This window comes from Haliaeetus leucocephalus, unplaced genomic scaffold (assembly GCF_000737465.1).
Source record: "Haliaeetus leucocephalus isolate CR32 unplaced genomic scaffold, Haliaeetus_leucocephalus-4.0 Scaffold473, whole genome shotgun sequence".
Lineage (NCBI taxonomy): Eukaryota > Metazoa > Chordata > Aves > Accipitriformes > Accipitridae > Haliaeetus > Haliaeetus leucocephalus.
The window spans coordinates 5,504,429-5,575,913 of NW_010972909.1; the positions used below are offsets into that span (position 1 = coordinate 5,504,429).

General features: G+C 42.4%; 3 protein-coding genes across 4 annotated transcripts in view; all 3 read left to right on the forward strand.

The window, feature by feature from the left end:
• The window catches only part of DYRK4 (dual-specificity tyrosine-(Y)-phosphorylation regulated kinase 4), a 25,913-nt gene extending 18,538 nt beyond the window's left edge, over positions 1 to 7,375 (forward strand). The window contains exons 10-14 of the mRNA XM_010575344.1: positions 612 to 784; positions 1,947 to 2,007; positions 2,560 to 2,689; positions 6,279 to 6,433; positions 6,885 to 7,375. Of these exons, the coding sequence (XP_010573646.1) occupies positions 612 to 784; positions 1,947 to 2,007; positions 2,560 to 2,689; positions 6,279 to 6,433; positions 6,885 to 7,117 (752 nt within the window). The 3' untranslated portion in view covers positions 7,118 to 7,375. The remainder of the gene's footprint in view (positions 1 to 611; positions 785 to 1,946; positions 2,008 to 2,559; positions 2,690 to 6,278; positions 6,434 to 6,884) is intronic.
• A 9,281-nt stretch (positions 7,376 to 16,656) lies between these two features.
• On the forward strand, positions 16,657 to 34,074 carry LOC104836723 (putative DBH-like monooxygenase protein 2). Its single transcript, XM_010575444.1, has 12 exons — positions 16,657 to 16,677; positions 17,479 to 17,691; positions 20,681 to 20,827; positions 22,409 to 22,570; positions 23,791 to 23,874; positions 26,209 to 26,376; positions 27,320 to 27,422; positions 28,210 to 28,376; positions 30,179 to 30,270; positions 32,393 to 32,489; positions 32,706 to 32,765; positions 33,780 to 34,074. The coding sequence occupies exons 1-12, from the start codon at positions 16,657 to 16,659 to the stop codon at positions 33,912 to 33,914; spliced, it is 1,449 nt and encodes a 482-aa protein (XP_010573746.1). The 3' UTR covers positions 33,915 to 34,074.
• Positions 34,075 to 38,593: 4,519 nt separating this feature from the next.
• LOC104836651 (C-type lectin domain family 5 member A-like) lies at positions 38,594 to 54,002 on the forward strand. Of its 2 annotated transcripts, XM_010575345.1 has the most exons (7): positions 38,594 to 38,730; positions 40,600 to 40,668; positions 44,502 to 44,591; positions 49,988 to 50,053; positions 50,966 to 51,108; positions 51,752 to 51,861; positions 52,446 to 54,002. In XM_010575345.1, the coding sequence occupies exons 1-7, from the start codon at positions 38,649 to 38,651 to the stop codon at positions 52,591 to 52,593; spliced, it is 708 nt and encodes a 235-aa protein (XP_010573647.1). In that variant the 5' UTR covers positions 38,594 to 38,648; the 3' UTR covers positions 52,594 to 54,002. The 2 variants fall into 2 exon arrangements, with proteins under 2 accessions (XP_010573647.1, XP_010573648.1); XM_010575346.1 differs by lacking the exon at positions 49,988 to 50,053.
• The last annotated feature ends 17,483 nt before the right edge of the window (positions 54,003 to 71,485 follow it).

Below are 71,485 nucleotides of genomic sequence, written 5' to 3' on the forward strand. Positions count from 1 at the left end.
CAAAGAAGTGCAGAAATATAAACAAAGTGACCATCAGAGAGAGAAGGAATAAGAAAATAAAAGAGCTTGCATGCTGTAACCTTGTTCAATTGTCTGAATGACAAGAGGTGAAAGAATTTGTCTACTCACTATGCTGAGTCCCAATCTTGGAATGAGATCTTTTGACATCTGCTGTGGGGCTATAATGCGTTAACAGGGAAATCAGAAGGCAGTAGGAGATTTTCCCTATGTGTCAGTGAAACCAGTATTTCCTACAGTGCAAGCCTGTGATAATGAAGAACTATTGATTGATGCAAGGGGAAGCCCTCCAAATCGGAAAATGAACATGGAGTAAGCTGAATCACAGCTTTAGTAGAATTATTTCTTTCAGGGAAGCTTGTTGAAGAACAATTTCCAAATGGAATAGCGGAAAGCATATCAGCCAGTGATTTTAGGATGGGATTAGAAAAGGTTTTCAGAGCCTCTGTGAGCAATCCCTCAATGCCAGCTAATGGATAGAGTAGATATATGATGCCTGAACATGTATTTCACTTTTCTGTGAAATCTGGAATCCACGTTTCTGTCCCAATTATGATATTTTGCTTCTTGTCTAATTTTCTTTTTTGATATAGTGTACACCTATGTCCAGAGCCGTTTTTATCGCTCGCCTGAAGTGATTCTTGGTCATCCTTACGCTATGGCTGTTGATATGTGGAGCTTAGGCTGTATCATAGCTGAGCTTTACACAGGCTACCCACTGTTTCCAGGGGAAAATGAAGTTGACCAACTTGCCTGCATCATGGAGGTAACTTTTGAGATTGTCTTTTGAATTGCATACTCATTTGATAAACTACACTGCCAGCAACAAAGAGAAATGTCAAGAGATAATGAAATATAATTGGCTATGGGCTGGCTTTTTAGAGGGAGGTTTATTACAGCCAAAGGCCTCTTTGAGAGGATGGGTTCTAATGCAAAACTGTTATTTTCGTTTTATGTGCCAAACACTGCTTTGTACACTCACTGTCTTCCTTCTGAAGGAAACATATTTTAAACTGGTCAGAATTTGTACAGAGCAGTTAGAACAGAAGCATGTCTAAGGGGAAGGAAAAACAATCCAAATTACAACAGGCTCCTCTTCTCTTAGAAATCAAATATGCGTTGGTCAAATTGGTTCTCTTTAGTCCTAACTCTTGCTGAGAGAGAGATCTTTCTAACATTTGAGGAGTCAGCTGTGGCTTTGTCTAGCAAATCTGGAAAACCTCAAAGGCTTGAGTACAAACCCACTGGGTGACCTGCTCAAGTGCTGCTCTACTCTCCTGGTGAAAAAGTTATTCCTAATAGTCACCCTGCACTTCTCAAGCCACAACTTGTGGATGTTGCCCCTTCTTATACTGTCTGCTCCTACAAAGGGGCTTGGCTCTATCATCTTTGTAAATGTTTTTCAGAGAGTTTTGGGAATGTACTGTAATATCTCCAGTCCTGGATCACCTACCCAGTGCAAATGTTAGAGTAGGTGCAAAACTGACCTATGAAAGCAAGTTAGTTACTTACTCCATACCAATCACTAAACTGCAACCTGACGCTGAACGCAGGCCCAGGTTCTGATCCTTCTAGTGCCATGCTAGTTTGTATAAGATTTTTCAAAGTCAGAATCTGTCCATGTGACCTCCTACAACAGCTGTCATTAACAGAGATGCTTGTTCTTAGAGGCTTCTGTGGTAGTGAAGATCCCCTTCATGTCATCCTTTATAAGATCACATTTTGTGTGTGCAGACAGCTCTAAGGAATCCCTCCATTCCTTCCACAATAAATAGCACAAGAGGAAATGGTTTGTAGACATTTCACAGTGAATTGCGACATTCAACTTCTTTTCAAATGGAGGGTGAAATACCACAGATCTCCTGATAGTTGTTATGTATGTTTATGAAATGAGGAGTAACTCCGTGAATTCATTTTCTATGTTGAAGGTATTGGGTCTTCCACCAGCTGATTTTATCCAGGCTGCATCAAGGAAGCGAACATTCTTTGGTAACTGCTTCAGATTTTTTGTCCTTACCGGATTCCTTCCTGCTAGTTAATAGCACTGGTAGAGAGTAGGGCCAGTGAACCTTAGCTGCTTCTTAGCTGACAAAACTTCTTTCAGGAAGAGGTATTAAGGAGAAGCAGAAGGGTAACATGAGGCCTACAAATGAACCTGGTGCTGTGCACATCATGTCTTATGGGCCTCTCATTGCCAAGGTGATAGCAAAGGGATTGGGAAATCCATTCCACTGTCACTTCTTAAAAAATATTATTGCTAAAAGTGACGCAGTGGGCTTTGGGAACTAATTTACATTAAGTTCATTCCTCTGTGTATAATGTGGTTTTGGAAATTACACAAAATGAACAAAAAAACACAGTGTAGGATGCAGTCGCCAGGATGTAACCAATATTGTTTGCCACAACGCTGGCAGACTATCAGTCCAACAGGGCAAAACCGGAGTTAGTGGGATGGATATGGGTACTGGTTTTGCAATTCTCTTAAATATTTGGTGAGGATTTTTAACATAATTTTTTGAGCATATCTTTCCTTTTTTTAAGATTCCAAAGGTTTTCCTAAATCCATAACTAACAGCAAGGGAAAAAAGAGATGCCCAGACTCCAAGGACCTAAGCACAGTGCTGAAAACCCATGATGCTGGTTTCTTGGACTTTCTGAAAGGATGTCTAATGTGAGTTCATAGTTTTGACTTATATGCAGCAAGCTAGTTTTGGCTTTGCTTTCATTCTCTTGTGCCTTTAAAATCTTTGTATCTGTTGTTGGGGTTTTTTTTAGTTTGTTTGTTTGTTTGTTTTTTCCACATGATAGCATTTGGATAACTATTGCTATTATTCATAGCTTATTACAGGTAGAAATCAATGCACAGAAAGACTATATGGGATTAGTCCAAGGTACAAAAGAAAGCTGACATCATCATACCTAAACCCAGATCTTCTTCTGACGCTGGAGACTAAACTCTAAATGTTTTTTACCCATTGAGGCCTTTGTATGAAATCCTTTCTGTTTTATCAGATAAAGGTTCATTCACATAACATAGGTAATGGCAATGCAGTGTCCCAAGGCAGTGCATATCTGGAGATAGAAGTTTGGTTTTGTACTTAAATCTAACTCCCACTCTGGTGGGAAGAAAGTCTTCCAATTTCCTCCAGCAGGAGTTGTATTTGGAGCTGACTTAGCTGGCTTGAATGTCTTGAGCGTATTTTCTGTGCTAGGCCTTGGAAACGGCAATCAGGCAATACACTGTGGTATATGTATGAAAACAGTTCTGCTTCTTTGAATATCTGCTTACAAAGATTTGCTCTCTGCATGCACATTCCCTTGGATGAGATTAGACTCTTTTTAGTTCCAATAGACCATACGCCTCCCCCTTAGCAGAGGATAAAAAGGCAAAGTACATTCAGCCATGTCTCCACCCCAGAATCAATGGTATTGTTTCCTTGCTTCTCCTTGACTGTGGTGGTTAGCATGGAGAATTACTTAGCGCAGTTACCAGAGTGTTACCTTGTAGATTACATGCTGATTTAAGCCCTTTTTCTCTTTATCATCGTTATACTTATTTTTCATTGACAGCAGTCACATTGCACATTTCAAGAATTATTTGATAGACAGTATTTTTCTTGATTGGAATAGATTTTTATAAATCACCGGACCTCAGAAGGCCAGAAGGGTCTAATAAGTCTCAGATCCTGTCATTTCTAGGATAAATTGTTGACTTTACTCCAGTCAAGGATTTTGCTATCATGACAAGTGGCCCACAGCTGTTTTCTTAAAGGAAATTGATGGTTTGCACATTTTTGTAAACTGCTAAATGCAAATAACATGTAATTGTTAACTTTCTTCACACAAGGTAGAAATCCCACAGTTCCTCTATGCCAGGAACTTTTTACGTAGTATCACAGAATAATTTAGGTTGGAAGGGACCTCTGGAAGTCATCTAGCCCACCCTCCCACTCAAAGCAGAGCAAACTTGGAGCAGGTTGCTCAGGACCTTGTCTGGTCGGGTGCTGAGTACCTCCAAAGAGGAAGATCCACAGCCTCTTGGGACAACCTGGTCCAATAGCAAACCACACTCATGGTGAGAGTGTCAGTGGCAAAGTGTCTGTGTGTTTGTGTGGGGGAAGAGAGACGTGATTTAGTGTCACCAGCGTATTATCTGTGATCACAAAGTAAATGGCACTTTTTAATAAATGAAGTACTGTGGGAGAAGCAAACTATTTCATGGCTCAAACATGATCATGTGTCTTTTCCAAGGCGGTCAGGTCACTAAGGATTTTACAGGGTGGGACTCCATGGACCCTGCTGATGTGAGGTGTCATTTTACTGATAGGTCTTTTTGCTTGGGAGATGGCTACTAAAGAGGTTTTATTCATCCATCAAACTAAAAGACTGAGCATGCAGGAACAAACTTTTGTCTGGTTGCTTTAAGTACTTTAATACTCTTCAATAGGTGCAGTAATGCTGTCGGGGTGAGCTTGGATCCCAATGTGTACCACGTTATGGCAGCAGAAGCTGGTTCCATACCTTTTCCAGTGTTACCTATCTTATGCAAGGCTAATATTTTGTATCTTATTTAGAGCTGACTGTAAGTTTCTTTCTAACAGTTCAGTAGTACTTTCCTAAAGAAATCCATGCTAACTTGTAGTTACATGAAAAAAAAAAAAAATCATCCCTCTGTTTCACAAGAAGGTTGCTTTTAAGATTCTCTGCTTGCTAAATCTGTATGAACCATTGATCCATTTTGGTTCGCTGGCTGAATCAGAACATTTAGAAAATAATTTCAGTGAAGCAAAAAAATTGTAAACAAGTCATTTCAGGTCACACAGGAAAAAATGTTTTATGTTGGGATTGTTAAATTTTCAAAGGAATGAAGTAAGGTTTGAAATGAAAACTCATTTTGATACAAAAAGAATTTTGTCTTTTTCATTTGCCAATCTGTGTCTGTCCAAAGCCGCCTGATAAGTTTGCCATGATGTCACAAATAGTTTTGTTCAACTTGTAGAGACCTAGTTTGTGGATGAAAACATCAGACAAAAAAATAATTCACTCTGCTTTTGTGATGACAAGAATCTGCTTGTTTTCCTACATTATTCCTGTACAGCTCTGGACAGCACTGAGATTAGACAAATCAGAACGAAATAGTCTGCAACTGATATAGAAATTAGTAACAGAAATACTAGGTTTGGTATGAATGCAGTACGAATGGAAATGTACGTGTGTTTGAGCAGTGGAAGAAAAAGCTGAACAGGGGTGGAAAGACTGGTACGTATTGGTAACAAAGGGCACTGCTTCCACCTGTAAAACTGGGGAGTGTGTTGTCTGTGTCACAGCCAGGAAAGCTGCACACTGGGGAGACCACAGCACAGGTGACCAGCACTGAAAAATCTCAATTGCATGGCAACAAGGTTGCAGAATATCACATATGCCCTGCAGTTTCCTGTTAGCCTGAAAGGAAAACAAACATATATTCCAAAACACAAGTTAAACCAGACCTTGAATAGCTACCTTGCCTAACGTTTATGGAGACTGAAGTCAGCAAGGTTCTGATCTGAAGGACCGTGCCCAAACAGCAGGTGACTCCGAAAGGATGTAAAAGATCTGTCCAAAGACTAGTATGTCATCACCAGTCAAGACGAACTCCAGAGATGTGATGACGACTCAGTAGCTGACAACCCTTGTCTTTTGCATGACACACAAGTGGTCTTGGTCAGAACACTTGGTACTTGTGAGTATGTGGGTGGAAGAACTGAGTGAATGAAACCTGTGAGAGGATAAAGTCAATGTAGAGATTTTGGGAAAAAAAAAAAAAAAAAAAAAATCAACTTTCATTTCCATAATAAGATCTCACTTGAGTTTTGTTACACAAAGTCTCTACAGTAGTTTCAGGTGCAGTTAAATTAGGGAAGACATATCTTTTAATGAATTACCCTATGTCCCATTTATGTTTCTTTTCTTGGAGCTTGCATTGTCAGAATGTGAAAACCTTGAAACAAATATTCAAATAACACCGTGAACTGCATATTAAAAATGGTTTGATGCTGCAGAGGGTTTGATCAGCAAAGCACACAGTGCTGAAGTAAATAAAAAGTTTTGAAGGAAGGAGAAGATCACGTAAGATTTTTTCCTTGCTTTCAATTAAAATTCTTTTGTTTCAAAAAATATCCTCATGAACTGACTTTCAGAAGACAATACTGAATCTTTTGACTTAAACTAATTTTCAGCTAGAAACAGTCGAATAACTATTTGTCTACCATGGATTTAAGGTGGGAACCTGCGCTGCGCATGACTCCCGATGAAGCAATGAAGCATGCATGGATCCAGGAACCAAAAATATACAGAGCAAAACAGAAAACACAGACTTCAAGGAAGCTGAGTGATGGCTTTTTACCTACACCAGAAAAGAAAAAAGAGAATATTCGTAAGCATGTGCTACCTGGAGAACTAAGTGCAGTTATATCAGTGTTTGGTGTTTCTTTGTATTTAATATCATCTGTCTGAAGTAAGGTGAGGTGATAGTACACAGTGTGCAGATAACGGATGGTCACTGGAATGTGCTGGATAGAGCCACTATTTCTCACTTCTCTAGAAATGCATTACTTGTGTTCTATAGCAGCTGCCAGCAAGAAGACTGGCAGTACTAAAGATTCACATAGAAATATCTTTTCCCTACTGACAGCAAAATAGTTATGGTATCTGACACCACACCATAGTGCACTTCCCTTTCAGAGCAAAAGAATGCATCAATGGTGGTTGTGAGATCCCAGACAAAATTTTCAACTGATATTTTGTGAATTTGTGGTGATCATGTGTTTATCTGCTGCTAAGAGTCTGCAGTCTTATCCTATCATTTTATTTATTTATCATTGCAGAAAATATCTGGAAAGATACGGCTGACAAAGTGAAAAGCGAACTGGCTGAAAGACTGACTCCCACTGTGCCCTCCACAGGCACAACAGAAAATGATGTGCAGAACACAAGGAAACACGTTATTCCAGAGAAACATTTGGAAACCCAAATGGAAAAGCCTATAAATGATCAAGCAGAACACAGTGGTGAAACAGGTCTTCCAAAAAATTCTCTTTTTTTCCCACCAATTAAGTAATACAGAGCACAAGCGATGACTGATTTAGTTACATACCTGGTATATTTTGTAGGTATTATTTGTACTCAGGAATATAAGCTCTATCTGTCTGTACTTGGGCTGTGCACATTGTAAGTATATTTAATTTTCATTTTACCCTGAAATAGTCCAGGCAACCAAAACAGAATATGTAAACCATTCCTTTGCCTCATCTACATCCTTGTGATCAGAGATCCTTCACAACCAGCAGCAATAAAATGGAGACTGTAGAGGTGGAGAGTGACTTATTCTTGATGTTATAATAGACTTTTGAATTTTAGATTTTCCTGGATCTAAAAGAACAAATGCACTGACTGACGAATCTGAATCCTTTCACTTATATCAGCACAAATCAGGAATAATTCATGGATAGGATTACTGGATTTATTTCTGTATAAAAAAATAAGAGAAATCAAACCCAGCATCTTCACTTTCCTCCTTCTCTATCTCCCTCTTCTTTATAGTGAAGCACTAGATGGAAACCATTGTCACACCTTCTTAGCAGATTTAGAAATGTAAATTATGTTCTTTAGCTCTTTAGCAGCAACAGAAAAGAGTGGTATTCTGGGCCCACTTCTGCAGGGACTCCACTCAGTATTCATATCAACAAGAAGGACGGATTAAAGCAAGCTGTTTCGATTCAGGAAAATTGTCTTCCACAGGAAGTTTAACTTAATAGTCTGAAAAAACCCAGATTTTTATGACCCCTATGATTTATATGTTTAATTAATTTAAACATTTAGCTCTTTGGACAATAGACTGTCTTTTCATTGCTTTTGTAGAGCAGCCACCTCATTATGACTCTTACACTTTACTGTGGCTTATAGATAGTACTGCAATTTAAAAGGAAATAATGAGGGAATTGTCCTACAAAATGCAGCTGCTACTGTAGCAGTGATATTGCAGTGGTCCCAAGAGAAATACGTGTTCGTAGGTGTTAAGAGTCACCATAACAGCAAGCTCCCGCAGGCTCTTTGTGCAAAAGGAAAACCCGAAGGATATGAAAATGGTCCTCACACGGGTTCTAATGTAAAAGTGACTAAACAACCCATCTGACAGGGTACAGAGGTGACTGCTCCACAAAAGGCCTATCGCGGGTGTGCTCCCCTGCTGAATAGAAAGTTAATGCTAACAGTCACCTCAGGGAAAATGACTGCACAAAGCAGCCTGACCGTTCCCTTGGCTTCAGGCAAATCCTGGCACTCTCGAAGAAACACCTGGAAGACGAGTGACCCAAGAAGGGCAATAGCCCATTATTGAGTGTAATTGAGCAGTGAATTATAAGGTTATTTTGGCAGACAACTATAATCCTGCTGTGATGCAGACATTACTGACAAGCAGGCCAGTTTGCAGTACCAGAATTGTCTGTATCTCTGCCTTCAGAGAGACTCCTTTGCAGCTGAACCCCCCTGGAGACTATAAAATGTTCCCATCCATCACCAGGATGATGTACTGGGAAAAGCGAGTGCTGTTATTCGTTGCGTTTCAGTGATTGCACAGAATACCCAGGGTGGGTGAGCGTCTTGCAGAATGTGAGCAGAGCCCTTACCGCATTTCACAGAGAAGGAGTCCCACCCCTGGTGGGAGTTCAATGAAGGAGTCAGGCTCATTGTCAGTTTTAGGGAATATTCAGGTAGGTTTTTGCAGATATTTGGAAAATACTTTGGCTGTTTGTTTGCAAGTAACACAAAAGATAAGAAGCAAAGGGGTTATGTCTACGTGCAAGGTTCAATGTGGACTAAGAACAGCAAGAGTACTTATCCTGCTACCACATAACATAAAAGGTCAGATCCTTATACCCTTGGAACTATAATTTTTACTGTTTTGATTCAGTTGCTGCTCAGTCTCCATCTCTGTTGTGGTACATTCACTTGACTGCTTAGGCTGCTCCAAGTTAAAGTGATTATCTTCTCACAATTGTGCATTTGTGTATTTGTCTGCTCTACCTCAGAGGCAAAGTTTAGGGTCAATTATACCAAGTTGCTCTTGATGGTATTGCTTAGTCCTAATGAAGCTGTAAACCTCATTTGATGTATGGGCTTGTGTGCTGAAGCCACATTTTCTTCACAATTAATACATCTCAATCGCTTTTTGTAGCAAGCAGCATCATATGCTGATGGGTTTTTCAAGGCACTGAGTATTGAGGGAAAAGTGACAAAGTCACCTGAGACTGCAATTCAGTTCGATCATCCTTCTATTCACAGAAGGCAGACGGATGGCATTTCACCGGAGCTAGCTGGCTGCAATGTGTTTCCTGTCTTCCCTTCCTTGCTGACCTGCTGTTCCTTTTTAATTCCTTCAGCCTCCGCGGTGATTCCCATCTTCAAAATCTTTCCTAATAAGGGCTATTTTAGGTAATTGTTGGGGTTTTTTTTTCCAGAGATGACAGAAATAAATAGAAATGCCTTGGCAGAAAGATCTAGCCCTCAGATATTATCACTGCTTTCACATTCCTCTGCAGAAACAAGTATATCCATCACATACAGGTAGCTTCCTCGTCTCTGTGCTGCAGGAGGACAACCTTCAAAATGTTGAGAAGAATCCTCTGACTCCCGCTCTGCTTGAGCCACCCGCAGACTGGTAACGGCACAAACTCATAGAGAAAAGAAAGGCTGAGTGATCAATTTACTTATTTGAAAAGCCCAAACCATGCATCATGTTTTGTTTCTGTACGATGTAGCGTCATTTTTTAACCACATTTGACAAGACAACGAGGTGGCCGCTTCCTTGTCTGTCTCTGCACATTGGTCTGCCAGTCTTCCAGCTGGTGTCCTCTTCCCCTGTTTGTTAGCTCTTCAACTTATTAACAGATATTAGCTGAGGCAGGCAGAGGAACAAGGTTCTCAAAAGTATTTGCTTCTGCATGCTACAGTTCGAGTGAGACCCTCTTGGTGTTGCCAGTGAGGGAAAAGCAGGAGAATGTGATTTTGGTCAGTTCTACTGGCCCACTGAGCAGCATGAGCGTGCTGACCGTGCAGGGAGCACACGCCTGTTTCTGCATCGCTGTAAGGATATGCTGCTCCTTGACCCGGAGCTGGGCCAAATAAAAGCCATTAGGGAATATGGGACATACAAAGAGCTGGGCATTTTGCAGCGGAGATAACTGATTTGGGGTGTAAGGCTAGAAGGGGCATCATGGTAGGGAGAAGTGCTGGGAAATCCTGTCATTGTGTTGAAGAGAAGTTCCAGGAACCAGCACTGTTGCAACAGGGGATATTTAAAGGAAGTCGGACACAAATCTTTAGGAAATCGAAGCTGTGCAAACACAAAGGCTCAGTAAACAAGCTGTTATACCGCCTTTGTCTTTGAAACCTCATTAAGAAAATGTTATCTGTAAAAAAATAATGATTATACATGCTCCTAGCCCTGCTGCCTTTCTGGAATTGAAGGCATTTTGCAATAATTGCGTTTCACCACCCCTCCTAGGAGGCTGCCTAAGTGTAATTGGTGTAAGTCAGACGCACAGTCATTGCCAGACCCCAGACCAGACCATGGGGATCCTAACTCTAAGTCTCCAAGTCTTCCTCGTGCTGGGTCCGTAAGTTAGTTCTTTTATTCAGGATCAATAAAGATATCATCTGCAACCACCTTGAAACACCACAATCCCAAGTCCTGTAATGCAGAAGTGCAGCTGGTCATGAGGTGTTGCCTGAAGGCTGGGTTTGGATCCTTTGCTAATGTTTCAGTGCCATCTAGTGTCACTACAGGTTGCCTGTATTCAATTTCGAATGCATTGCTAATGGCTCTTCTTTAACCCCCCCTCCTCCCCCGAAGAGTAATACATCCACCAAATACATCTCATAGAACAGTGTGTGACAGTGGCGAGGTGCCTGTTTATACCCAGAACGTTGTATCTCTGCCTGGGAACAGAGTGCTTCAGGGTTATACCCCAACCCAAATCACACACACACAAAAACCCCCCCCCTATTTTATATAAGGGTAGACTCGAGCTGTGAGAGTGCAGCAGTATGTCTGTACTACGCTGAAAAAAAGAATGAGTTTAGCAATTACTTCACTGAATAAATGCAGCTAAGAAGCTCTCGGAAAAAAGTACAAGAAATCTAAAGCAGAGATTTTGCACCTTGCTCCCCCTTGCCCTTGTTTTGCGTTGTTTTGGTTTCACGATGCATGATGTACACATAACATGCTGTGACTCTTGTAACATCTGTGTGAATAAGCGGGGATCTTCTACCCTGGGGCAAGGTGCCAACTAGCAGTAAAAATTATTTGTAATGCTGGCTTTTATCTATTTATCAAACCTTTAATGTTTGTTGGACTGGGTGGATAAAAGCCATTTGAATTTTTCGGTCTGCAGAGAGACTTGACAGAGAAACTGAGAGTGGTCACATTATTTCCACGTATTTTATTCTAAAGCAGAATTGTCATAGTAAAGTCATTGGTAGGCCAAACAAACTGAAGAATTACAGTAATTTGCAATAGGGAAAACCTAGGAAGATTTAAGCTCTTAGAATTAAATTTTTCCCAGTTGTCAGATCTGTGACCTTGTGCTCCAAGGATACTACTTGCACGCTGTGAGAACCAATCACTTGTTTAACAGGAGCATCGAATAGACAAAGCACTAAGAATTATTTCCAACAAAACACCCAGTCTTGTCTTTTACTTGATTGGAGTTTCTTTGTATCAGCACCAGTATCCGCATGGTGCTGCACTGTATGGGATGGACATAATGCAGATTATACACAGGGAACTAGGTTGCACAATAAAAAAGTGTTACAGTCGTTCTTTATCATTTAAGCACATTAAAACTGCTAGTTCTTCACATCCAAAAGATTGGCCATTGACTGAATTGTTGCTTCTGCTAGGAAGAAACAAGCAGTAATAATTGAGAGTTTCTTTAGTGGGATCCTGTGTGTTCGTATGGGTGGTAGCTGGGCTCCTGCTTCCTGGGGCATGGCCGGAGTCACGCAGCAGGGGACACTTCTCATTCTCACCATTCCATGCCTATTTCCAGACAACGCACTGCTCAGACAAACTCTTTGCTTCTTCTCATGATCCTCCCACTAGAAAGGAATCTCTGGTTTTGCTGCCTGTCCAGGTGACCTGCACAAGTAGAGACCCTGCTGATTACTCCTGGTCTACAGTGCAAGGGTTTATCAGCAGACATAAATTTTTGTGGCTGTAGGTGTGCATGTGCCCTCCTATGTGTTCTGTGAGATAGCAAAAGCCAATTTGTCAGCCTGGGAACTGGTTGTCTTTAACCCTCTATCTTTTCAAGTGCATTTAGCTTTCAAATGACAAGTCTGTCAGCAAAATGACTATGTAGGCACTGTGTTGTTTATACCTGTTCCAAAAGGCCTTTATCCATAACCTATGATGCCCCTGCCTTCAACCTTGCTTTTGTCACCCCTCTGAAGTCTTGGAAGGGAAAGGGGACAAAAGAACTACAGTCCTACAAGTCCCCCTTCCCTAAATATCCCTCACATGCTGTTGTACTGCTTCTTTCCCTCCTAGCCCACTTTGCAAATCACTTAAGATAAAGAGAACGATCACCTCTCTATCCTCAGAGTTTTGTTCAGGGCATCCAGGATTTTCAGCATGTGAAGAAGGGGAGGGCTTCTCACAGCTGGAGTTGGACAACTGCAGGAACAGGAGTGTTTGTGCAACACTGCAATGGAAAAACAAGTCAATAGCGGTGAAAGAGCTGAGAAATTATGTTAAGCAAAGGTGAAGTCTTTAAACAAGGCAGCTCATGAAAAACCCTCCCCTATGCCAGCACTTTTCCTTCGGGATTGCATGCTTTACTCAATAAGCAGCCTATATCTCCTCCACTTCTTGCTACAGGCTCCCCGTGTGATTTGGTAGAAGCAGTCCTGCAGATGTGTGGCAAAAGGTAAGTCAGCGTGGCACCATCTTTCACTAAGTCTACAGCTTTTTGAAACTTAGAGGATCTGGGGTGGATCTAAACGTGGAAAAGGAGGGCTGTCAAAGAAGTGCAGCAATGCATAGTGCTGAATGCAGGGATACTTTTAGCCTAGTTACCAAAGGTTCAAGTTATCACTCCATTAGAGTATCTGTCTGGGTATCAGTCTCCAGCCATTTTTAAACCTGCTGGTTAATTTTACTCCAAATAGCGAGCATAATTTAATAACATATACAATGTCGTATAAGAAGGTAGCACCCATCTCAGTATGATACGGTACTGTGCACCACATTGCAAAGCATAGCTAGCTAAACTGCAGCAGTTCATAGAGCAATATAATGCATCATAATACATTTCCCAAATGAAAGTAGTCGTGCACTGTCTTCAGGCTTTCTAGAGGACACAGTCATTGAGAAGGATGAAGATGGGCAGGGACAAGAAGTATCTGGCATACTTGAAATCTGAACTGCTGAGAACCGGGAAACATAATTAGTTCTCTAATGCAGCCTTGCTACTTCCCTTTTCAGCAGATAAGCTAATACACATGCTAAGCTACACACTTGCAGGGTACCCATATGCCTTGTTCAGGGAACAGGAAATGTTATAATTATTGCAAGCACTGCAAAAAGTTCTATCAAGCAAACCTTGTTCTGGGCATGAGACACAGAGTTGAGCTACCTGCGCTTATTCTAGTCTTGAAAACCTTGATTCCCCCACTGACATGCCCTGCTTCTTGCTGATGCTTACAACCCATTCGTTTTCACCCAGGGCATTCCCTTTGCCACTGTCCTTTCACTTGCCTTTCATTAACATCCTCCTTTTATGTTTCCTTGGGTAATATAGCTAAGACTTTTTAAAGAGGGGTAATGAACTGATGCCAAAATAGTGGATATTCTGTTGACTGTGTATTGACTTGAGATACAGGATTCAGCTTCAAGCCTTCCTCCAAATACCACAACACATGGCAGAAGCTGGATACCAACCTACCAAACGTCCTTTCTTATTAGCTCATTTGGGCAGTTTTTTTCTTTTTCTCTTTTTTTCAGTCCCTAATTCCACTTGGAACTGAAAGCCTTCCCTGACAAACTGTTGGCAGTGTGGTATGTCTATGTAAAAACCTGTGGTTTCAGTAAGTCCACATTTTTGGAGAAAAATACTTCATTTGAAAAATAAGTAACCAACTCTACTGCTTTTACTGTTGTTCCCTTTACTGTCTAACTGGCAGTGATCTTCCCACCATTTTGCTCTAAACCAAAATATAACATTTGTTCATAATTTTCATATTTCCCCCCCCCCCAAAAAAGTAGAAAAAGTAGATTTTCATCTTAGTCTGAGCATAGCTGCAGAGCAGTAGTTCTTAACACCTTGATAAAATGAAGGATAAAGTTAGAAAATGGTAAGTTAAACCATTTTAAAGAGCAATATTTAGTTTTGTTCCTATCACCCATCACAGGAGAAGAGTCAACATTATTAGAGGTAGGCTTCGTTGACTATCCTTACACATGAACACTGGCAGAAGTAGCTGGTTTTAAAATGCTACCTTTCTCCCTCATGAATCCTTCATTTTGAGGAGATACCAATCTGTTGTCCAGGCTTTTTATTGTCACTGCAGGCATGAATCTCTTGTCTTAATATGTGCATAATTAGCTATTTTAGATGGCCTGGTGACTGAAGATATCCACACAGAGCTGAGAGAGATGAGACAGGTATGGCAGGAAACCTGTGCCCTCCTGGAGCAGCAGGTGAGGCCACGTGAAATACAAGTGGGCATCTCAAAGGGCACTAGACATCTATGTGTGGGCAACTGGATTAGGTCTCCTAATTCAGGGCCCCACTGAGAGCTTACAAATATGGAGGCACCTGTGTATGTTTAGACCTCTATATATCTAGGCATGTTACTCTCCTATTAAATCCTTCCCTAAAAGTGTCATAGCTAATCTTCAGCAAGATTTTGAGGTTTTTCACACTACATTTGAGTTTGGGGGGATTAGAACTAAATGTATTGAAATCAGTGATTAGCTTTATACTAAAAAAATGAGAAGAAATTTAAAGGGTTTAAGAAATGCTGCATTTTGGATTCATTCCATGTCACTTAAGTCATTTAAAAAATATATGTTTGATCTAAGTTAGTCTAGGCTCCCTCTGCCACTGATCATGAAGGCAACCTAAATAAATCCCTTTGACTGGATATCCAATTCTGACAGCTTGCAGTCTTTGAGGTGAAGGTTGCATGGCTTTCCACATCTCCAAAACAAGACTCTGTGACTTTTTTTTGTTGTAAAATTGACTATTTTGTTAAAAATTGGCCTAAAAGAACAAGTAAAGGTGTTAAATAACCTCAACAGAAGGTCAAATTTTGTGAAATGAAATACTGACATTACTTCAACTGGTTATAACAGGAATCCTATGCTTCCTACCCTGCACTGCAACAGGGAGCTGTTGAGCTGGGGAGACACGGGGTTGGAGTTGGCTGGGTGTCAGGGACGTGTGTGCTGCCAGCGAAGGATTTCCGCAGAGGAGCCTTCAGGGTCATTTCAAAAGAGTGCTGGGCATAGCATTTATCATTCTTCATCTCCTGAGTTTGTTGTACATCATTGTAATCCCCAGAGAGAAAACTCAGTGAAACATCACCGCTTTCCTCTTCTCTCTCTGTGTCTCTGTCTGCTGCCTGAGGCAGGTCCTCAGAGGTGCCATTACAACCTGTGGTTCTGACTCTCCTCTTTCTTCTCACACTTGGCTCCTGTACGAGCACTTAGTTTTTTAAGGAAGCAGTTTTTATCTTCTTTCCTCTACTCAGGTCGTCTATAATTTTATAATCTTCTTTGGCACGTTGCTCACTGCCAATCTGTGGTATCCTCCTGTCCCTGGGTATCTCTCCCACGCCCCTCAGCAGTGGCATGCAACCACCACATCCTGCTCCATCAAAGAAACCATGCAATTCTGATCTTTGTCACACAGCTAAACCATCCCTCCTTGTAATCCTGGAATAGTCATGTCTTCCAGCAGTGTCTCAATTGCATCTCCTAATCTCACGCTCCCGGCCATGTGAGAAAGGGATTTTCTGCTTAAAAAAAAAGGAGAACCAGCAACGGTGAAATTTTCTCACACCAGCAGCTCTGCAAAGCACACTAATGCAGCCGTGCAGATACCCTTACCTTTTTCCCTCCCCACGTCACCATTATCTCTGTCTTTGGTTCTCCCCACATAGGAGCTGAAGTCCCTCAGTTTTCATATCCCTGTGCTGTCCTAGCCTTGCAATACTCACTTTGCATTACCCTATCCCTCAGCCCTGCCTAGTTCCCCCAAAACAGTGTCGAGAGCCTCTCTGGAGCAGAGAAAAATTTAACATGTTGGCACTGTATTACATAAGTCACAAAAGAAACCACATAACTTGCTGCCTACAGCAAGACTGTCAGCAACATAACCTGGGATTTAAGCACTCTGTATGCAGTTTGATCTGTTTAAGCTCTGTCCCTGAAGATCAGATTAGATATCTCTCCTTCTCTGTTCCTGTTCTGTGAGCACTTGTCTCAGCAGATTAATACAAATGGGCTTTTCTAGGCTTTCCTAGCAAGTAAATAAGAATAAACTACCACATCCTTCAAAATCCACAGACCCGGGCTATGTTTTGTAGTGGATTATGCAAGTGGGCAAATTGGAGGTAAGTTGCACAAGGCAATTCTGGCAGAACCGGTTGGAAACCAGCTGGGGTTCTTTGTTTTTCATGTCATTATGCTGAAAGGTCTTAGGCAGGGCAACAGATGATGCCCTTTTCTCCTTCCACTCACTCCCACCAAGGTGCAGTGCATGGAGCAAAGGTGGTTTTCTTATTCTACTATTCCACTACAGTCCAGGCTGCTACCACAGGAGCCCCTGTTATGTGCCACAGCAGCTCCCTCTGATAAGCCATGGCACTAAGACTCATCAGCCCATTTCCAACAAACTTGCCAATAGTCACCACACCAGACAATAGGGTGGCGTAGCCAGGGTTCATTTCAGCATTTGCAAGAGAAAGGCAAGTTAGTCAGTAGAGCCCCTTTTCCTTGGCGAGAAGAGCCGGCATTCACCCATGCTGAGGAGTACTGGGTAGGAGGTAAACACTTTGTTGCTTTTTTTTGGTTCTGTAGTACAAAGCAACTATTAAAAATGTTTTAAGATGTATATGGGATGGCCTAGCACCCAGTACGTTTCACTGAGGCAGGGTGCCAGGGCATATTATGTAAAGTGTTGAACTTTACATGTTAAATTGGATATAGAACACTCAGTTTCCACTCCTCCTCTCTGGCAACAGGCCCAGCCTCGTGCACTTCCATATAAACTGGGCCCCTCATAGCAGAATAGCTGCCTAAGGTATCAGCAAGACTCAGAAACTGCAGCGGTCCTGTTGATGATGGCAGTTCTCTTCTCAGGAATCAAGGGGATGCTCTTCTTCTTGTTCCTCTCATGCTTTTGTTCTTGTCAGCCTGCACCTCCACTGCTGCGTTTCTCCATCTTCCTGGATCCTTCAAACATGGTCTACCTCCGCTGGGACCATGACGAACAGGAGCTGATGACATTTGAGCTGCAGGTCCGTACAACTGGCTGGGTGGCATTTGGATTCAGCCCTCACGGAGAGTTGCCTGGATCTGACATTGTGATAGGAGGTGTCTTCCCAAATGGCAGCATCTACTTCTCCGTAAGTTGAAAAGACATCCTCTGCATCCCCCTTTGACAAGGGTCATGCTCCAAGTATATTGGTTTGAAAGCATATGGGCTCAACTGGCTAAAGATAGATGTCCGAGGCCATTTGAGATCCTTAGTTGGCCTCTGACTGACAGTCCAGAAGAACCCAGGTCTTCTGCAGGTCCTGTGTCATGCCTGCTAGCCCCATGCAGCTACCTGAGATACCCTATGGTATCCCAGCTGGCACTAGATGATGTTTAGGCAAATAAGCTTATCCCACCTGCAAGTGAAAACCACAACTAGAATTAATTAGATATGACTGAAGCAATCACCCACCATGAAGCTAGAAGAGGCCACTGGGAGTGTAACTTCTGATTCACCCAAACCAGATGTCAGTTCAGACAGGAGTCAGATGTGAAACTCCCATGTTTTCCCTCACTGAAGCTCTTCAAAGGTTGATTTACTTGTTTTCCTCTGTAGTAAGCGGAGACGTGTTCACCTCCAAAGGTTGCTTCTTCCTGATGATCTTAAATGTCTCCCTTAGGAATAGGATAGGACATCCTTGGGACTTGCTGGTTTTTCCATTGTCTGTAAAGGCAACCTCTAATGATAGATGCCTGATGTTAAAACAACTGGAGTTTAGAGGAACAAAATGCCACTGAGGGTGCTAAATAAAAAAACCTAGGGTCTTGTTTTATTTTATTTTGTTTTAATTGTGAAAGAGAAAAAGGCAGTTTAATGTTATTCAGATACAGAAAGAAAGAGTTTACACTGATGAAGTGTTTACCAGTCACAGTGGTTTTATTTTGTTCAGCTGTTTTCAGTTCCCCTTTCACACAACAGTAAAATGTGTTTTGCATGAAATATGTCTGGGTGCCTGTCTAAAATGGGTGAACTTTGGAGGGGGCGAGGTAGCCAGCCTTACTTGTGGTCGTTGGTTGCAAAACCATTCTTGTAACACCCAGTTTTGAAATCTTTTTTATGACTGTGACACAGGCAGGAAATTTTTGGCTGTGAATGACTACAGGAAAAAAAATGGTAAATTTAGAAGAAACACTTGTTCTTTATTTTTTAATAATGATTTTTTTAAAAAGTGATTTTGGGTAAAACCAAAGAATTTAATTTCTCCTAAAATAACATCCTGAAATGAAAAATTGAAGTGTTTGGTTTCAAAAATATTAAATATTTCATTATTTTCAGAAGAGATATTTAACATTTTCAATGTTTTTCTGCATTGGTAGCCGAAACTCTCTGTTTATATTAGAAAACAATTTTGGTCCCATACAAGTTTTAGGTTTTTTCAACTCTTTTACGTGTCAGAAAATATCTGCCAATTATTTAGGTCTGGAGACATTCCAGTAAGCAAGCACATTAATGACTACAAAAATCCACATTTGCTCAGTAGGCTGTAAAGCACATCAACTGAACCCATGGAAGAGACAGTTTGAAGAAAAAATATGCTAGTTACTGTAAATGGAGTTTAAGTGGGGGTTTCCATTTGCATTCTTCCTTCTAACCCTCTCTGTCTTGCATCCTTGGTTTTTGTTTTAGTTTTCCTCTTTACTACAACCATAACAAAGTCATTATCTGAGTAATGTCCAACGGATGAGAAACTAGCGAAAAAGGCTTGGTTTCACAAAGGCAGGGGTTTTTATCAGTTGTTTACTGCCTTCCTCTTTCATAAGGTATATTTAATGTTAAATATTTTATTTATTTCAAAGTAGCTCATTTGCAGACTACTTGTCTTTGAGTTTGGATCTTTTAATGAAAGAGTGCAACAGGTATTTCAAAACAGTAGGAAAATTTAAGCTGTATTTTCAAACTATGATGTGTCCCTATGTAAACTGAGCATTTGGGTTTAGAGGAAAATTGCTTAGAGTATTCTGAAAGTCCAAATCCATAGATAAATTCAAGAAGAAGAAAGACTATTAGAGGAGATACTGGGAAATCTGGCAAAAGCTGTAAGCAGGTTTTGAAATAATCACTTAAAGGAACAGAGATGGGAGAAAAAAATACCAGAAAGTTTCACATAAAAATATTCTTTCTTGACCAGACTGTTGTCTGGTAAAATTTTTCTCTTCTATCTCCCCAAAGTTGAGTACTGTAGCAAAACTTTTCAATGTAGCACTTAACAGCTGTATATTAGGGAGACATTTGCTTTATTATGTTTCAGGTTTCTCTCGGAGAGATTTTCATCCTGTCTGCAGCCGCTGCCTTCTCATTTCTGGTCGTCTGAACTCATTTGCCACAAAAATATGATGCGATCTCAGTCAGTCTTCCCTTCCTGCAGCTGTGTGTACAGTCCCACCTTTTCACCTCATATTTTCAAAGCAGCAGTTATTGTGGCCCATTCTGTTCCCAGTGAGATTTCTATAGGAACTAGACATTTAGATGCTTTTCAAACTGCCTCATGTTTCTGTGCCTTTTTACCAGGTAACAAATGCATTTGATGCTCTCAGTCATGCAGTATTTGTCTTTTTCACTATGTCTGTGCTGCTAAAACCATTGGTTAGCTCGTAGTTCCTAGGAGAGCTTAGCTTTGCATCCACAACCAGGCCCAGGTTCCAGGTGGTATAGAAAGCCTAAAAGTTCAAGTGGAAGCTTTGGTATGCCTAAAATATTTTACTTCTGAACTACCCCTGCTTATTTTACTTCCCACCCTGTGTGGTTGAGCCAGACGCACTAAGATGTCCCAGCGTTCAGCAGTCACTCTCTCAGGAAGCAGGGGAGATCCTCCAGTTTCCATCCTATCCAGGTCATCCTCTGGGCGATGGGACCCAGGGGCTGCTCTTTCCTTGAGCAGGTGGATATAGCAAGGACTGGATGCTAGTTCTCTTCCATTGGTTTGTCGAAATCACCAGTGAAAGCAGAGGAGCTTTTTGGAGAATGACATGCTTTGGTCATTGCTGAGGTCCCACCAGTGGAACTTGGAAACACGACTTCTTGGAGCGTAGGAAGCTCTTGTCTTCTCTCTCTTGCTTTGACCACTATTCCTTTTCCAGGATTGTCACATAGTAGATGAGGCAACCCTTGAGGAAGATGGGAGCCAGGACTACCAACTGCTGTCAATGACAGAGAATGAGACCTCCACCACCGTGCTGTTCAAACGCCACCTAAGGACGTGTGACCCCAATGACCAGGATATCACGGTAAGGAAGGGGGTTGCTCAAGCAACATCCCAAACAAACCTGCTCTCGCGTCCCACTGTATTCCCAGATCCCCCAGATCAGATCTGAGAATGACAGGTTTTTCTCACAACAGTACACTAACCGGAATATAAAGAAATACACGGAACCATATAGCCACATTTATAATGCCAATTTCAAGGGCACTATTTTGATGTCATTGGTGGTTTTTTTATAATGTTTTCCATCAAAGAATTGGGAAGATAAAAATCTCAACATTTTCTTAAGCTTGAACACAGCTCTTGAAAATCCTGCTCATTTCTCTGTCCATCTTTTGTTTGCCAGACAAAAAAAAACAATCTAGTGTGGGAGATAAAATTTTTGCTTGCCTAATATAAGGCAGTGTTTTGGTAAGAATTGTATTTAGCAAGTTCAGAAAGTTTTTATAATCTCAGTCCTTCTGTCTTGGAAGAGAGAAGGTATTGGTATTGACTGACATTAAAAGTTTAGCGAACCAAACTGGTATTTTAAGTCAGAGATTTTTCAAAAATATGCTTTACCAAGGTTCACAAGCATATGAACGCACACAATTTCAGAACTCTGCATATATAGACACTGTTTACACAGTTTCATCTTTACTTGAGGGAGCTCTGGGTAAATCGGCATTATCCAAGGCTTAGCCCACTCAGAAATGTTTGTCCAGAATTCAGTGCATATTCACCATTTTTCTGCAGTTCAAATACATGTGCAAATGACTGGCTAGATGTCTTTGTAGTCACAAACCTTAATGACCTTTACTAATTGAAAGAAATATAATCCCATTCTGAATGGGAAGAAGCTACAGATTTCCATGGCTGCTGCTGTCCTTACATGATGGGGCAGGTCCAGGCGGATCATTGAGCGCATTCGTGCTCAACAGTAGCTGCTGATGGGGAATCAAGGGACTACAGTTTTGTCAGCTTTTTGTGTAAAAGTCCCTTAGTAATTCTTTGTAAAAATTGCCCAAAGTGCATTAACAGTATATACAAATAAATGAACTGCATCTGCTTGCTCCAGAAAATGCAAAGATCTGAAAATCTGATCTTTAGCTCTATTGTACAGCTCTCACAGCGAGAACAGTATCCAGACACTCAGTATCTGAACGTTTAAAACCAAAGTGATGCAAGTTCTAAAATCTTTATCGAATCCCTCACAGTCTTTTTTTCAGCTTTCTTTCATTTCACATACCAGCACTTTAAATCCATGCATACTTTAATAATGTGTGTGAAATGACAGTGAGTACAGTTTTCCTTGTGTCTTTTCCAGCCAGCACTCTCTCTTTGGGAAAAAAAACATTATGTGTCTGTCTGGACAAGACAAATCTTCTGTGTTACACTGCTTACTTTCTGTTGTGTGTTCTGACATGTTGTCTTGAGTGTCTGGGTGTGTACCAAATATGCCCAGTTATGTTATTTTAGGTGACTTCTAATTGCACATGGTTAGTATGTGAATTGAGTTTTAATATGTGTGCAGTTGTGTCAGTCATGTGATGTAGGGTGAATACACATGTGTGTGGTTGATGGGAAGGAATGATGGAGATTTTCCAGTGAAACACTCCCATTACAGATGGACACAGCACGCCTCATTACTGCATTTGGCACTGATGACACAGTCCAATTCTTTGAAGGCCAAAGATTTTCCAAATCTGTTTTCTTGATGAGGTACAGAGGCCCATCTGACTTAACTGACCCCAAAATATTCTTCACCTATGACCTGAGGCTGGACAATGTAAGTATTGGACAAGACCTTTACTTAGCATGTCAAAAATTTCCCCTTCTTCTGCCTTTCTTTGCAAAGTTGATCATGCCCATGCTGGAAGTTTGCATTGCACAGGTCAAAAGATGGACATGTCTGATCTTGGAAACATGCAAATAGAGCCAGCAAGGGTGGGAATGAAGTGGGAATGGAAGGCTTGATGTGTGGAGGGTAAAGGGCTTATTTGTTAGGAAAATGCTATAAGGTGTTGCCTGTTCCCTTGACTATAGAGTTCCCCTGACTAGAGCCAAACACAGACTGAATTGCAATATAATTATTAACTTAGGCATATACGTATACAGGTCTATTGTCCCATCCATATAGACCGTATAAAAATATCTATAATATACTGAAGATATTTACTGCTTCCCATGTTAGTTTCATAGGAACTACACAATATCACAGAGAAGAGAAATGATGGGTATACATTTAAATGCTCTGAGAGAATTCTGGCTAAGAGCTCAGAAAATGCAATACATACTACTGTGTGCACTGCCTCCACTATTAACTTATGCCGCATCTCAGTGTCAGATATAAGGATTTACCAGCAAAGCTGGAGCCCCCTTTAGCATTGCCTTGTGGTACATGTGCCATCCTTGTCAAATGGAGTTCAAAAGTGTCAGCTTAGTGTGGTATTGCATTAACACCTTCCTTCTTTAAACAGCACCAGCCCACACAGCACTCACTCAAGATGCAGCAGAATCTGCTGATCAGCTTGGGCAATATTCCATAGTAAAGAGGGGCACTATTTTTATGTAAAGATTTGTGGGATTAGTGCTATCATGTGTTGTGCTTGTGACTCCAGAAAACCAGCAATTAAAACTGTTGATTGAACTGGATGGATGTTTCCCACGCTCGGTTCATGTTACAAGAGGCAAATTAGTAATACAATTCCCTTTTGGGAAAAAAACCCAGAAAAAATCTGAAAGAAAAAGAATTTAAGACCTGCTGGAGCTGACAAATGTGTTTGCCCTTCACCAGAATACAGTTTCCTCTTCCTGACCCTTTAATCCTCTCACTTATTGCAACCAAAATCCAAGCACTTGCTTGCTGAATGCATCATCCTTCCTGCTCCCTCCAGTTCTGGGTCTCCTTCTCCTTGCACTGCCTCCCTTTGGCTTCTCCAGTTCCCTGTGCACATTAGTGAGTTGCCAGGAGAACCTTCAGGTGACTCCTGCGTGTTTCTTTTCCAGTTTGCTGTCCCAGTTGAAGAAACCATGTATGCCTGTACCTTTATCCCACTGCCCATGGTCAAGCAGAAACACCATATCTACAAGGTAAACTTGCACGCTGCCTTACTGGGGAAAAGCAGGACAGGACAGACTTGCTCCTTCAATCATGTGTACAAATCTGTCTTTTACAGAATTTTAATATAAATTTGGGAGCATTCCGTCTGTCCTTCACTGCCATTAGGATGAGCTGGCTAATTTGTCTGGCTCGTGTGGAGATAAGCTCTGTCTTGTTTCTAGCTTTGGAAGTACCTTTGTCTTTATGTACATCACACCTGAAGAAACCTTGCTACAAGTCTAATGTCTCAGTGTAGTGAGCTCAGGCCATGTTACCTATTGGTATCTTTGAGAGCAAAGGGATCCTCCAGGATTTTCTATATTGAAAGGACTTTTTGTCCTTGGAGATTGCTAAGAATATTTGTATAAAAGGCAAAACTAACATTTTTGCCGTCCTGTTTTCAAGATTGAATATGCAAAAATGAAGAGAAAAGGAAAGAAACAGGAACTTTCCAAAGCAAGCCTAGCTTACTTCTCAAATTAAGAAGACTTTGCTTCAAGGTCAAGCAACCCTTCTTAGTTTTGTGAGTTTTGAATGTTTAAAAACAGATGTTTCGCTGCAACAGCATAAGGCAAAATTTCATAAGAAAGACTTTGCATGGACTGGAAAAAAGCATTTAACAGGTAATTCTACAGAACAAACTCAGGAGTTTTAGTCAGTTCTTGTAACATCAGGATTCTGATGCCTGATCTCACCAGTGCTGGTAAAAAGTTTGGTGATTAATGAACAGATACAAGTTATTTGCGGGGTTTATTTTAAACTATCTCGATTATAGTACTTTTGGTACAGCTGAGGGAGCAGTGAATTATAGTGAACCTGAGATCAAGGTCCCTGTGATGGGTTGACCCTGGCTGGATGCCAGGTGCCCACCAAAGCCGTTCTATCACTCCCCCATCCTCAGCTGGACAGGGGAGAGGAAAATATAACAAAAAGCTTGCAGGTCGAGATAAGGACAGGAGAGATCATTCACTAATTACCGTTACAGGCAAAACAGACTCAGCTTAGGGAAAATTAGCTCAATTTATTACAAATCAACCAGAGTAAGGTAAATGAGAAATAAAACGAAATCTCAGAACACCTTCCCTCCACCCCTCCCTTCTTCCCGGGCACAACTTCATTCCCGGATTTCTCCACCAAGCCCCCCCAGCGGCACAAGGGGGACAGGGACGGGGTTTACGGTCATCACACGTTATTTTCTGCCGCTTCACCTCCTCAGGGGGAGGGCTCATCACACTCTTCCCCTGCTCCAGCGTGGGGTCCCACCCACGGGAGACAGTCCTCCACGAACTTTCTCCAACGTGGGCCATTCCCACGGGCTGCAGTTCTTCACGAACTGCTCCAGCGTGGGGTCCCTTCTATGGGCTGCAGTCCTTCAGGCACAGACTGCTCCAGCGCGGGTCCCCCACGGGGTCACAAGTCCTGTCAGAAAACCTGCTCCGTGGGCTCCTTTCTCCACAGATCCGCAGGTCCTGCCAGGAGCCTGCTCCGGCGCAGGGTTCCCACGGGGTCACAGCCTCCTTCGGGAACCCACCTGCTCCGTCGTGGGGTCCTCCACGGGCTGCAGGTGGAGATCTGCTCCACCGTGGACCTCCCTGGACTGCAGGGGGACAGCCTGCCTCACCAGGGTCTTCACCACGGGCTGCAGGGGAATCTCTGCTCCGGCGCCTGGAGCACCTCCTCCCCCTCCTTCTGCACTGACCTTGGTGTCCGCAGGGTTGTTTCTCTTACATGTTCTCACTCCTCTCTCTGGCAGCTGTTTTTTCACTGTCCCAACTTTTTTCCTTCTTAAAAATGTTATCGCAGAGGCGTTACCACTGTCACTGATGGGCTCGGCCTTGGCCGGCGGCGGGTCCGTCTTAGAGCTGGCTGGTGTGGGCTCGCTCTCTCTAGAACACAGGGGAAGTTTCCAGCAACTTCTTACAGGAGCCACCCCTGTAACCCCCCCCGCTACCAAAACCTTGCCACATAAAACCAATACAGTCCCTTATCTTGCTTTGCAGGCAAGAAAATGGTGTATGAGGTAAACTATTTACATTTCTAATCTGGAACCACACTGCCCAGCATAACAGGTCAAATAGACACCCCTGTGATTCTGATTAAGGGGAGGCGCTTTAAAGGAAGATGCAAATCCTTTCTGGAAAAATGGACTCTGCTGGGTGCATACCAAAATGAGTAGATAAACCATCATCCAGTTTACCATCCATTTTGCGAATCAGATTCTCTCTGTTTACCTAAGATATGGTTAACTGCTCTTTCTGGTTGCTTGGGAAAGAAATATTTTAGGGTTTACAATAACTTTTTTTGGCTCTTTCTCTTGGTTACAGTTCGAACCTGTAATAACACCCCACAACATAACCTTGGTTCATCATATTCTTGTTTATGCCTGTGGCAACGCCAGCGTGTTACCCAGTGGCATAGACGATTGCTATGGAGCCAATCCAGATTTTGCCCTGTGCTCTCAGGTGCTTGTGGGCTGGGCTGTCGGAGGGGAGGTGAGTCTGCAGGGCCCATTCCCTTCCCCATTTCTTGTTATGAACAGTAGTACCCTTGTTGGCAGCTTGTCCAGTAAGACCCCATAGAACAGGGCCAACCAGACCGGGGAAGTTTCCTCATACTGTCCCCACTCAACTACTACTTCTGCTGCATCTGGTGATGCTGGCGATTTCTACGTAGTTGTCGATACTCTGCGTATGTGTGTATTTTATTATCACATCTACATTAAACAAGTATCACATGTCACATACTAAGGCTTTCATTCTGACCTTTTAATAATAACATTGCCATTAATTTCACAAAATTCTCCTCACACTGATCTTGCATAACAGCTAGAAGTGTACCTATTTTCTGGTTTTTTTTTTTCTACTGGCTCTGCCTCTTTTTCAGCAGAGTAAAATTAAAAGTTCAGTGAAATTGGTCCTTCTGACTGAGTGGCCTAGTTAGAAGTCAGTGCTGCACAAATTTTAGCATCTATCTTGTGCCCTTCAGATCAAAATGTATTTTGTATTTCTATAGCATGCACGTACCTGGGGACAGAGAGAGAAAGGAGATAAGTTTTAGACAAAACCCTTATACGAGTTTTATTCAGATTTTATGTTATGCAGTGCCCATACTGATATGAAATGTGCTGCAAGAGTGTACACATACTATAATAATTTCCTATTAAATATAGTATAAAAATAAAAATGAAACCAATCAAAAAGATAAATGAAAAATAGATTTTGAAAATTCTTCCTTGTTCCAATTCAGAAGGAAAAGAAATGGAACTGGCAGGATTTCCCACAACATTTTGATTCCTAACAATGTCTAAGCAAATATTCAGAGACGCAAGAAAATAAAAACTTTCTTTTTGTAAGTTATCAATCAAGAAACACCAAAGAAGAGTTAAAAACTAACTACTTCATATAAGTTTATTCCTCGTCTTCCTCTTTCCACAAGTCTTATCAATTTCCAGATGAAGCTGCGGTTTCCATAGGGACACCTTGGGACCCTCAGTACGTCCGACTAGAAATCCATTACAGCAATTTTGACTTGTTACCAGGTGAGTAACGCTGAGCAGTTGTCTGACAAAGAACAGCCTCAGGATGGAGGCCTCAGACCTCACCTACAAGCCTTCTAGAAACCAGCTTCTGCACGAAACACTTCCATATGTTGCTTGGTACAACCCTCAGGACAGTAAGAAGAGACTGGACTAGGTTAAAGAACTTTAACTTTAGAAACATAGACAGTTATATCTGCTTAGATTAGACACATCTTACTATCGAAAAAGCTGAGCACATCTTCCTGCTGTGATACTAGCGGGAGTGTTAGGGAAAATGTCAGGGAAATGTGGACATCATGGGAAAAAGGAGCAGGGTGGGAAGGGACAGAGTGGCTGTGGGAGGAATAGGGGTACCAAGGGTCAGGATGAAGTCCTGAGACCCTAATGAGACCACCTCAGGCTTCCACTGTGACCTCCAGCACTCAATCCCTATAGCAGGTGATGAAGAATTGCCACCACGGTATTTGCTATCATTTTACAGAAGGGGAAACAAAAGCACGGAGTGGTTTTATGGGAATCGTCTAAGACTATGAGCAGGGCTGGATCCAGATGAATCTTCACTATGAGCGAAGGTCTGTGCAGCCGTGCGCCTTGCACGACTGCGAGGCTGTACACTCCAGTGGACCACAGCACTGGGGGTAGGGTGGAGGGCTTAGGTCCTCCTCTTAATCTGTGCCTGCTCCCAGCCTCTGATTGGGAAAGGGACACGCTATGTCCTGTTGCTTCAGGCCCCACTTCTAATGTTTCCAGAGTCATTGCTGAAGGAATGGTTATTTTTCTTTTACAGGCTTGATCGACAGCTCAGGGGTACGAATCTACTATACTCCGGAGCTACGGCAGTATGATGTGGGGGTTCTGCAAACAGGCGTCTTCATTTTCCCTGTGCATTTCATTCCTCCCGGGGCAGAATCCTACAGATCTTATGGCCTTTGCAATTCCAGCCAGTTTGATGAAGTGAGTGTGGGGAAAGCTGTACGAAATCCTTCTTGATCTTTCTCACTTTGGGTTTTCATCTTGCTCTAGGTTTGTCCAAAAGCTGTTTGGTGCAGGGTGCTATCTTAACCTCCATTTTTGCATGTTGCAAAATGAGTATCCTTTCCAATAATACTGCTCAGCAGATACCCAAGATTTGGCCCAAGAGCATAAGGACAGCTGTGTAAGCATGTCAGAACCGTGGCTTGAATACCCATCAACCCCATATAAGTGAAAGGGAAACAAAACCCAAAGGACGTAGTGACTTCCCAAGAGTCCCAAGGGGGTCCTCTCCACCACATGCAGGAGGCCTTTGTCCTACCACAGGTGTGTGGTACTGGTGCAGGAAGGCAGGTACTAGGCTGGAAGGATGTGGTGGTCTCTTTCAGGTCAAGAAGGTACCTCCAGAGTGGAGATCTAACATCCCTCAAAACACAGCCAAGAGGCTGCTAACAATAATCAGCTCTGGTGGACTGTGGGATCCAGGGGGATTCACAGGTCCCTCCAGGATGGCTAGATGTGAGGTTGCCACTTTCCCCTTTCCCAGGCCCAGCTGGTGCGGAGGCTGGGGGCAAACTCCAAAGATACAGACACCCCGTATCCCACCCAAACACACACACACACAGAGCAGACTCAGCTGGCCACAAGCAGATCAACACGGACAGGAGGACTGTACCTTTACAGGCACCACGAACAACACCCGCACGAGCATGGAGAACAAAAATGACCCAATCCTCCTCCTCCTCTCTGGTTAATCAGGCTTAAAGTTCACTAGAGGAACATCACCATACGCTCACTCACTCAAGCTCCTGTATGTGATCACATTGTGGGGGTCGCTCCAATTTCTGGTCCAGACCATAAGTCCTCTCAAGCATCTGTGCCCGGGACCTTGGGTCTTTCCAGCTTGAAGTTGCCTAGTGGAGGATCCCACTCCAAAACCACAGGCACACATATATACACAGTATAGAGAGCACACTCATCCAGAAAATAGTTAGGAACAGAGTTTAATAAGATAGTCTAGATTGGAGCAGTCAGGTGCTAGGTTTGGTCAGACAAACATACTGACCAGCAGTCTGCTTAAGTACAACTGGAGTCTCCACGTCTTCTCTCCATTTCCCATGTTTGTTTCTCTCTTTCCCTAACTTTGACCTCTTCCCTAAGTGTCCCTAAGATAATAAATTTTGCACAGTCCCACAATCCACTTAGAATATCCCATAAATTTTACACAGTCCCACAATCCCCCGTGAACAACCCATAGGTTTGCCCCCTCTTATGAGACCTGTAGTAATCTTGTTTTTCTTCTTTTCACCAATTTTCAAAGATTTTCTTTGAACCTTTTAAGGTTTACATTTTGATGGTTCTTTTAATGGTCCATTGATCAGTGTCGTACACTTTCTCCTTTTACTCTTTCTGTTATCTGCTCTTTCTTAGAGTTCATGTATCTGCATGTTTAACTTATTACCTCTCCTATATCTTGCCTTTGCTTTTTACGTAGCTGATAGCAAGATATGCTTACAGTACCCAGCATGAGATATCACAGCCTCAGACAACTATGCCAGAGTACCTAAAGCCAGAAGAGCAATTTTCAGAAAGGCTCACCAGAGCAACCTTTCAGTTAGTAGTGACCTACATAAGGAAATGGTCTTAAACCTCCTTTAAAAAAAAAAAAAAATTAAGCTGACATTTATATGAGTTCCATCAAGCTTTTGACTTGATGGGCAGGCCTGAAACATAGTGTTATGCTCTGATTGCCAGGCTCTGACCCACTTCATTTTGAACTGCAGATGAATGGGATGTTGGTTCCAGATTTGCATGTATTTGCCTACTTGCTTCACACCCACCTGTCTGGCAGAGGAGTGAAAGCTGCTCAATACCGGTAAGAGAAGGAAACTCAGTATTGCTGCCCATGCCGCAGGATCAGTCCCTGCCTCTTGGCTAGAGTAGATGAGAATGACGTTCCCAGGTTAGTTGCCTTCCGTCTGCCAGTGCAGGAGACTCTGCAGTGTCTGAATTGTAGTACAGAGAACCAGCTCTTAGGGAAAGAAGGATCAGCTCAGGAGAAAGTAAGAGACCACGACTGTGCTTCCTGTTAAATAAAACAGGTCTAAGCGGTGAGATCAAGCCCTGGACTGCTGCTCATCCCCACTAGTCCCCTGCTAGACGGTTCCCTTGCATAGCTTGGTCCTGCCACCCAGACTCACCCAAGGCTACGCAGGCACAGCTCTGGGGATTGCATCTACCAGTTCCCACGGGCTGCATGGGCAAAACTACACTGGGTTTAGTTTCCTCCACCATCCTCCCCCAGTAAAAACTTTAGCACCTCTATGTGCTCTCTGATCACACCCCAGTCCGTGAAGCATGTATTCTCAGTTTCAAGCTATTAAAATAGCCAGTCATGGTCCGCAGCATAGCATTTGAACATTACTTCAGCCACTTGGAATTCGAAAACAAAACAAATCCCAGAATTAAAAATTAATTGTGCTTTAGGCCAAAGAGGTATCACAGAGGACTAAGTGCTTGGTAGTATAGGTATAATGCCTATCTCCTCCTTAGGTTTCTAATTTCAGAATAACCCAACATGAGCCAAGCATCATGCTGCAGACAGTTATAGGGAGGCAGACACCTAGTCCGTGCCAGCGAGCCAGAGAACAAGCCACTATCCTATGATATTTAGCAATATGGGTGCAGCCCAAGATGTCACAGCGACACTCTAATCTTAGAGTGCTCACTGTGACACCTTCAAGATCAAGTTCCCTGCCTGTCTACATGGCATAGCTGGTGCACACTCTGGGGGGTGATCTGCGTTCCATCCGGAATGGCAAGGGGAAACTTTGGCATTGCCAGGTCCTTAGATGGCTGTGCTCTCACACCAAATCCCTAGACCCCTGCACTGTCTCACATACTGCCTCACACGATGATTCACTCTGCAGAAACTCCACACATACTGAGTTGATCATGTAGGTATGCAGGGAATCTGAACTACACTGTAGGCAAGCTGTGGAAGTCAGGAGAGTGCCTGCCCCCCACCCCCCAACCAATACAAAGCTGAGTTATGAGCAGGGCAGGTGTTGTCTTGTTTGGCTTCTAAGCACACATACGAAAAATCATTCAGCAGAATCTAGGTTGTTCCAAAATGGGACATCTGCCCTTGAAGATGGCCTTCCTTAGTTATCCTTAAACACCAATGGCACCCTACAATCAAACACAGTTTAAACACCCTGGCCCTGCACCTCTCTACCCACTCCTCAGCATGTCAAGGAGTGGGGCAGAGTGACTAGAAGCTCTGTCAAAGGAAACCTCAAAAAAGTGGGACCAACAACTGTCTGATGGGTATTTTCCCCTCTCTGGCCAGCCTACAACAAGCAAGCAGGGTGCGTGAGAGCCGCTGGGACAGCCTGGCCCTGAGCACCACAAGGATTTGTGGGCTGGATGCCTTGATGCACTTTGCAGTGTGCACAGAGGATGTACTCAGCAAGATCTAAGGACCCATAACGTGGATGGAGAAGCAGCGCTCAAGCAGAGCAGAGACCACCTAAGCAGAAATATCACAAAGCACTGTAGAAATAGCAAGGAAGAATTCACATGTGATATTTCTGCATCTGCAAGGGAGGTCCTAAACGGCCTGCCAACTCTACTCTGCTAGGGTCAGAGAGGTTTTTTATTTAGGACAGTGTTTTGTAATGCAAGTGTTGGGGTTCTTACTTCTGGGATCCCAGACTGTCATCTGAAAGGCGAAAGTTTCAAGGCACAACAATTACTGACATTTAAAAAGTCTATATTTGGACTCCAGACCAAAGAGGGTTGGGTGAAAAATTTCAAGTTTATGTTTGGGACTGACTGTTGCTGAAAATACATTCTGTGAATTTAGGTACAAAAATGATCAGGCATGATTTCTGGAGGGGATTCTTCTTGGCTCTGTTTGTTTCATCCACGAATCGGTTATTCCACAGCCCTCCCTGGAAACATTACAACTTTCTCCCCTTGTTCGTCTTCCCCAGGAATGGTGAGCAGCTGAGGATCATCTGTGAGGACAATAAGTACGACTTCAGACTGCAGGAGATTCGGGACATGAAAGAAATCCTCATAATCAAACCAGTACGATCCTCCCCTGGGATGTAGCCGTGGGTGGGCAGGCTGGGGAGGTGGCAAGTACCAGAGGTGTCAGAGCACACCGACATATTCTGTCCTTCCTTCCACCTCAGGCTGTGGCCCATTGTTTTCACACAGTTCCCCGGTTCCCCATGTTGTGAGCGGTTGTTTTGCGTGCTTTGCCCGTACCGCCCTGATGGTGGGCCCTACTGTGTTCCCTAGGGCGATGAGATCCTGGTCGAATGCAATTTTCAGACGCTGGATCGATCAGGGATTACTTTTGTAAGTTTGTTTTTCTACCTACAAATCTTCCATTGCTTTTATAATTAGTTTATCACCATTAAAATCTTTTTGGCAGACATATCTCTTCCCCAAGCAAATACAGTCCTAGTAAAAACTTGTGTCAGACACAATATCACAGACATACTGAGGCATGCCTTGCACGGTTGCTTCATAGCTGGATAGTAGCTCTCCAGCAAGACCCTCCTAATACAGGCTTATGAACAGATCCCAAAGCTATCTTGCATCTAATACCATGCAAGCTAACTCTTGCCCAAAATGTCAAGTGCAAGTAGCAAAACTTGCAGCTAAGTTGATTTTCAATCATTGAACACTTGGATTTAGTGGACAGGCAGGAGTCAAATACAGGAACTGACATAATCTGGCAGCTGGATCTGATCTGCACTTCTCAAAACATAAAGACATTCTTTTTAGTTCTTCTTATTCAGACCAGACACCAGTTTTGCAGAACTTCTCACATAAACAGTTATTGTCATGCTCAAGCTTCATAACTTATTTTAGAGCATATGCCATGCAGAGTAGTTAATGACATTATTGCATTTAGAAATGTGCACAAGAAACTGAGAGGTTTTGTGAAACCTAAAGAGGATTACAGAGCTTATATTCACAGAGAGCAACACTGTTTGATTTCGTTGGGCCCATTCCAAAAGTAGGGATCAACTGAAAAATTCTGCTCTGGATGTCACACTCAGTTAGTTCCCTGAATCCCAAAGGTTCAGATTTTGGGATCTTGTAGATTGAAATAAAAATATGGTAGTTTTCCTGAAGGAGAGAATAAGTAGATTTCAGTTATAAAACCACAGAGCAACCTATTTATCAGACTCCTGTGAGGATACTTTGATCCTCTGTTTCTAACTTTCAGGAAAAAAAAAAACAAACCTTTTTTTTTCACCAGACAAGATCTGCATGAGCTGTGAACAAGAGTGCTTTCCTGAAGAGAAATAGTCTCCTCGTTGTGTCTCAGCAGACCTCTGAGTCATCCTTGTGTCTTTGCAGGGTGGGCCAAGCACCATGGATGAGATGTGTCTGACATTCCTCTTCTACTACCCTCGTAACAACATCTCCAGTTGTATGGGCTTCCCTGACATACTGTACGTTGCTCATGCACTCAAACAGGAGGCTTCAGAGTGAGTCCTGAGTCAACATGTTTCTGGAAGTAGCATAGCAAAATGTGGCTATAAAGAATGGCAAATGGAAAAGATAATGAAAATGAAATGTTGCTGGTAGGGAAGAAAGAGCCATGTACCTGGACCTGTCAAGTTGAACTCCCTTGCTGCAGGAATCTATCAACTGTGATACTTTAACAATCTCTTCTCCTTTACCTTTTTTTCCCCCCTTCCTGTTTTATTTTTCCCTTCCTTCCTTATCTTCTCATCATTTGTCCTCAACTCCCCATTGCCCCTTACTCTTTCCCCAGTGCAGTGGAAGGAATGATGGCCATGGAGTTTGTTGACTGGGACAATGATACTGTCAAAATTGCAGAGAAGGCAGCCAAGGAGGCAGATCAAGTAGTCATGATTAAAACCATTGATGTAAGTCCCCCTTTCTGAGCAATTTGTGGGTGGGGGAATGGACTTGGCTCTGATGGTCCAAGAGTAAAGCACAGCTGAGAGGTAGAGCCAACACATAACAACTTGGGTAACACCAGCTCTTCACAGCTTATCCATGGCTATAGGAACTGAAAGGGATTACTTGAATTATGAAGTCCTGTCTTTTAGGCTGCAGTTGCAAGTAACTGTCCAAGATATATTTAGTCATCACTTAACTTTGAACTAAAAAAGCTAAAAATTCTTCTCCAAAGAGAAAAAACAGTCTTGCATCTTGGTAATATAACAGTGCCTAGGGGGTGATGCCATGGCAGGGCATTTTTGACAGAATGAGCAATAAAATAGTGCTGAAGGTCCCTCAGACAACGAGGATACAAAGGGAGTTACGATGATCCAGAAAATCCACATACATGGAACATAGCTTCCTCGCTCTTACTTATCTGACTGCATTTCAGTGCATCAGTCTGGCAACTACTCATCTTAGAGGTGAATTAGGGGAAAAAAATCTCTTAAATTGAGAAAGGATCAAAATTCCATCTTCTTCTCCTCTCTCAGAGAGCTTCTCTGCTGTCAGAGGGGAGACCCATGTTGTGACTTTCTCTGAGATGGCTAGTTATGCATCCAAACAGCAAGAAGACTAAAACACATCCAAAACTTGCAGTGTAATGCCAGTCTTGTGGCTCCCAAGTTAGAAACAGATCATGTAATTTTATTTTTCCCTCTTTCCTTCCATCCCCAGGAACTCCAGAGAAATGAGAGTGGTCTAATCAGAGACATTAGTATGCCAGAGCGGGCTGCCTGTCACAATATTTCTGGACACCTCTCACTGTCAGGTCGGAGGGCCACTGCAAACCTCCGTTTGACCGCAGTATGCACTTCTGAGTCACCAACCACCAAAGAAACTGCTATACTTCCTCTTCTTTCTCTCACACAGCTGGTGTTTTCTTGGCTGATCTTGGCCTCCGAGTATGGGAAATGAGGGGCAGAATACCAAAACGGATCACTGGCCTGTTGAAGAAGTCTCTGTAATTACCACCTGGTAGCACGGTATTCCAGATCTGATGGCCCTGAACATGAGAGGATACTTACATAATAGAAAATTGTCTCCCTTTGGAAGAAATAGGTTCAACGGGCATTGGCATTTACTCTGTTTTCATTAAAAATACTTTCTAGTACAGTTTGTTCTAAATCAGAAAAGCAATGTACTATAATGCAGTAAAGACAGGAATACAGTCATCTCTTCAATAGCTGCTGCTTAATTATTAAATCCAGAGCTCACTGGCATTTCAGTAATCATTATCTAGTCTCAAGCTATCTACATACTCCCTGTACTTAGGTCAGTCTGCTCCTTAGTTATTAAATTGATTCTAAAACTAGTCCTGCCATATCCATCAATGACTGCATGGCAGGAAATTTACCTGCTGATTGCCAGGTAATAATGAGACAATGGCTTGGTGCTTACTGAAAAATAGACCTTATACACTGTCATATAGCAAACCTATGAATTCTAATTTTACAAAAGCTAAATCATTTGCTGTTCTATTTTCTTATGTTTCCCTCCAGTGCATGCATGACAATTAGAAGAGCAAATCTGATGATAGTTATGTTCTTTGTCACCATAATGACTCTTCCAAATTTCAAAATTCATACTGGTACTTTTCAACAAATTGTCTCTCCACACTGCCCAAGGCAGAGTCTCTGGTTATTTTGGCAATAATTGGTACACCAGGTAAAGACACCCTCGGACTTTAAAAGCAAGCATCACAAAACAGAGTGATTAGGAGGGTAACTAACCATGCAGAGTGGATTCCTTCCTCATGGGGCTGATGAACATTTATTAGCTAGTAATTATCTTGGCTAAAACTGAAGCATGGACAGAAAAAAATAAAATTCACCTTGAAGGAAAGCTCATTAAGAGAATCCATGAAATTCTAAGAGAATCATCCAGACACTCAGAGCTGTGTCCCAAAGAATACATACATTACTGAGATCACTATGCTGTGCTTAGTAACATGATCTTAATTCTCACAAAATATTTTGCCCTTCAAATTCCTATGGGAATATATGACATACCTTCTCACTCACAGTGTAGCCAAGTCACAGTAAGGCTGGTAGTACTGAGTGAGACATTCATCCTCCCTTGTATTTAATTAGGGCAAAGGGCTATAGAATAGAATAGCATAGTTCCAGTTGGAAGGGACCTACAACAATCACTTAGTCCAACTGCCTGAGCACTTCAGGACTGACCAAAAGTTAAAGCATGTTATTAAAGGCATTGTCCAAATGCCTCTTAGACACTGACAGGCTTGGGGCATTGACCACCTCTCTAGGAAGCCCGTTCCAGTGTTTGACCACCCTCTCGGTAAAGAAATGCTTCCTGATGTCCAGTCTAAACCTCCCCTGGTGCAGCTCTGAACCATTCCCATGCGTCCTCTCACTGGATCCCAGGGAGAAGAGCTCAGCACCTCCCTCTCCACATCCCCTCCTCAGGAAACTGTAGGGAGTAATGAAGTTGCCCCTCAGCCTCCTTTTCACCAAACTTCCAGCCCTTTCACCACCTTTGTTGCCCTCCTCTGGATGTATACAAGGACCTTCACATCCTTCTTAAATGGTGGAGCCCTGGGCTGGTTGTGGCTGGGATAGAATTAATTTTCTTCATAGTAGCTGGTATGGGGCTATGTTTTAGATTTGTGATGAAAACAGTTTTGATAACACAGAGGTGTTTTCGTTCCTGCTGAGCAGGGCTTACCCATAGCCAAGGGCTTTTCTGCTTCTCACCCCACCAGCGAGCAGGCTGGGGGGGCACAAGGAGTTGGGAGGGGACACAGCCGGGACAGCTGACCCCGACTGACCCAAGGGATATTCCAGACCATTCCATATGACATCACGCTCAGCATATAAAGCTGGGGGAAGAAGAAGGAAGGGGGGGATCTTCAGAGTGATGGCGTTTGTCTTCTGAAGTCACTGTTAGGTGTGCTGGAGCCCTGCTGTCCTGGAGATGGCTGAACACCTGCCTGCCCATGGGAAGTGCTGCATGAATTTCTTGTTTTGCTTTGCTTGTGCATGCGCAGCTTTTGCTTTACCTGTTAAACTGTCTTTGTCTCAGCCCACAAGTTTTCTCATTTTTAACCTTCTGATTCTCTCCCCCGTCCCACTGGGGTGAGGGTGTGAGCGAGTGGCTGTGTGGGGCTGAAAACCACGACAGGCCCAGAACTGCGCACAGTACTCCAGGTGGGGCCGCACCGAGGCTGAATACAGCGGGATCATCCATCCCCTCTTTTGACCGGCTGGTCAGGCTGTGTTGGATCCCCCCAGGATGGGGTTTGCCCTCTCGGCTGCCAGGGCACGCACCGCTGGCTCACACTGAGCCTGCTGCCGACCAGCAGATCAGGCTTCTCTTGTTAGATTACATCTGCCGTCAGCGCAAAAACTAAAAATGGCATTTTCAATTGGTAAATGCTGCTATGAGCTAGGATATTTCCCCTAACTATGATTCACAACACAATGTCCACATAGCTGCCACCTCCTGCTCTATGAAAGCATTAGCCATGCAGGAATTAAAAACCTGGGAAGCATTAGGACTTGTCTTGCTTAGACTACCCTATTCTAGTTGCTGCCTTTGCATACTAAGCACCCTCCGCCCTTCCCAAAACTGGCTGGATCAGTTCCACTTTATTAATCCCCATTTGGCATCAGAAGTTACCTACACGGGGGAAGAACATGTTTCTGAGCTGCACAAACCCCACATTCCTCAGGACAGAGCAAGTCAGCTTGGCTGTGGTTTAGAAGAGCTGCAGACACACGACAGAGCCCCGAAGTGCGGCAGGGTCCTGTTTCAGCAGCGTCGAGTACGTTTCCCTATGGATCAGGGGTAAATGTATCATGTTTTCGGATGTCTGCTTCTGAGACTCTGTAGGGCTGCTCCCTGTCATGTGCCGTGGGTCCACCCTGAGAGCTTCACTCTGCTTTCTGTTCCATTTCATGCAATAACACTTGTCTTTTCAAAACACAAGAGGCGGGGGTGGGGAGTGGGGGAGGGCAGGATGTCAAGATTTGGAAATTCAAAATACTACCAATGCCAGAACCACTTCCTGACAAAGGCGACCACATCAAGGCCACAAGCTTACATTTAACATGCTACTATCAAAAGAGCAATTAGAGGTAGGCTTTCCTTCTCATTGCCAGTTTCCGTATGACAGAAAGAGGAAAGAACTTCCGCCTGAAGGTTCGAGAGGGGAAGGAGCGGTGAGTCGTCCTCAGTCCAGAGTACCACCTTAGAAACAGCAGTGAGAGGAAAAAAGGAGAAGGGGGAGCAAGAATGTCAGAAAATCTCATTTATGCTGACTTGAACTTGACTGATTCAACCAGGCCCAGACTACAGAAGGTCACTGACATCCCAGGTAGGTCAGTCGGTCTGCACTGAGCTTTCTTTGTATTCTTCAGCCTCCCAAACACGTATTTTGAAAGAGTGCCGTGGAGCACCAAAGCCCCAAAGAGGCCAAAGGAAATGTGAGGGCCAGTGCTGTGAAAAAAACAGATGGTGGGGAGTCCATGTAGTGTTTTTTACCAAAAAAAAAAAGGGGGGGGGGATTGTTATAAGGTCTACTTTTCATTTGTTAAGGTGCAGGTGTGAGGGAGAGTTTTCTTGTGTGATATTAAGAGTAGTTTCTATCATTTGAGGAGATTATTCCACAGCCGAACATCAATTGATCCTGAACCAGGAGTGTTCTCATGCGTCAGACTGATTCCTGCAGCAAATCGACCGGGAGACTGAGTGTCTGATGTTTCTGTTGTTTGAAGCAATCTCGCAAATAGCCTGTTTCTTCTTGCTGAGCATAGTGGGCATTGCTTTGGGGTGTTTTCCTCCTGGCTTTGTCTGTACAAACTACTTGTTTAATAAATCAAGCATAAAATGTTTCATGGACAGATTTAGTTTGATTTAGTATAAATGACTTGGCAAAATTCTAACCTAAAATTTATGGTTCTTTAATGCACTAAGAATTATTGCACAAAGTTTTGCACTATTTTTGCTACATCTGCATAAAATTACATCCTAAAATAACAGACTTCATACACTTTGTGCGTTTCATATTCTTTTTTCTTCCCTTTTTATCTGTTTGACAGAAACAGTAGTTTCTATTTCTTGCCATCCTGTGCTGGTCTATTGCATAAAGTGTGATCCCTTGGCATCTATTTTCAAATGGCTGGAGTTTCTAATGCCGCAAGAAACAGTGTTTCTACTACCTCTTTCAACAAGTTACTTCACAGCTGAATTGACAGGCACCCACAGTAGATGGACCTGACTGAAAATTCCATTTTCCTTATGATTTAATCCATGTACTCCTACTTACAGTTTTTATATGGTTTTAACAGCTTTTTTATGTTTCTCTGCTTGTGCCTTTCTGGAAAACCCTTATCAACTCTTTTCTTCCATGTGTACCTCTAATTTATGCATAGTATTTCCCAGTGATTACACATATCTTACAGAAAAGAGTTCAGACACTGGCTTCTGTCTTCTTTTCTTTTTCCTCCAGTTTTCTATTTTCTCTTTGATAATGGATTCCCTGGATCAAATACAGTGTTCACAAAGGAATGCAATTAATTCCATTAGCCAGAAGAATGCACTTAAACTCATAGAAGATGTTAACACTGTATGGTGATAGAAACAAAGGGGCTCAGTGCTGTGTATCAGGATGACTTTGAATGTTTTATAAAATTGCAACATTGTATTTCTTTCTTACTTTCTACCCCCTTTCTATGTGTCCCTCCCCTTCCTTCCTTCCCCACATGCTGTCTTCCATATTTGTTTGTATTTATTATCTGAAGATCTTTTAGAATAATTTTCACTTTTCTCACCATCTTATCATTAACTAGTCACTACTTCAAATTTAGCATGATCTGCAGTTTTCAGGTTTGCTTCAATGTTGTAGCCATTCTCACCACTCGCATATGGATATGAATTGAATAAGACAGTCAGACAGCCTTAGACATTTTTCTCCACTTCTGTTTAGATTTGAAATGCATGTGCATGTGCCCATGTCTCCTCTGTTATTGTCTGCACTGAAGATAACCCAGATCTGTTTCTGCCTATAGCAAGTCCTCTAAGGTGTAAATGCAATGGACAAAAATATCATTCAGGTATACTTAAACACAGTCACACAAATCAGTTGCTGTCATGTGTTTAGTATTTCTCATCATTTCAGTCATTTTTGTTCCATTTAAGTTGTTTCTCATCTTTCTCTGTTCTCTGTTTTTTTGCCTGGTTTTAGATACTACATATGCAGAACTGAAAGTACAATCCCTAGACACAAATGCTGCAGATAGCTACACATTGTCCGGTGAGTTTTTAGCTGTCTGCTAAATTGGTATGGATTTAAACAATGAGAGGAGAGGAGGCTGTTCCATCTTTTCCAAAAATGCAGTGATATAAACCCATATGGGTGACAGGAAGATACAGTTGTCTGCTTTACACAGCCAGAGCGGGGGGCAGTCAATGTGTTGCATTATATGCAACTAACCACGTGTTGGCGTCACTGGTGTAGGAACACAAGGCTATTTTGGGCCAGAACAAGGAACCACCTAACCAGGCCTCCTATCTCCAGCAGCAGCCGTAAGTGAATAACCAGAGATGAATAAGAAGAGGGTAGGCATGTATGATACCTTCCTGTAATACTTTCACGTGCATGCATCTACCCAGGGACTTCCTGAGACACATGTGTTTCTATTTATGTACGCTCAGTGGATTTCTTTTCTACAGACTTGTCTAATCTCCCCTTGGTTCTATACACAGACCTGATTTCTATCATGTCCTTTGATGAGGGGATCCACAGTTCTTTTTAACATCACACGAAGAACCAGCTTCATTTTTTTTACTCTGAACTGGCCTCCTATTAGTTTCAGCTAATGTTCCCTGAAAGAGACAGTAAGCAGCCAAACCCTATCCAAGGTCTCCATGACACTCAGGATTTTATATGTCTTCTTAGTCATCTCTTTTCCATACTGCAGAACCCTAGTCTATACCATCATTTACTGCTTCCCTTCTCTGAACATTTTCCACTATGCTTTTTGAAACAGGAGTAGTAGAATTGCATGCATGATCGAAGGTAGAGGCAAATCATGGATTTATAAAACCACGTGGCAGACAAAACATCCCTGATTTTTGTTCATTTTCCTTCTGAATAATTCCTAATGCATGAGGTTGTACAGCCTTCATCCTAGGAGATATTCAAAACTTGACTGTGCATGGTCCTGGACAACCTGCTCTAGCTGATCCCACTTGAGCAGAGAACTTGGACTAGATGATCTGAAAAGGTCGCTTCCAACCTAAGTGATTCTGTGACTGTGTGGTCAGGACAGCAGACCTGAAGTTCACAGATCTCCTCTAGAACTTTTTTATTTTTTATTTTTAATTCATATTAGATCTGTTACCTTCTAGTCCCTGGGTGCAAAGATAGCTTTAAGAGTAAGATTACAAAATGGCATCAGTAATCCAGCTATCTCACACTTAATGCCTCTTGGAATTTGTTAGTATATCCATTTTTTTATTTGGGCTATATGTCTTCCAGTTCGTGTGGCTCCTCACAAGGAACTGCCCCGAACTGGAAGACCTACCCAGTTTTTACTCAGTCAACCCTGATACGAGGGATTAATATAGCTTCTCTACTATGACCTTAATTTCTGAATGCTTCCTGGGTAGCCTGCCATCCACTGACCTACAGATCTCCAGCAAGGTACCTTTTCTTGGTGTGTTTGAAGACACGGTGTGTTTGAAACATATGTGTTCAAAAACACGTTTGAAGTCTTTTCCTTTACAAGTACTTTTCTGTTGAAGTCTTTCCCTTTTCAAGTTCTTTTCTGCCTAATTGGCTTTTCTTATACATAATCTTTGATCTCCCAGAGTTTGTGATATTTTCTATTTATTTCCTTCATTTAATGTCTACAGCTATGGAAAGTTCACAATCTGCTTCTAATACCTGTGTCAACTTCCTTTTGCCTGTTCCCAGATCATTCTTAGTAGGTGCCTTGTATTGGCCATGTGTTGCCAGGATGCTATCCTTCAATAATATATGGTGTGCCTGTATGGATTTCATTCTCTTTTAGCAGTCTTTTTCAGCTTCTTTTTGATAAGCACCCTCTCCTTCCTGTAGTTACCCTCTTTTACCCATTAGCACTCTATTTTTCCTTAGGTAGTCTAGCACTATGATGACTCTCTTCCTTTTAATCACTTCCTCATATTCACCACATATTGGGAAGCTGTTCAGTTACCTAATCACAGGTGTTCGGAGCCATCTGGGAAGCATCAGAACGTTTGGTCTGGCTTCAGTATGCAAATCTGGAAGGCCACAGATTCTTGGAGGTCCTGTGTAACATCTTCCAGGTCTGTGCAGTTATCTGATACCTGAGGGTATCTCAGGTGGCAGAAGCCACCCATTTTCAGGTACCTGACATCTGAGTACTCTAGTCTAGGGTGGGACATTCCAGATCTTCCCATCTTATTTTTCAGACTTCTAGTATATGTGTAGAAGCAGGTGTGCAACAGCTGTTGTTTGCTTCTCAACTCTTTATTTAAATGACAGTCAGTTTTGCATTTTCTGCTTGACTCTGTCTACACACTGACCTTTCCTTTTCCTGAGGACACAGTGGTTTTGAAGTCACACGTAATGGTAATATCACCCTAAACGGCTCTTTAGCCCATGTCAGCTTCCCTTTCCTCATTTTAAGAGTTACTTACAACCTTCAGCCCCTGCCAGCTTGCTCTTATAAATTTTTAATGTTACTTAAAACCTTCTAGATGTCATGTCCTGCAGCTTGACTCCCTTATAGTTAAGGTGAAATCTGTTCCTCCAGAGCGTTTGGACACTCTGCACCAGATGTGTCCCAAATTCTTGAAGAATCAGAAATCTGGATCCTTACTCCATCCTCTCAGCCAGGTGCTAAAACGCTGCCTTTTCTCTTCTCCCTCCAGTCCTGCATAGGGTACTGGGACCATTTCTGGAATGGTCACCTTAGGATTCCTGGTCACCAACTTCCTTCCTACAAGCTTCCATTTTGCCACTGAAACTTCTCCTCACCCTTCCCAATCATGTTGGTAACCACATGGACTAGTGTATCAGTAGATAGTTTGCACCTGTCAAATAGATTTGTTGATTAGTGCAATCAACATGTTTTCAGGGTGCAACTATTTGCTGACCAAACCTCCTCAGGCAGAAAACCTGACAGCACAGAGTTCTTCTTGAGTGCCACCTTCTTTCAAAGACTGGTTTAAAATCAGTCTAGTTTAATACTATACTAAGTATGACAGCTTCCTAGCATTTCAATAATTCAAATAGTAATGCACAAGCAGGTGTGAAAATGAGGTTACCAGACAGAACAGACCACATATTGACTTAGTTAGGATGAAGATTCAGGGTGGCTTCCTCATTTATCTAAAACTGTTTTCTTTACAGAGCAGGGGTAATAGCAACAACTTCAGTTTGGTTTTCAGATCCTAGTTGTCACATAGACACTGTAAACTTTAAAGATAGCAGAAGGGATAAGTAAATACCAGCAGATATGTGAAGCAAGAAGAGATGGAAAGCTCTCCTTTGTCTTTTAATTCAGTGCCTGATAAGTCCAGTCAGCCACCGAATATATTATTTGTCCCCTCTTGGACCTGCTTGTGCTCTATAGCATCTGGCCAGTAACCACTGAGTTGGCAGACTAATGAATACCGCGAGGATCCCCTTGAAGTAAATCCTGAACAAAAGTCCATAAACACCAGTCAAAACAGATAGAGGAGATGGTTAACTCCTCTGAAAAATTTGTTTTGTTGAGGAGTATAACATGGCAGGACCTTTATCTGGTAAGTTGATTGGGTTTTGCTTTAAGAGTATTTTGAGAGGGTAGGTAAGGATCCCAGTGAGCACTTAACTCTAGTATCAAGTGCAGCAGAATTTAACAAAGTATTCTAGGCAATGGCAGAAGGGTTCAGACTAAAGGTCTGTGATGGAAAAAAAATGTGCCCACAGCGTATCAATCACAAAAACCAAATATCTGAAGGAACAGCACTGAAGGGCTTTGCCTAACTTGAAAGAGTTGTCTCAGTGTGAGCGTGAAAAGGGCGTTTCTGAAGGAAGATGAAGGGTTCCTTTTCATCGTTTCCCTAATCTTTATTTTTAATGTCTATCTGTAGGTAAAAGCTGTTGCTCCAGAACACGTGTCGCTGTATTGGTTGCTGTGATAATCCTCCTACTGGTCTTAGTGGTGTGTCTGATACTCATGTGTAAGTCCTGCTAAAAATGTAATAACTACAATAAATTTGTGACTCTCACCCACTGACTGACATCTAGGTCATAACATCCAAAATCAGTAGCAACAGAAGGCTAATTTGAAGGCACAGGACAGCAGTTTTTAACCAACTGTGCCTGTAACAGAAAATCCGTAAAAGAGTCAAGTGGTTTGAAAGTTTAAAATTCAAAAAAAAAGAGCAAAAACCCAATTAAAAAACTGACAATGTTCAAACAATAAAAAATTTATTATACTAATGTTTTGAAGAAACAAGCCAAGATTAGATAATGCCTATTAGTATTAGGACTGCTATCCATGAGAATATTTCAAGGTGATGATCATGTCACCAAGATGTCCATAAGACCAAACATCTTTAAATAAATATGAATAAAAGCTCATTTGAAAGAGGTAGCTAAGTCACAACTTAAAGGAATTTCTTTGCACCTTACTTGAATAAAAGCCCAGTACTAGGTCTCTCTGCATGTGTTTCACTGAGTTCATAACAATCTTTGAACTACATAAAAAGATACACTATTTTTTTTAAGAAAGAATGCATTCTTATCTCCATCAGAAAAAACCCCAAATTTTAATAGAGCCATGTAGTACTTTCCTTTCTGAATATTTTCAAGGAATCATTTTTAAATTTCAGATGTGGTTGCTTGTTTCTTTTCATCCTTTGACAGTTGAGCAAGCTTAAGAGGTTTGCACAATCAATCACAGTCAAGTCCCAGAGTTTGCCACCTACTCAGAGATGCACATGGAGAAACCCTTTGTGAAGACATGCCAAAACTTTTGATCCATCGAACTTAAAAAACAGGGTTGGGGGAGGTAATTGTTTTTTTCTTTTTCAAGGCAAAGAGTAAAGGACAGATGTCTGACAGTGTTCTGACCTTTATAAAATATAAAATACCACAGGAAGGGCAAAATTTAAAAAAAAACAAACAACGAAACAATACAACATAACAGGTGAGATTACCAGCATTTGATAGAGCTTTAAATCAGGAGTTGAATGAGGAGTCATTAGGCTTTGATTCAGGTCTGGCTTCAGTTGCAGTTACTTTGCTGGGCTTTGTTGGGTTCAGTACTGCCTCAGTGAACTGAAAAAATGCTCCTAAGAAACTTGACATCTAGATCAAACTTGAGAAACTAAATCAAATTAGTTTTTAATTTCAATAGCATACAGTTTTCACTTGTACTCCAAATGAAAACTGTTGTAATTTTGACTGCTTTATTTCTAAGTTTAATTTTATATGAGTTTTCCATACAGTTTTGTTTTGCCAAATATACCGTTGTTGACAAACAGCTTGTTGAAATGAACTAAACTGTAACCGCTTAATATTGGTCCATCATACAAGAGCTCTGCAGGCCAGAAAACATTTTGCATTTCTGTTCATGAAAATGACAACAATATTACTCAGTGGAATCTGACTAGATATTTGATGATTTTTATAGTAGTGCCATATTATTTTCTTTTTTCTTGAGAGAAAATTTATCTGTTAGTAAGTAAAAAATTGGCCCTGCAGTTCATGAGCTGGTCTTCCAAGAAAAGGCAGTCTGACTTTGTTTTCAAATGTTCCTTCATATGAATTAAATTTTGCTGTTTTCTGAAACCAGGAGCTGATATCCAGCCTCAAGATATATGTGTATAAATGCATATATGCATGGAAAACATATGATTTCAAACTGATATTTGTTTTATTTTTCCTTGTTGCTGTAGGGATTCAGTAGAAGGCAAAGAAAGACTTGATGTTCTCAATTAGCATATGACTAAAGCACGATAAAATTCAGTGTTATGTTGCTCCAATTAGAAAATAACACATTGTTGCTTTGTTAGGTTTCAGTGCCTTTGAACCATTTTCAGTAATGCTGCTGTCTCAATCTCTCAGGCAGATTTCAGAGTTTAAGGTGACAATATTCCAGGAGAAAATCTTGACCCACCATTTATGTGTTATAAATTAATTTCCATCTAGTAGGAGAATCAGTAGGGTGATGTTCATTTTTGTAATGCATACCAGTATGCATTCGTTCTAATTTTTCACAGAAATGTGCTTTAAAATTATATTAGGTAGTTTTAATACCAGTATTTGGTACTATTATGTACAAAGGACTTCAGGGTATCTTTGTAAGCAGTACTTCAAGCTTCCACCCACAGGCCCAGGCTATATGCAAAACCCAGCTTCTTCATTTTCTAAAATGAAATTATTCTGAAATCTGCTCATATCATGGTTTGGGGAACTTTTCCTGAAGAGTAAATTCTGTTTCCCCATCTTCCAAACATTTGGTTGCTCCTTCAAGTTCTCAGTCCTCAGCTTTACCTTCATTATTTCTGCCACAGTTATCCGTTTTAAAAATCTGTAAAATAGAATGCATACTTTATCATGTGTATCTCTGTATACAGGTTTGGATGTAATTCTATATACCAGAGCTTTCAGAACCTTTGTTTTCAAATGTTCAGCCATACATCTTTCCTTGTTTGGTTTTTTTTAATAGTGATATCTAAGACTCAACTTCTCCTACACCAATATATTGGAAGCTAATCCCTAAAAGGAACAGGGCAAATCATACAATTTAGTCTCCGCAAAATTAGACTTTTATTGATCTACTTTGATTTTTACATGCTACAGTGAAACTTTTTTCTCACAACTCCAAAAGTCTAGTTCTTGCTTGTTATCAGGAAAGAAATGTAGATTAGTAGGACTTCCTAGGCAGTGTGTTTTTGAAGTTTATAGTGGCTTTTACAATTCATACTTCAACAATTTGTAAAAGAGTAGTTCAGCAACTGTTTTGCACCAGCTCATTATGATCCCAGTAAAAAAAAGGTACTCAGACTCTGTAAGGTATTATTTAAAATGCTACTTATTAGAGCTAATGCTATAAAGCAAGAAAGGACAGTACAGAAAATCCTAGATCCCTTCAGGTGCTGGGAACCCTGAGCAAAATTACAGAACTGAGGAACTTGGTGCAGTGGCTGTTTTCTGGGAAAGCAAGTATAGTCATTTCCCAAAAGAATACTGTTATTTCATACTTATTTCCTTTTATCGCTTACTGTCTGGGTCTAGGCTTATGGAAGGAGCTGATTAATCCTTTGTACTAAAATTGAGATTCATTTATGTCACTGCTGTTTTGAGTCTCTGGTGGTCCTTGAAATCCTTCTGGACATTTTTGGCAGTGGGGTTTCTGAAACCTTGACGGTCTATAGATAAAACTGAAACAATATATGTGGAGATAAATGATATGTTGTATAAGATAAGTGTATATTCGTTAATTATTTCAATGTTGAGTATTCTACTAAATCATTTAATGTAGTAGTTGAGGGGATATTTCAGCCATTACGAGTATTTGTAGTTGCCAGACAAAAAAATTCTATATTCTCTTTATGATCGTCATAGAGCTAAAAGTTGCTTCATTTTGGCTACGAAGAACTCTCTGAGATGGAGTTGGTAGAAAAAATCCCCACATGTTAAGGGCTGGTCAGGTTGTTTCTCACAACAGGCAAAAGTGTGCTTAGTGAAAGGGGTTCCCTTTCCTGAAAAAGTTTGCCTTGACAGTATTTTTTGTTCCTTGAGGAAATAATTAACTTCTGCAGCATTCTCTGAAAATGAATATCTTATTGGAACAAGGGCACAAATACTCCTCAGGATTTTTGTCAGTAAAAAATTGGCTACAGAAAATGTATTGGAAGAAGAAATGCTACATTTATGATAAAATAACCTATTTTTGCCAGAGGTGGGTACAAGGCAAACCCGGATTCTCTGTAACAGAGGTGCTCGTCTCTCAAACTCAATAGTTACTTCTTGTCAGCATAGTTATGACTACATTCTGGTGGGCTGAACCCCTTCCAAGATATCATTCCCACTGCACTACAGGGTCTTGGATCTGTCAAGACGCATAGGTACTAGGGAAGTGGTTTTATCCCAAGGAAAGTAAGAGCTCAGGATTGCCACCTTCCTTGTGGTTAGTTGCAGTTTGGATACTTTGGATCCATCCTTTCACTACCAATTTTCAGTGTCTGGAAGAGATTAGATGTCACTGAATCTAAAGGCCACTCCACTTCTTTTCCCTCATCTTATTTTTGAGCTTACTGCTTGTAAACAAAGTTCTTCCTTCAATATTCTGTTTCTTTCATCGTTTGCCTCTAGTATGAAATCTACAGAGATGTCAGTTCTTTCACGCTCCATGCCATTCTGGTACAAGTTTCTTAGAACTTTCTTTAATTCAGTCTTTTTTCTCATTTTATATATATATTTTTTAAAGGAATTTATCAATTTTGGTTTCAAGTATAAGAATTCTATCCGTACAATTTTTAGTTTAATACTTCTTCACTGTTATTGTTCATCCCTTCATTGTTCAACTCCAAATAACCTCAAAAATGCCTCTTTAAACTTTGATATAGACAACTCCCAGTTAGTTGAGCTAATAATACCCATTCATGTCATGAACAATTGTGTCTTTAAAGCTGAGGTTTCCTAAGCAGAGAAGCTGGGAGAATATCAAGATTTTCTTACTGCTACACAGAGCCAGCTGGAACAACATAATCCTCCTTCAGCTTGTTAACTGTGAGTGATCCCTGAACTCCATACTTTCAACAGGATCTAAACTCTTGAGGGAGTTTGTAAACAGATAAAACCAAAGACATGAAAATCACATGAGCTTCTCTAGTAAACTAAGCATAAGTTTAGTTCATCTAAGGCCTCAGCTACTTTCTTCACCCTCTCAAAACTCTTTTTTTTCTTATTCTCTGTGATAAATTCATGCAGTCTAGCTAGTCATCAGATAATAAAAATAAATTTGTAAGCCTCCCTCCACGAGTCAGAGTCAGAAGCCTCCTGTGGAGCACAAATCCCTCACAACCACTGTGTCAGAAGAAAGAGGAAAATCAATGCTATTTCAGCCTGGGTATCTGCTTTAAAACCTAAAATGAACACTATCGTCTCATTTTGGTCTGGGGGGGAAACACTGTTAGACCAGCTTCCAGCTGGGGCACAAGTATGCTCTGCCTGAATATCTCACGCCAGTTGTTTGGGGTAGGAGCAGACAGTGACTGCAGCTCCAAGCACGCTTAACCAAGAACAGATTGGCTTGAGCACTCATCTCTCAAAGACAGCTCTTACTTCTTACTGCTATAGTTGTGTGTATACTGTACACCACATGTACCGCTGCACTGAAAATGTGCAGAGCATTTTTTGTCAAGTTCCAGAGTTAGGCTCTTTGGAAATCTGCTCCATAGTATGGTACGACAGGTTTGGGTTTTTTTCAATGGAGAAGCCAAAAGGTGAGGAGTAGGCATTCTGTGTGGGGTGATGGTGGGAGTCAAGGAGGTACAGAAGAGCTCTGACAACATATGGCAAAATGGTCAGCCATGCAAAGCAGAAATTGTATTCTTATTTCCAGACCGTCCAACTGCAAGCAGCCCGCCTGACTCAAAACCATCCTCCACCACCTCTGAAGAGGCACTAGGTAGGTAATCTTCTATCATTCAAAAGACAGTTTCCAGAAGCCTGTTAGATTGCCTTTTTAGGGGGGGACGGGGGCAGTGTCTAGATTTTGTTCAGAAGAAAACCGAACAGACAAAACCCCTGACATCTCAGGAATAAACAACCTTATCCTGTACACTCATAGGATGAGCTGCCAAGGCCAGAGACATTTCACATTTTAATCATCTTTAAAAGTAGTGCTTGGTCAGCGCTGCATTACTGTTTCAGAGGGAAGAACTGATTGCTCTCATGCTAGTACAGAAAAGCCCGTGGCTAGGTGAACGGACATGAATATAAAATCCCTTTGGTATCACAGCATTGTAGCGAACATGATAGATCAATGTGCGTCTATTGCTTTTCAAATACCCCTCCATTCTTAGCATTTTACCGAAGTGCAATTCCCCTTTGCTGTTTACAAGCTGCTGGATAACCAACTAAACTCTATCAGGCAGTCCCTGTCTCCCTGAATCCTATCACCGTTTCCAGGTCCCATTCTCTGTTCCTCCCGGTACCCAGCCTGGCAATGGAGAGAAATGTTCTGTCTTTCAGTTGCATCACTATTGCTGTGTTTTGCAGCAGGCAAATAAGACATTTGAAAACTGAAAGCTGCTTCTTGCCCTGACCATTTCTCTTTATCTCCTGAGCAAAGATTTAAAAGGCTGGATAATGTTATCCATCATTCTACTTCTCTGACTCATGCCTAGTGACTCTTGGGCTGGGATTAGCTACAGGGATCTTAGACTGGCAGGGATCCTCAGTAGTCTGGTGGAAATTTTAAGTAGGACCATACAGGTACTTTTCTGGTTGTAACTTACTCTCTTACCTTTCTTTTGTAATAGGATCCTTTCGTTAGTGTTAACATTAATTTTTCCACACCTGTTCTTCCCTCCTGCAGGCTGCCCCCAAGACTGGAAACAAAATGGGGAAAAATGCTACTTCTTTTCTCCAGTGCAGAAAACACTTGACTGGAACACCTCCCGTAAAGAATGTATTGACAAAAATTCAGACCTGGTGATCATTGACAGCAAGGAAGAACTGGTGAGATCTAAATTCATGGGGCTGCTCCTAGGGTTGTTTGACCTGTATGCCAAAGGGCTGATGGGTTACACTTGTGTCTTCTCATGTTAGAGGTCTTTGCGGACCTATAATCTACTGCTAGCCACATACAGCAAGCACCTCTGTACGGTAGCAAACACCTTCACAGTAAGGTGCATCTTGGTGCTTGAAGTCTCGCATCCAGAAGCTTCTGTCTCCAAGCATGCTCCCATGGGAAAGAGCAAACTCTCTGCCTAGCTGACTTATGTTTTAAAGGGATTTAGCACACAAATCAAGACCAACAAGTTGAACAGACACTTATTTGTGAGAGCCATTGCTCTGACAAAAACTGCAAAGGCTTTCCCATCACAATCAGAATAGAAAAGTGTCTCCAGGTAACACGTCTCATCTGGCTAACTACAATGTATAGCTTTAATGGTATCACAAGTGTATTATTCTGTTTAGTCTATTCCTAAAAGCCCCAGGAAGAGAGATGAGATTAAAAATGGAAAAGTTTAGCCTCTGAAGCTGTGGAAGGAGATGGTGTGCACACAGTTCTGTTGGCTATTTAGCACTAAGATTTCTGTGCACCTCTGGTGAAGAAAATGTAATTTTAATGTATTATCATTGTTTGTTTCCTTTCTAGGGTTATCTTTTTTCACAAACAAGAAGTTATTACTACTTACTTGGTCTCATATTCTCGAAGAGAGAGAAGAAGTGGAAGTGGATTAACAACGTGGAACATAACCCAGACATGTAAGCTTATTCCAGCAAGTTACTGTGATACAATGTCTGGAACCAGTAAAAAGGAAAAACCTGAGCCAACAACAGGGAGTACAAGAGAGATCAGGGACTGCAATTTGTAGCAACCTGATTCCTTGAGATTCAGGTGCTTCAGCATATCCCTGTGACAAGTCAAAGGGAGCCTGTAAATCACGTGGGAACACAGGCATGTCACATCAGGATGGCAAGAGAGGACACAGCTGTGGTTCTGGTGGGGAAGGAGGAATCTGACTTGGTAGAGTTCAATGGGGAAAGAAAGGATATACCAGGCAGATATAAGAGAGACCATGATGTCAGCACCATTGAATGGAGGCTACCAAAGAAGAGGAAGGTTTCTGGATGGGAAAGCATAGCTCACATACTTTTGTTGAGGTCTGGGGAAGAAAATAAAGGCATGGGAGGAAGATTCTAATAAGGCAGCTTCTAATCCCACTGACAATAATATAGCTTAGCAGCAAGGCCAGGTGCCACTCTGTCTTTCACAGAGGCGATATTGTCTGCATTGCATCCAGCTAGGTCAGGAATGCAACTAGATCTGACTTTCTCTCCCTGTTCAGGTTTACTATTGGAGGAGACTTTACTGACTATTTCTGCACTGTCATTGGACATGACAAAGTAGAAACTGCATCCTGCAAGGGAGCCCTAACAACACAAAATATGTGTGAAAAAGCTGCAAATATTTTAGAAAGGCAGAAGGAGAGCTAAAAACAAGATGTCTGTAGAGCTTGGCCATGGGATGAGTGAGGAAGCTGGATTTGGTGTCGGTGGCTGAGATGAAGCTACGCTGAAGCTTTCCTATGGAAGCCCCTTTGCCAGTTCAGGAAGATGTCTGTTCAAGGCCAGATTCTGACTAAACGATGCAAATTAAATTTAGAAAAATGTCAATGACACTACTACCCTTATAGAAAAAAAAAATCTGCAAAAGCCACTTGTGATACCTAATTAAACAAAGGATCTTGAAAGACCAGGAAGATGTTTTCAATGCAGCTTCACTTTGTCAGAATAGCACCCATTTCCCTCGGATGTGGGAAGCAGGTTCAGAGCATGAATAGGCCTGTTTGTTATTAAATTTATTTTTATAAGTTTGAAATAATTAATTGCAGGAAAACTAGGTATAATTAATGCCATTTAGCGATATTTGATACGAGACCTCAGTAATGTGTAGGCATCTGTGATCCCAGAGGACTCTTCTGGGTCACAAGCCTCTGCCAGCTGGTGTTAAATACAATAACTCTGTGGCATCTGATCATTCTCATTTTCTTTGTTGACTCTAAAGCACCCAGACTTCTTCAAAGGGCCAGTAAAGCACAGGTGCAGGCTTGATGAAGGGACAGCACCTTCCACTTGCTGTCAGATGAAATTTATTCTGCTGCAGGGCTTCTGGTGGATCACTGACTGCTACGAACAAGGGACCAGCTAATGCCCCCCAAATACCATCTCTGAGAGATATTGCCTATTCCTTATTTCTAGACAAAATACAGACTGCTAGACTCACCTTAATAACAGGCAGATTTCAAGTAAATTTTGAAGGAAACGGTAATACAAATCACAGAGTTCAACAGGAGAAAAAAAAAACCAAAGTGAGTACGTTCACAAGGATAGCTCATCCTGGTCAGCTTTCTCTGAGGAGATGACTGACTCATCCGAAATTAGAGTTTTATTAAAACATTTGACTAGGATTACACATAGAAAATCATTAACAAGCCTTCTGGAAAAAAATATCATGTATAATACATTCAGTAGTGGCCTTGCTGCAAAATGCACACATCTGCTAGTAATGTCTAAAGTGACGTAAGATTATGTCTGAATAACACAAGACTGGAAGACAATGTCAAAACAGGAGAAGATCCAAGCCTAATACAGTAAGAACTGCATGACCTGAGTAATGTATATGTATATGGAAACGTATATGGAAATGTATATGGAAAGGATGATGAGTGGGAACCTGGAGTTTTTAAAAAACATTTTTAAATGGTGTCAACAAATGCAGTGTCTATCTTTTATCCGTTGGACTTGCTGATGTAGCTGTGCCCTTCTTGCCCATTCATGGCAGATGGAGGCAAGGGGCAGAGTAGGAAAAAGAGAAAGCCTTGATGCTGTGCAAGCACTGTTCAGCAACACACAAATATCAGTGTGTTATCAACACTTTTAGCCACAAATCCAAAACACTGCACCATACAGGCTGCTATGAAGAAAGTTAACTCCATCCCAGCCATGACCAGTACAATATCCACCCCTTATTCCATATCATTTGCATCATGCTCATAACCCCTCATCAACACCCACCCCATCCTTTGACATATACACAGATGTCATTCCCTTAAGTCTACAGGCCATCCCCATCAAATGTTGATTCCAATATCCATTCAAATATCCATTAAAGTCTGTTCAGTTAATTTAGTCCCTGACTTGGACTCCATCTGTTACGGTGGTCACTCAGGACGGGAGAGGTGCCGTGTTGTCAGGGATTGTTGGGTGTTAAAACCACTATGGGCAGGGTTATTGCTGGGCTTGCCCAGTTTCTTGTGAGGCTCTTACCCCCCACTGGTTCAGGTGGTTCCTGTTATAGTACTTCCTACAACATACAACTCAAATCATGACTTATTTTCCCCCAAGGTTAAATCTCCTTGGGGTACACACCAGTTTTCCCCATCCTTCCACTTTGCCGCCCAAGTCCACCCACATCCTTGAGTGAAAGCAATCCCACAAATGGATTTACCTCTTCCCAAGGGAGGAGCAACCCGCACTGTCTTTCCCAGGCAGTTCCCTTACACGTACTATGGTAACCTTACCTCTTCCTACAGTGTGTAGGGCCTTTGTCTGGGAAGAGCCAGGTCAGTCAGCAGAACCTCTGGTGTTAACCAGCCAAGTGGCTTGTGCTAAATTTACATCCCGGTGTTTCCATGTCCCAGCACTCATCACTCAGCATAGTCTTTAGCAGCTCATTGTAATGCTCAGCCTTTCCAGAGGCTGGTGGGTGACAGGCGATGTGATACACCCAATGAACACCCATGTTCCTTGGCCCCATTGACTATGAAATTGGTTTGGAAATGGGTCCCGTTGCCTGACTTAATTCTTTCTGGGGTGCCATGTTGCTAAACATCTTGCTTTTCAAGACCCAGGGTGCTTTTTTGGACAGAGGCATGTGTTACAGGGTATGTTGCCAACCACCTGAAAGTCATCTCCACCATGGTAAGCACATAACACTTGTCTTAACAGGTTCATGGCAGCAATTCCAGTTGAGAACATGCTTGTTAGTGCAGACAGGTTGCTTCAGCAGCCAGCTATTACCGAGGAAGCAAAGGACAACAGAATTTCATATCAAGCACCAGTTCCTCATTGCCTGTCCGGTTCTTCTCATCTGTGAAGTTAAAGGTCCCGGGGAAGACTGCATCTTTGGAACTGAAGACAAGCCTGGTCACTGATACCTAGAAGAATGTTAATAATATCTATAAAAACATTCAGATATTGGCAGATGTTTGCAGGGCATTTACCCTTCCTATCCAAGAGAAGACAGTGACTGCCCATAGTGTCACGGTGAGCTTGGGAAGAGCTATTGCTCTGCCTTAGGCAGGTGATGCACAGTGCTCATCATATTCTCCCCTTGGGATTGCCTCAACCACATGCCACCAAGATGTCATCAGGCCACCTCAGCTGTGCCCACACTGGACAACACCTCAAATTCATTTTATGAACTCCAACCACTGATGCTAGCACACATCCTTGGCCTGATTTGTGCATGGTGCCTGTGCACCCACAGCCACGGCTTTCCCTGCAGCGTGGGTTTCTGTGCGGGACCTCACCTCATCTCAGGGGTTAGAGAAGAGGTACCTCTGGGCTACTCACAGCTCTGTGCGAATCATTGTGTCCTAGCTCCTGGGGAGGGACAGTCCAACGCAAATGGACTCAGCTCTGGAGGAGCAGCCTAGCAAGGCTGTCTCCATCACACTGGGAGGGACCTTGAGGGCTTCAGCACAAGGGATAACTCTCTGTTAGATGACTGGAAGAGGAAGAAAAAGTCACTCTACGCAGCAAGAGACGTGCCACCATAGGGTGGAGAAATGGGGACAGGGCAGAGGAGAGAGGACATATCCCCACAGCTAGGGTAAGGCAGGCCACTGACACGCAGGGGCAAGCACCCAGGGTAGGACGGCCCGAGGGTACCCACCTTTCAGAAAAGCCCCGCTTGCTGCTATGGGACTGCATGCTGCTGCACCTCTCACTACTGCTAACTGATGTGCTGATAGCCGAGTCTTTTTACGCTTTTTTAGTGGTTCTGCTTCAACATTTTTGGCACCTGTTGTGGTTTAACCTCAGCCAGAAACTAAGCCGCTCACTCACTCCCCCCCACCCCAGTGGAGATGGGGGAGAGAATCAAGAAAAAAAGTAAAACTTGTGGGTTGAGATAAAGACCGTTCAATAGGACAGAAAGGAAGAAAATAATAATGATAACAATGAAAAATTACAATAATAATAATGATAATAAAGAACTGGAATACACAAAACAAGTGATGCACAATGCAGCTGCTCACCCCTTGCCGACCGATGCCCAGTTAGTTCCTGAGCAGCTATCTGCGCCCCGCCTCGGCCAACTCCCCCCAGTTTATATACTGGGCATGACATCACATGGTATGGGATATCCCTTTGGCCAGTTTGGGTCAGCTGCCCTGGTTGTGTCCCCTCCCAATTTCTTGTGCCCCTCCAGCCTTCTCGCTGGCTGGGCATCAGAAGCCGAAAAATCCTTGACTCAGTAGAAACACTACTTAGCAACAACTGAAAACATCAGTGTATTATCAACATTATTCTCATACTAAATCCAAAACATAACACTATACCAGCTACTAGAAAGAAAATTAACTCTATCCCAGCCAAAACCAGGACAGTATTATTGATCAATTTAGCAGGAAGTGGATTTATTATTCCTTATTTGAAAAAACATCGTTACAGATCAACAAATATAGATTTTGCACTTCCTCTTACTGTCAGTGGGAGTTATATAATTGATACAACTCTAAGTCTTACTGGCAGAAAAATGTGTGTAAGTATGCATTTATTCAATGCATTGCAAAAAATCATACATACAGTACATGCACTCATGTACAGCAGCTCTACATTTTGAGGAAAACACTTTTAAAATGAAGCTGAATTTTCATGGAGTCATACACTTTTATATTGAACCGAATTAAATAAATGGAAAGGCTCAATAGAATATAGTGTTTTTCCATTTTTAGTTGCCAGAGAAAATCAGACCTTGGAATACATACACTTGCTGCTGAACTGGGCAATGGAACATCAGCACAGAGAAACAGCACTGAGCAGAGAGATCACCATTTGCTTTTGATAAGCAATTTGGCAGGGGATAGTAGCACATCTAATTGAAGCCAGAAGCAAATAATCTTGCTTTCTCTTTCTTCTTCATTCATCCAAGGTAAAGACTGGCTTTCTGTTTTCTATCCTTATCAGAAAATGAGCCAAAACTACTGCAAATCTTAGCCTTCCACAAAGCAGATCTTCACAATTTATTCCCATTTTGCTTTTTCTTTACAGTAAGATCCAATTGGAAAATGCGTAACAAAAGCTCAGCTGTACCATCCTAAATAAAAAATTGTTACAGTAGACTATCTCTCTCTAAGTATGAGATTTGTGACCCAAAACCCACTTCCTTAAAGGGATGCAAGGAACAAACCTCATGTAATCTTCCCACTGGAAGCTCTCACAGCCTGCTATAAACTGGCATTAGCTTAAACCATGTGGTACGTGGGTACCCTAATCTTTTCTGTCACATTGCCCAGACATCTCTGCTCACTTGGAGATCATGGAACTCGTTTCCTGAAGTCCCTTTCTTGTAGCATAAATGCATTTGGTTCTGTTTGCCCAAACTTGTTTTAAAACAATAGGTGTTTCCTGAAAATTCTCCTTTGTTCAATGAGGTGCTGCTGCTGTTCATGTCTCTCAAATGTAATTTCCCATTTTTTTGCTCACTTACCTTGCATGTAAAGCTAAATGCAAGCTGTAACAGTGAGACAAAAGACCCCACGGTAAGGGGAAAAAAAAAAATCGCCTTTTTCATTTTGCACTCAACTAGACACAAATCGCAGGTACTTGTTTAGCCCCGTGTACTTTTCCTGCAAGGCCTTTGACTCATCTGACTCTCCTCTGTGACAGCCACATAGGCTGGGTAGGTAGAGGTTCAAGTCGGTAACTCAGGTTGGAAGCAAGTTGCATTGTGCACCTGGATGATCAAAATGAAGCTCTTGCAGGAGTCCACAATTGCTTGCATCAAAAGAAATATGATGGTATGAGAATATTTGAAGCAGAGGGTCCTGGGCTTTGCTAGCTCCTTTGAAGGAAAACAGAGGAATATCCTATCCAGAGCACATGAGCAGTTCAGATCTGTAGGAAGAGACACCTGTACTCAGACAGCTTTCAGCACAAAGAGACAAAAGTATATGTTTCCACGCACCTTCCCCCCCCTCTTTTTTCCCCCATCTTGTTTTTGCGTAGGTTTGATTTTTTTCTTCCTGTTTTGTGTGGAGTTCTGGTTTGCCTGCTATTCATCCACTTTCTGCTATATTTGCTTTTTGTTAGTGGAGTACTGCCTTCCTGCTTAGTTCTATACAGCAGCTTCTGGGTTTGTTGTTTGTTTGGGTTTTTTTAAGAACCTTGCCTTCATTCACTGTTTCCTCCTAAAAATTAAAATCCCTTGGTTGTGATTCTTGCCAAGATACTCATAGCATTTTTTCCATCAAGCGTATGCTGACTGATACAGTCATGTCCAGTCTAACGCATACTGTATCTGTCCCAGTCTTCCTGTTTATTACTGCATTTACTTAGCACTTACCACAAAACTCAGTATAATCTGTCTGGTGAAGCCTCATCCCTGCTTCCACTTCCCATTCTCTCTGTAATTCCCTATTGCTTCTTTTCAACACTGCAGCCATTATGGCTAGGACACTCTTCACAACAGACATATAGGTGCCAGGATCTGTGCTGACTTACTGACAACAAAAACAATGCACAGGGGCTGCTCAAAGCTTCTGCAAGCAATCCATCCATCACATTAGCAAGGTGCAAATAGCACAGTTGGACTTCAAAGCTGAATGCAGAACCCCACTGTATAACGTACAGCGAAAGCCTCCGCTGGCTTCACAAGCCATACACACGCCTGCAGCCGCAGCTATACTGCCCAGTAGAGAGGAAGGGCAGACTCAAATACAGCCCCATGCTGCCATGGTTAAATTGCTTTCATGCTGCACGGAACGTATCCTCATAGTACATCCTATAAATATTCACGTCTGGACAGTCCTAGCTTGTGTAGGTCCGGACTGTGCTTCCTTGCACATTGCAGAAATACAAGGTCCTGAAGTAACCGAGCATCAAGTCTTTGGCTTCCAGTTTAATCCAGAGCACCTCAGCTCCCTACACAGCACATGAAAAGAACTGGGTGCATTAGAATGGGATGTGAAATACTATTTACTAATCACCAGGAACTGTAAAGCACAAGGCCGTGTCCAGACACCAACTCTTCTCTACAGATTAGATGCCTGAGTCGATAACATGAAAGAAATAAAAACATCCACTCAAGAGCTAAAGCCTGGGTATGATTGCCTGTGTGTGACTGTGTTCAGAAAAAAAAGAGACGTCTGCTAGCTGATATACATGGACCTCGAAGTTCGGACACACCAAGTAGGCTTGCAAAGCAACTGAATATTCCATAAAAGGTGAGATAAAAATGCTGAAGGCATTACCATGACTGTCAAATTTTAAAGTGGTTTTCTTTTCTGGCTTACTATTAAAATCTTTGAATAAATGGAAGATATACAGCCGAGAGCTCTGACATACTAAGCCTTATCTACTGTAATTATCTCATCCCTTTACAGCTTGAGAAAACACTTTGTAGAATGTAATTGCCAGGAATCTACCATGTCTGTCTTTCCCGCTCTCTGTTGAATTTTAATTACTATGTCTCAAGCATAAAGAATTTGATAGTGTAAACTGCAGTTACACAAAATTGGCAAATTACTCCTGCCCAAGGACAGGGCTTTGAGGGAGAATTTGAAAAATCTTCCACACTCTATTATTGCAGAAAAGGAAAGCTAATTGCATTGCAATTACTGTTGAAGAGAGCTCTTCACTCTAGACTACTGTCCAAGCCTCCCCGGATTCTCTTTTGTGAGCATATAATCTTGTCCAAACACTAGTATAAATGGACACAAAACAATTCTTCATCCATCTCCAAGCCAGCTATGATTTTTCAACAGGAGACTCAAACAACCATCCTTTTAGAAATCTACAGGTGAATTTCATGCTCTGTTATTAGTTTTGTAAGAAAGACAAAGACACATTCAAGAAATGGCATGAGCCAAACCAGGGGTGGGGAGTTGTAGGAAGCCTGTACAGCTCACTGGCTGAGCACAAAGTCAACCCAAGAAAACAATGCATCATTTCTTTCTAGGCTGACACAGTAAATCCAGTCTCACAGGGAACCAAAGAGCACAAAGGTTGGTGTGCATATGGGGAGGGCAAGCCATCCCATCACTTCAGCTGTTTATGACACCAAGGCAGAAAAGGATTTTAAAACCCTTTTATTTTTCCACCCAGGAAGAACCTTTTGTGATCTAGTACCTCCTGAAGGTCAAATTGTCACTCACGGCTTCCACTGAAGTTCACGCAATACCCTACATTCATTGGTTTTGCAGATCACTTGAACTCACTTGGGTGGTGTTTCTCATGTGTTTTCTTCATTTGTCCATCAAAGAGAATTGCATTAGTAAAAAGATATAGGAAGTCACAAAAACCTGTTCTTATAAGCTCCTACCTGGCAAAGCTTGTCTCTATAAAAGACCGCAGCGCTGCTGTCTACCCCAGCGAAGACTCTGTGGCATCTGCCATTCTCCAAAGTTTGAAGAATTACCTTTCTTCTGTGGTGCACCTTCAGTACCATTTCATAGAAGCTCCTCGTGCTGAGTTACAGCTCCTCAGCTGGGCTGCCACTCACCTGTTCCTCCCCACCACGGTGGGTCAGAGGTATAGAAAGACAATCTTTCATACAACTAAACTCATCAGTACTTTATGGTAAAGAAAGAAGCTTCTTTGTATTTTGGACCAATTCAGCGACTGCAGGCCCATCTCAAGGTTTGGCAAACACCATTCATGTCCCTATCTATGGCTGAGCCCTACTATTGCCACTGAATTTCAGCAAAGAATTTACAGCAAATGGAATAAAAATCATATGGTTCTGGGCTTTGGTTTCAGCCAGGTCTTATTTACAATGTGTGACCACATTGTAATGACCACAATGAGTCAAGAAACTGTCTAGTCAACAAATTAGTCTGGGTTCATACTGATGTGGAAGCAGATTACACAAGGCAGAATGATAAAATCTAGGTAAGATAGAGTCCTTGTAGAACAACAAGAACTTAACACTTCTGAACACAAAAGATATATCTTGAGCAAAACAGATGCACGCAAACATGCCACCCCACGCAAATTAATTCTTCACCATTAAGAGCTCTATCCATTGCCTAGCACAATTATGGTACACTTCATTAAATAGATTGTTCCATGCAGAAAGCACAGGTCCACGTTCTCACACACCATCATAGAGTCTCTGTACTTTTCTAAGTTTTCACACAAAACACAGATGGGCACACCATATCCGGTACCATTCCCTAAAGCTCTTAGTGCATGGACCTGGAATACCACACAGCCCCACTCATTCCCTGGCAGCCACATGAGAAAAGTACAGTGAGAAAGAAACTCAATTTTGTTTTGACCAACTGGTTTATTACACAGTGCCTAAGTGATCTATGGCAACAACCTGTAAGTCACGAAACACATTTTTAAATGTTTGAAAGAAACACAATATTGCCACTGCAAAAAGGAGCAGAGTGTTTTCCAACTCTAGAGGAATGAAAACTGAATAAAGGCATAACTACCCCTTTAATAAAAGATGCCATCAAACAAAGAACCAGTCCTCTTGCCAAAATCTGACACTGATTTGCTAGTACTGAAAACTTACAAGGATAAAAGTGTTTCAAGTTCCTCCAAACAATGAACTCTCAAGCATCTTGATCGCTGGACCAGCCTCACTGAAATCATCCACCCAGCAAACTAGCACTCAGGCCAGTCAAAACAGTAGCAAACCGCAGCTGAAGCGACATCTGAAAGTCACACCAGAATGGCAATGATGGGTGCATTGCTATGTGCCACTGCCTTGCATGGCTTCACTGGGAAAAAAAAAAAAAAGAAAAAAGAAAAGGAAAAAAAAAGTGAAGGGCCTTATTTGGAGCTGCAAGAGAAAAATGAAATTGGTCAGTAACTGCGTCAGGCTATGCTGACAGCTGTTACATTCTGGAGTCAACATGCTCCTATATATTGGAGTCAGCACGCTTTATGAGTGGCATCTCCTTGTGCTCAGCAAATCCATACCGTCCCCTGCAGAGCTGGCTCTCTAGAGCAATGCGCACTGCACCCACCAGTGCCGGCAGCGAGCAAATTACGGAGAACCCTGAACACCGTGGAAAGCCTACAGGGTCAAGTCCTCTTACGCTGAAGAAACGGAGTAGTACATGTTACGGCCACTCTGAAGCTAAGACAGAAACTTCTCCAAGAGCAGACACCCAACAGTGATGAGCCACTGGGACTGTACTAAACTACTTATGGATGCACAGCTCTTGCTGGCAGGCAGGAGCTGTGGAGGTGGTGTCACATTCCCTAAAATCACCACCCATTTCTGCGCTATCCTAAAGCGCTACAGTTAAGCCTCACTCTAATACACATCTAATACTCATACATGTCAAAATCTACACCTACTATGTGCTGAGGCTTTTTGTTTTAATTTCTCCAATCAAAATGCAAACCCAAGCAAAAAAATAAGAACATGAAGGGAGGTCTCTGTATGTTTTTTTCATAATTCAAGAAAGCATGCAACTAGTCCTAGTTTTGAAACACTCTAACAGCGGTCTGCCCTTTGATGGGCCAGTTTAGAAAAAGGAACTCAGAACCTGGCACAAATCCTTTGCTACAGCCAGACAAAATGAGAACAGTGGATGGCCTTTCACTTCTCCAGGTACTTGCTCTTCTGCCCCACTTCCAATTAACTTCTTGGTGACACAGGCACAAACTGTGGAGGACGGAGGGGTTCGCCTCCTATTTCACCCTTTGGTTCCTTGAGACCCTGTGCCGCACAGAAGAAACTTCCCCAATTTGAGGAAGCAGGATAGTCTCTTCTTCCCTCTTTTGCACAGGGGAAGAACTGCAGAGAGCAGCCAGGCAGTCTGCAGGCTCTGCAAACAGCTATCCAAAAAGCCAAGGAAAGAACTCGCAGCAACTGAGAGCCTTCTGCACTTTTACTTCACTGAGTTCACCCTTCCCCAAAATTGCAAAGTTCCCCCAAAGTTGCCAGCAAGTGACTGCTAACTTTGCTTGCACCCTTCACCTATTTGATCTGCTTAGACTGTAACCACAAGGGCAGGTTTTGCTGTCATTTCTCCAATGTGAGGCCAAATTCTTGGCTGCCCCTTAGACACCACGGTACCTGCATTTCTGAATGTTTATGCTTTATGCTTCACTTCCTGTGGCTTCTCTGATTGCTTCTAAGAGAAAAGCCTCAATCTAGGGGTTTGGGGTTTTCTTTTGGGGGGGGTGTATACACGGTTCTCCCTCTTCCACTTGCAGTGTCTGGCTACAGTCTTCCACTCACAGTTTCTGCCCTCACTACTCTGCCTACTTCTCAGAGACAATATTATTTTTTTGTCTATCAAATGGGATCCTTCATTATTCCCCACCCATCCACTGCTTTCTTTGTCCTCCTATTTCAAAATATTTCCTCTTGTCCAGGGAAGGAGACGCTTTTGAACATTTGTGGGGTTTCAGTAGGAAAGCCTGCCTTCCCAACATTTTCATATGGTTTCCAGAAAACATTTCTGGAAATCAAACCAAGATGGGAAGAGGTTTATGATACACCACCTACTGTTTCCCGTTTTGTTCTGCATTACTGGAAGGACCCTGGGGCTCTATAGCCAGCACTGCTACAGACCCAAAGGCTTAAAAGCTCTGTCCACTCTTGCAGAACTGATTCCTAATGTTTTAATGAGATCACAGTCCTGACAGTGCCAGTGACTCCCCATATCATCCCACGGAAGATAAGATCCCATGGCTATTGCCAAAAAAAGCAAGCAAGGAAGTCTATGCTAAAGTTACAGGTTCAAGCCTACTGGGAGTTTACCAAACTGGAACAACTGAAGTCACACATGAACCTAACTAGGAAATGATGGGAAGAATTTCTTGGTTCAACCGCTTGCTTTACAGAAACTGTATGTGTTACAAGTACACAGAGAAATTGCCCACAACCCTTCAAAGCATTACAGAGTCATCTAAGTCACAAGGGTCCCCTGGAGGTCTCTAGTCCAGCCTCCTGCTCAAAGTAGGTCCAGTTAGAGCAGTTTGCTCAAGGTTACATCCAGTCAAGTTTTCCATATCTCCGAGGATGGACACTCCACAACCTTTTCGGGCACCTGCTCCTTATTATCTGAACATTGTTTTCCCTTTTATGAAGCTGGAATTTCCCATGTTCCTACAACTTTGAGAAGAGTCCAACTCTGTCTTCCCCTCACTCTCCTACTACCTAGTTTTACACAGTCTTCTCAAGTCTGAGCAAACCCAGGTCCCAAAGCCTCTCCTTGTACGTCATGTGCTTCAGCCCCCTACCCCTCCACTAGGCTCACTCCAGTATGCCAGTTTCTCTCTTACTCTGGGGCATCCCAAAATGGACCCAGTATTCCCGATGTGGTCTCACAGGGGTTGACTAGAGCAGAGCCATCACCTCCCTCAGCTGGACGGCTATAGTCTTGCTAATGCAGCCCAGTATGTGGTTGGCCTTTTTTGCTGTATGGGCAGGCTGGTAACTTGGTTTCAGGAGTCTTGAGTCCCTCAGAAGCCAATGCCCCTACAGCACAGATACACGCCTATCTGTTTCAGGTTGAGTCCTCTGGAGACCCTGGCGATCCAATGTGTATTGTCAAAGGAGCTCAGAGCAGAGAGGGCAAAGGGATTTTCAGTCAGGACAGTCAGACAAGCAGACCACAGCCACCAAACAGCTGAGATGATCAGATATTAAATTAACATTATAATGTTAATTTCTTCAACGAAAGATTGGGAAAGCTTCTTTTATTGTTTCCTCCTCTACCCAAGGGCTCTTTAAAATACGCATCTCTGCTCATCCTTGCACCTCTAAGACCATGATTAGTTGCGTCAATAAATGCAGGCTGTAAAAGTGTTTAAAAAAAATCTGTAAAATTATTTTGTAAATCAAAAACCTCCTTGTCCATACCATGCGCTTATTCAATACACATTACAGAATAACTTTCTCCCAAAACATTTTGTGTCAGCCAGCTATAACTGCATAGCAGAGCACAAAGTGCTACTGCAGCCTTAACTTCCCCTGGTCTCAGCCAGACCCAGCAAACCCAGCAGTCCGCAGGGAGCCATTCATTACTGGGAACAGAGAAGTGATCCAGTAGGTCCCACCAGCTCCACCCATGTTGCAGCGTCTGTATCCCAGACACCCGAAGCCATACAAGAATGAGGCCCCAAACCATAGCATGCATCTCTGCAACACCTCACCATAAGCTACTCGGCTCCGTTCAGTGTGGTTTTGCACATTTCGGTTTGATGGGGTTTAGTGGTTTCCCCAACAAAGCCAAGGTAGACCAAAGTCAACCCTGATCCCTCCACCCGCCACGTCCCCCCCCGTGCAAGGATTACTGCAGCAGGTCCTCCCTTGCATGCAGGCAGCTGCAACTCTGCATGTGCTGCCTGCTGTTCCAGGCTCTCTGCTGCACGGCCAGCCAGTCCCACTTCCCAAACACCTCCCGTGCTACAAGGGGCTGGGACCTGGGGCTGCAAAGAGTGGAGGTGGGGACAAGCATCCCTCCTCCTACCGAAGGGGCTGCAAGAGGAATCGCTAGAAGCAGAGGTAAACCCCACACGCGTGCAGCATGGGCAGCCCCTGTTTGGATGGGGAGAGCAAATGTGGTGTCCCTGGTAAAGCAGGCAAAGCTCTGCTTCCCCCAGTAAAAACAGTCCCTCTGCAGAGGAGTCAGACCTCTGGGCAGATACCCTCGGTCGGGTCAGATCACAGTCATTATAACATCATACTTATCGTGCAGATTTTGAGACACCACAGGCTTTATTCTTTAGAGTTTCAGTAACTCCTGACATGCCTGTGAGCTGACACCTTGTCCCAACCCGAAGGGTTACCCACCCTGCAGGTGTGTGGAGAGCACGACCATGAGTTCGCAGGAGTCCGTAATATGCAAGGACATGGAGTCTTTTATCCTTTAAATTTCTTTGCTTTATTACAGATTACCACAAATGCCACACAAATCACCACTAGCAAGTAAACTACCACAAAAAAACACCTCCAGCAAGTATACCTATGGTTAAGAAAGTGAATATTTATATCTCTCAAGCTATTACAAATTAGTATCAGCATTCAATAGTATAATATCAATCAATAGTATGGCAACAATCAATTGTATAGCAAAAACAATAACAGCAACAACTGTTCTCCAAGAACAATGCCGTGCATACTGCTGGAATAGTGTGTGTAGCTCTCTTTATGGCCGAGCTCTAAATACCAGCTCCTCAAAATCTCTTTGAAGCTGTGTCTTCACAGTGGCAGAAAAGAACATTTTTCCTCATGCACGAGCCCTAATGTAATGGGAAAGTGACATTTACAGTGGCAATTCCATGGTTGTTTGGTACTGGAAATACATTATAGGACCACTTCTCATTAAGAAATACTGTGTCAGAATGCCTCAGAATATAGAAATGACCCCCAAAATTGCAGCAGCATAGCTTGGGGTTTGCCAGGGTAAAAGGCACAGGCACTGCATTTCAAAATGTTATATAACCTGTGTGGTATTGGTATTTACTGTCAACAGTGACAGTCTCTTTTTTGCACCTTCATGCATGGAGGCTTTTGCTCTGGTGTTAAACCTGGGTTATGCTCATTCGGGATAGGAAATGTCAGTAACCTCCATTCTGAGGATTGCTGGCACTCAAATGCCTCATGTAGCAGGTAGGAGGGCAAGCCCCACATCTGCACATTGCAGATCAACCTTTCCACAACCACTGTCCAGAATATAACGTCTTCTGGCGGAGCCTTCTGCTGCTTCAGAGAGGCTTTTCAAAGCTGATAGCTTCTAGTTTGATGCAGAGTGCCACGCTGAAATGGCAGGGCGCTAGAAAAAAGGAAAACCCTCAGAGCCATGTAGGTGTCCCAAGAAGAAGCCAGCACAGAGTGCTGCTTGGAGTAAATGTAGTCGAGAACATCAGCACTTAAGAAAAGATTATGCTGAGCAGCTCCGCAGGTGATGAAGACCTGGGTCACTTGTGCTAGGAGCTGGCTTCCCCCTTCTGGCCCCTGGCAGAAAATGGCATCGTTCGTTACCATAAGTACTTGGAAATCTGTGCAGAAATGAGTATGGCTCTGAGCTCCTCCTGTACTGGACAAGCTGGCCTTCTATCAGGAGGAAGGTTGTTGTGGGGTCCTTACAAAAGTGGGGCCTGTTTCTGTTCTCTCACCCTATTATGTCTCTGGGGGAGCATCAGTGGACAATGTCTGCTGGCTCTTAGGGTGCTTTCAAGGACCAAAAGGTGCAGCGAGGAGTGCTCTGCTTGGTGTTCTCCTCTAGTTCCTTATTTTTAACCCTGTGGTGTTGCCCTCACTTTGTTTTTATGCTTTTTCTTCTGCAATCGTTTCTCTCCATGCTCTCTTTTTTTCTTGCTCTGACCTCATTTTTGAGGCAGGAGGCAGCATTTATTTTTGTTACGGATAGAAAAACCACCCATATGGATGGAAATAAACAGTAGAGAGAGTGGCCAGGAAATGAAGAAGGACTGGCCCCCCACACTTTCTGCTATTCGGTAGGTGGCAATTCAGCTGGGTGCTCCAGTAGCAGGAGCATGCACTCCTGCTCCTAGAAAGCTCATTTCCCGGTACCTAACCTTCCTCCCTGCATGAGCAGAAGCAGAAGCAGGAGAGTTACCGTCACCACCACAACCTCACTACAACCACAGGAGCTGCTGTGCTAGTCCCACAACCCATGCCTCCATCCCTATCTGCACCTTCACGGTGATCTCCCCGTCACCCCACACGGTGAGAGTCGTGGGTCACAACTACACACTATCGCCTTGGCCCACGTCACCTACAGAGTGGGGAGTTGCTGCCCCTTTCCACCACACCCCACAAACACTGGCACTGAGAGTAGGAAGGACAAAGCGGGGTCCCCTCCAAGCACATGCTCCACACTGCCCTGTGCCTTGCCCTTCTTGATCCCTTCCCCCTTGTTTTCATTTCCTTTTTTTTTTTAGTTAAGACAACAGCAAACAAAAAAGGGTATTACTCTGTCCTTACAATGAAGAGATGCTATTCTGCACTAGGCAGTTGACTGCCAAACATTTCTCGTCCCTCTCCTAGACCTTACAGAGTAGTATTTGTCTCAGGAGCTTTTCTCCTGCAGACCGTAAAGATGTATGTGATGCAGTTGGCTCCACTGGCTGCAGAGGAGCTGGACAGAGGGCTGGTGTTAACTCCAGGCTTGCTGGAGAACAGTCCTTCCGACTGCACTGCACGGATGTTCCTATGCGCCTGAGTGCCACATTTAGAGAAATCATCCATATTCTGGTACAGTTTGCTTTCCACCTCATACTCTGTGGGTCTAAGTTGGTACGTAAGAAAGAGATGGAAGAACAGTTTGTTGTCATTTAGTTGTATTTCTTACTTGCTGTCTAACATAGTCTCTTGGATTGCTTTAGAATACTCAAAAAAATTAAGGACAGGAATTTAATTAAGGACAGGAAATTAACAGTAGGGAAGTGTTTGTTTAACATCCCAAGCCAAGAACTTTAAATATCATTAAACTGCATTTTTATACTAAGAGAGGAAAAAGTATTCAAACGACAGGCAGACTAGGAGATTGCAGTCCTTCAATAACAAATCTACTTTGAGCAACTTGTTCTATGGTTTCCTTTTCATTGAGACATCTGTTTATTGAAATTTATCTCGTGACAGGAAGGATGACACACAAGACTGGGTCTTCCCCTTTCTTTCCCCTGCCTGTAGATTCCTATGTAGCCATGAGGACCATAGCCCTCTGCACATTGATTCTCAGCCGTAAAATGTGGATGACAATCCTTTCTCTCTTTGGCCTTATGCAGACCTTTTCTATTCAGACTGCAAGCTCTTCCTGGGAGAGATACCTGTTGCTCTAAGTATTTACCAGACAGAATCTTGCCTAGGACCTCAGTGTGAAAGAAACAGATATTCTAGTTTTATAGTTATGCCTGGTTTCCAAACCACCAATAGCATCTTTTCCCTCCCTCATCAGCCACTCTCATTGAACACAAGTATTTTAAACAGAAATAGGTCAAGGAGTACTCATACATGCCATGCACACCAATTATTTTTCCCCATCTCACTCTCATTTTGAATATTTATGTCATAAGGATTACTTTCAGTTTCATATATGTCTAATCCACCACCAGACATAATTTGGTTATGTTGCTAGTATTTAATATTAATACTAATGTAATATTATCTGAGCTGGAAGAGAGTACTGACACAGCAAAATTTCAGGCTACCCTGGATTATTTAGGTGATCAAGGACTTCAACAGATAGTGAAGAAATGCAGATGCCTACACAAGACACTTGAATTGACCTTACAATGACAAGTGACATTTTATGTCAAAAAAAGAGGAAGTTAATCCACTATTGTGCCTGGAAAAAAAATTATATAGTTCTAAATAATAAATGTATCAATGCACAAAAAGGACTTTGCTGCCTGATGGACAGTTCAGTGATGACATACTGCCAATGTAGATCTGCTATCAAAACCGCAAGTAGGCTTATAGGACACATAAAGAATATGGTGAAGGAAAGCGCTGACAATATTACAATGCTCACATAAATCAATGACATATTGGTTTCCTTTTTAGCACATACTCGTCATAACGTGAGATGGTCTGATCTCTCTGCAGAGCCATTACCCGATGCCAGTCTCTTAGTGCACTTCTCATAAAACATCCTTCCCTTGCTTTGCTCCACCAAGGAGGACAGCACCTCTTCCTACAACACCTTCAGCACTACAGCAGGCAATGCTGGGAAGAAAAGCTGTTAAACTGATATGGATCAGGAAAAGAAACCATTTTGAGCAGTCCAAATGTTATACATGCCTTTGATGGAAGGTGCTCGGCTCCACCAGCTGCAGCCATGAGACAACTGCACAGGATGCTACTGAACAGGAAACCGAGTCGAGGAGCTCTGTCAAGCCCATGTCAAGATGACTCACCACTTCAAGTCACAGGTGATTGCTCGGTGTGCTTCTTTCTTCTCCTCTTTGGTCGAGAACGGACCTATCAGTAGAAGCATGGAGGCCTCTGGCTGATGATGTAGCTGCATTGTCTTGTTTCAGTTCTGGCCTCTTAAGAGCTTCCTGGTGCAGATGCTCAGCCTGCAGATATTTTGGGGAGATGCTTCTGACACCTCCTACCTATACAGGGGACACGACGACACCAAACTCAACTGGCAAAAACTATGACTGGACTTTTTTGGAACCTTTTTTGGTTTGTGGCTGCAAAGGCTTCACATGGTGAGTGAGTTTTCAAGGTCTTAAATGTGATATTTGCTCTATGGTGAATCACATATTATCTATAAAGAAATTCTGCACTTTCCTGGAAGATAACACTTCCAGGAAGTACAGCTAGTAGTTGTTATTGATGGCCAGACCATCAGGTTCTGCAGATAAAGCCAAAGCTTCTTCCTATCATCTGAGGTTTCCACCCTAAGCTCCCCGTTGTGCTTATTTTTATATTTTTATCTGTTTTATTCAGCTTACTGGTGTTAATTGTTTTTATGTCGTTATAAACCTGTGGTGCTTTCCCTTCTGTACTCAAATCCTCCCTACTTATTTCTATCCTTCCCCAGGTCATTTTCAGTGGTAAGACTGTCAGTTTTTGAAGATGGGGGCTATGTCTTCTACTACATAATAACAATGCACAAGTGCTATAAACGAGTAAATAACAGTCCTAGTGAATATTAGCCTCACCAAAAATACAAACATAGCTGATAATGTAGCTGGATTCCTTTCTCTTGTGCCTCCTACTCCAAAACATTCCAAAATAGTATTTTGCTAGACTTCTGCAGCTGAATGTCCGAGCTTTTTTGGTGTAAAAGATCTAGTTGTCTGACATACACAGCATTCTCAACCCAGCACTTCATAAAATGCTTAGTACTTCTCAAATACTAACTTAACTTCTGTAGTAAATACAATTTGCTAATACCTCTGTCAAATACTTTCTAAAGGTGACTAACTTTTCTTAACGTTCCAAACTACTAAGCACACATGATGTCCCATAAGGCGCTCAACGTTATTTCTGCTACATTCATCTTTCATCTTTTTCTTTCATTTTACTGTCTAAAACATTGATATTTCCCATATTAGTTTTACTCATCCGACTAGTTTCATGTTACACAACAGAAATGTTTGCAACTTAAAGATAAGCAAACGCATTTGTCTTTCCAGTCTAACA

Excerpts from the sequence above, each read along its gene's own strand:
- LOC104836723 (XM_010575444.1), top strand. The coding sequence starts at position 16,657 with ATGCAAGTGGGCAAATTGGAG. Across the intron at positions 23,875-26,208 it reads AGAAACACCATATCTACAAG|TTCGAACCTGTAATAACACC; the intron begins GTAAACTTGCAC and ends TCTTGGTTACAG. Across the intron at positions 32,490-32,705 it reads AAATCCTCATAATCAAACCA|GGCGATGAGATCCTGGTCGA; the intron begins GTACGATCCTCC and ends TGTGTTCCCTAG.
- LOC104836651 (XM_010575345.1), top strand. The coding sequence starts at position 38,649 with ATGTCAGAAAATCTCATTTATGCTGACTTGAACTTGACTGATTCAACC. Across the intron at positions 44,592-49,987 it reads GGTGTGTCTGATACTCATGT|ACCGTCCAACTGCAAGCAGC; the intron begins GTAAGTCCTGCT and ends TCTTATTTCCAG. Across the intron at positions 51,862-52,445 it reads GTGGAACATAACCCAGACAT|GTTTACTATTGGAGGAGACT; the intron begins GTAAGCTTATTC and ends CTCCCTGTTCAG.